We start from the raw sequence: 72,089 nt of genomic DNA on the forward strand, positions 1-72,089 counted from the left end.
CAAAGCTCCAGTCCAACATCAACACAAAAAAAACTTGCACTTCATCAGAAAGCTCATTCATGACCGTGTTCTTGAAGTGCAATATTGTTCAACCGATGATCAAGTTGCATACATCTTTACAAAGGCTCTCACAGAGGTGAATTTTACTAAGCTTCGATTTATGGTTGGAGTTCAGGAAGTTGTCACCAAGGGGGGATAGGCTCTAATGGCTCCTTCCTTCTCCTATTGTGTCATATTTGTACATCCTTCAATCCTATCCCAAGTTGTTCTTAAGGGGGGATGTTAGGATATTCTGACACATAGGAAATAGTTAAGTATAACTTGGTCTAGTGTAGAGTTAGGTAAAGTGTGTTTCTTTACTATGTACTTTTGTAACTTACAATCTGACGGTCACGATGTGTTCCTAGACATGAAGTGATCTGACGGTTCATTCTCTCCTCGGTATTACCGACACTTGATCCGTGGCTTAACACCCAATCGGTCCATGATCTCTATTTAAAGAGCATGGAGGGTCATTTGCAGGGTGACCTTTCATGAGAGACGCTTATGTAAATTTTCTTTCTTTTATTAATAAATTCCCTGAAGTGGTCGCGTTGGCTCAAGCCATGGACTATTTCCCTCTTTGAGGGTTTTAACCATGTCAAGAATACTGGTGTATTGATCTGTGATCTGTTTGTGAGCGATTTCCTTTGGTGTTTTGACTGAGGAACTTACCCTGTAAATTCCTACAATGGGATAGATGTGAAATTCTGACTATTTGAATCATGGTTAACTTGTAAAAGGAAATATTCAAATCCCAAATGTAGGTACCTTAAAATTTTATGTGTTTCTACAGTAGAATAATCTCATTGTTTCCAGATCTACTATATCTATGAGACTTAGTTGGAATTAACACATTTCAAATCCAAGCTAAAAATTGGACACTAGTATGCACACTTTCTCTCTGTGCTTTGTTAATGGTCTCTGTTTCTTTGCTTTGGAAAAAAGTGTGTGGTAATGACTTTTACTACTGCTATTGGTATAAAACACCATTCCTAATGGTAATGGATTGCGATCCATTTCACTCATGCCTCTTGTAAAGTAGAACCCTAGCCACTACTCTAAATCACAACTTCTGATGCATGATTGACTAGGAAAAAAATCATTGGCACATTTCGTCATCCCAATGTGTTTGGTTGCTCACTTATCCTTGGTCCTACATTCATAGGAAGTTTGTCAGCATTTTGTTACACTGTGCCTTCCAAATAGCCACTTGTTTTGGATGGAACCTTATCTCTAGGGAAATAAGCAGACCAGGTGACTCCCTAGACAGAGGAGGGATGGGAGCTATTTATATGATTGGTCTTATAGGGTTTAAACTATTTGTAAATGCTTTCTTGTTGTTTTCTTTATATAATTTTCATTTTCCAATGCAACATCTACAGTAAGGTGTGCACATCTAAGAGGATCTGTTGCATAATTGCTTTCCCCCCTGGGATGTTGGCAAGAAGCATGCTAGAAGCCAAATGGATCAGAATCAACAACCTCAGATTTGAAAAACTTGGTAAGGAGTTAGCAACCATTCTTATAATAGTTCAAATTTGCTACCTTTTGCCCCTCATCACTTGGTTGATCTTTAGGACCGTTTTTCTGAAATGGTATGAAAGTTAATGATGAGATTCAACATTTTAATAAATTCAAAATTTCACCTGTCCAACACTAATCATGCCATCTTTGTTGCCAATGTTTTTTTTAAGATATTTTCAATTGGTCAAGCTGAGAAAGATAGCATAGCAAAAGTCAGATTTTTCATTATAAAAAAGCTCAGGATTTAGAGTAGGGATATCCTCGGTGAATGCTTGTATGGGGTCTGCTTGGGCCTGAGCCTGTGAGGATAGGTTCTTAGGAAAGTGTTACTGTCTTATCTACAATTAAAGAGTTTATTTTATCAATAATGTTTTTTGAAGATTTTTGTAATATTGTTCACTTCCACGCTTCCCAGGTTCTATAATTTCTTTTTCAATGCTTGTTATGATAATTTTAAGTTAACGTAAAACCAGACCAGTGCTCTAAATTTGTGTTTTACATAGTAAAAACTATTGTTGTTGTAGCTCAATCTACAACTGTTATAGGTAAATTTGTTGTTGTTATCATAATGTCGTTATTTCAAGAACAAATTTTTATGTACTAGAGATCAACATGTTGTTATAGATATATCAGTTTGTTGTAGATCGACTTAGCTGGTTTGGGCTTGGATTTTACATCGATAGTAATTGGCATAGCAGTGCCGTCTTTGAGTCCATAATAGTTGGACTCATAACACACGATAAGTCATCCATACCATATCTATGAAGTGGACTTCATAGGCAGATCAAGCACAAATTATCTCCTTTGATGATAGGCATGCCATACATGATGTTGACATACAACAACCCAGATCACTAAACCAGAGAGATTTCATGTGTTGTCCCACCTCAACTTCCTAATACAAGTAGGCATGGACCACAATATGGAATTGTAAATATTTGCATTGCATCAACATTAACCTTGACAAATGGCTTAACACTAAACTTAGACGTGTCTTAACAAAAGAAAGTGTTTCCATGGGGTTTATTCTAGCATTGCCACAATGTTAAATACAACCATGCATTAGGTGGTAACATCCTACTAAGCATTTAGATAACTTTTCTATTAATGCTATTTAATATTTACTATAAGAATACACCCGCAACATTAGCATCTAGTGAGGACCAGTATGGACAAATGGAGATGGAAATAGAGCCATAAACTAATTTCTGGTGATACCAAAATTGGAAGTACTCAGTCCTTTAACAACCTACAACTTGCTATAGCTTCTTTCAGTTAAAGAGGGTTCTTTCTTTTATATATTTCGTAAAGTTTCTGCTTTTGCTTTTTCTGTGTCATTTGTAAGTATTGAATCCTTTAACAACCTACAACTAGCTATAGCTTCTTTCAGTTAAAGAGTGTTTCTTCTTTTATATATTTCTAATGTGTCCGCTTTTACGTTTTCTGTGTCATTGGAAAAATTATTTTTTCCCTATTAAGGAGATATAACAATGTATTCTTTCAAAGAATAAAAAAAACATATGTTGATCTTTAAAGTAGAAATCAAATATGCATAGCTTGTGTTTGTTCAAAACTCTCAAACGACAAAAATAGTTCTATAACTTACATATCTCCCTAATACTATGTATTATCCACCATTAACAACATCTTCCAGCCAGGTCTAAAGACTGTCACTATAAAAACATATAATAGAATCTTAAGAAACTGAAAATAATCCAGCTACATCCAACACAACTCTCCATTCGAATATGTTTTTTAGGAACATATAGAGAGAGATATGAATGCCCCTCCACTTCTTTAATTTTCATCTTGCCTTCCTGCATCTTTAATGCTTTCATTGATAACATGTCTGTGTTACCTGTATATGTGTTAGAATGACATAAATTCAAATTGTGCTTTTCCCTTTTTTATTTGTTTTGTAGTGTACCTAGGAGGATAATATGGGGTACCTAGTGGAGGTACCTAAGGGGAATAATAAAAGATGTTTAGGTGCTTAGCAGTTTGTATCAAAGCACTTTTTTGGTCCACAAATGGGGCATAATTTCTTTCTATTTCACAGGTTTTCAGAGGAACAAAAGAAAAGAGGGTTGTGACACTTTGATCAGTTTATGTAGCTTTGTTGTAAAATTTGACAAAAACAATTGATATCTGAGTTCCTCTCAGAGAAACTTCTGATTTCAAAAGAAAAGAATCATCTCAATTGGAGTTCGGGAGGTCAAGATATCACTGATATGAAATCAAATATTTCAGGGTTTTTTCATGACAACTGTATAGACTGTGGAGCTGATATCTTGTGAAAGGTTTATCAGATTGCCATTAGATCAACACCGTTGGATATAGGATTTTCATAGGTTTAATTCAGTATATTATATGTTTTGCTTTCGATCAATAACCTCTATGTTATAGCCATGAAATTTTTTATTCTCAAAACCTAATGGACCTAAAAAATGCCAATGCTAATGTTAATGAAAGAAATCAGCTAGGTTTACTCTATGACCATATTTTATTGGATTTAGATGATGATTGTGATGACTGGTATATGGACATTTATCATTTTTGGGATGATAATTATTTGCACCTGCCATTTGATGACTCTACTCCACCTTATGAAGAGAACATATGTTGAATTTTCTTAAGCCCAACAAACAGACAAAACATTTCTTAGTAAATTCCTTTCAGTAAACTAAATTAAACTGCAGATTATTAAATAAATTGCAAATTTGGGACTTTAACAGTTAATAAAATAAAATCAGCAGAAGCAAGTAGACATCAATTTTACACATGCACACAAATTTCTACCCTTCATATCATCTTCTTATTAAATAAGATCAAAGCTTAGAAGCGCTTTCCTAACCTGAGAAATAATGTGTCTGCTGAGAAAATTACAAGCTATAGCAAAACTGGGCAAACTGTCTGTAAAAGAAACATATTGTCTAGCTGTTGGGTTATCCCCCTCTTTTTTTGTTTTAATCTGCTTGCACTCTGCTCCCTTGAGCTGCTCTCTAGATGAAAGTCCTTCTTCACCCTTGCTAAGATCTCCTTAAGTCATTTTCCTTTGTGTCTCAAGTTATTAATGTCTCTTATGTGTCTTCCTCCTTTACCTATCCTAGCTTTTATAAACTTGAGTTGTTGACTGAATCCATAACCCTAATTTCCAAAGTGATAATCGGTTAAGATTAGATCTCACCTCACTTGAGATCAATGGTCAATATTCATCTAATTCATTAATACAAATGACGTTTGTATTTCATCATAATAGAGTTACAAAAAGCATGAATAGGATTCTACTGGAAAAGGCAATAACTTTTTCCACCACTACAAGTTGAGTGGTCATTGGGAAGCAAAGTGTTAATGACTTCATTAAAGCTTCACCTTAGAAACCAAACAACCAAGAGGAGAGTGTGAAGAGTGGAGTAAATATGATCAAGAATTCCTTGCATCTCCATCCCAAGGAGTAGAAGCTATCCAAGGAGTTGTAGTAACAGAGGAGGTCAACCTCACCAATGAAGAAAGTAGTTGTTCAATGGAAGTATGAGAGAGCAGAGAAGTATTTTAGAGATGGGTTGACATTTCTTTTATTGCAATCTAGTTGAAGAGTGACTCACCAATATATAAACTAGATTACTAGTTATAAAGTCACCTACAAGCACCATGTAGGGGTATGCAACATTGTAATTCAGTTGACACGGTCCTAGAGAATTTTTTCCATGCTAAGATGTAATTGGTTGTAGCAAAGAGGGTTGTCACGTGACCTTTTATCAAATTTTTACTTGATGGCATAGCTTGTTTGGGTCATGCTAAAGAACAAGATCAACTTTTGACTTGGTTTCATTGATTACCAATATTGACCATATCCAAGTTTGAAAGAGATGGGAATGGCTATTAATTGTGGAGTTAAAATCTGGAGATTTCTCAAAACTAAGAATCAATGAACAAATTTTTTCATTGCATAAACAAGCAAGTCAAAAATCAGAGTGAAATGTATAGTTATAATTCTATCCAATAGCTATACCCATCAGCCAATGTTAAAGCCATGTTCCAGAGAAGTAGAAAGAAGGCACATTGAACTAGATTGGTTTTTTGTAAGATTTTGAAGACTAAAGAGCTTCTCGATGCGAAGATGTGATCTAAAATTGATATGTAATGTTCCCACACCCAAATGATTGAAGATAACTTTGAATATAGAAATTTGATAACCCATAAAAGGTTGATACTTTCATAGATAAGTTTCCCCCAATAAGCAACCAACAACTGCATTATTAATTAGATCATGTTTAGTCCTTTCCTTCTCAATGAAGAATTCTCTTCACAATATATATATATATATATATATATATATATATATATATATATTAATTAATTAATTATTTATTTATGTTTGATTTTTTTCCTTAGCAGTGCATTTTCTTAATAGACGTTATTGTCTCCTCTCTTATTTTTATTTTTTCCATTTCCATTGCATAATCATGTCAAGCAATAGTATAAATGCTTCTTTTGAAGAAAAATTGTGATATAAAGTGGTGCTAAGGGTTCAATGGTTAGCAAAAGAATTATTATAAATTATGTAATTTGTATTGGAATGGAAGTTATATAGGGATTCAACTCCATTTTAATAAAAACTCCTAGCAAAATAGTGGGGCCTTCCATTAGTCTAGAACAATGGCTAAAGAAAGTGAGAGAGGAACACAATGACAAAGGCTTATTACCTTCCACTTATGCATCCAATGAAACAAAAATTAAAAGTTTAGTCCCCAATGCAACCAAGATATTGCTGAAGATAACAATAATGTTATTGCTACCACCGTTTCCTCCACAATTCCTTCAAGTTCAATGCCCTCACTCGGTAGGCTCATCTGTAAGAAGATAATTTTTCTAAGTGCACTTGCTGATTTGTTTAATATAGAGTATAAAGGGAAATGATCATGCTATAGCAAGGTTTCAACTTGCATGTGAAACTCATTTAATGAGTCCCATATTTGCACCTATCCACACACAATCCCCTGCAACCTAGATGTCTACTTTGTATTTCAATGTGCTAGAAAAGAGTGTTTACTTTATTTTAGATCTTATTTTAGCTCAACTGGATTAATCCTTTCTTCCAACAAACAAGTGAAAAGAACAAATTCATGAACTTGCAACGAACCAATAAACATGCCCAATTTAAATGTTGTAGGATTGACAATTTCACTAAATTTTAAGTAACTGTAAACACAATGCAATTGTAAATGTCTCTTAATATCAACTCCAATGAATAGAGTTGTAAATGTCTCTTAATATCAGCTCCCATGAAAAAAATTGTTGAAGTGGATGGTGTTATAAAGGATGAGTCCTTGAATTTACCCTTAGATTTCTAAGAAAGATAAACATATTGAACTTCACATATAACAATTGATTATGAGAACATTTCTCACCACTTTTAGCACTAAGCCACACATATTGGAATACCACATGCCAACATAATATAGATGATATTGCGATTGCCCCACCTAGAATTTTGAGTCACTTTAACTTTAATTCCCTTTCCCAAAAATTGAACCAAGGGTGCACTGTGGATCTTCATTTGGTTATGGATTGAATATAGGAACTTAATTTTAAGTTTGAAAACTCAAGTTCTCTTCCCCAAAAAACCATTTTCTTTAATTGGAATTAATAGGTTGGCCCTTCGATAAAGAAAAGTGAACCAATTTTTTTTGTAGATTGAGAATTTCAGGTGACATAGGTGTAGATTGTGTAAAAAACAATATTACAAGATGAATGCTTTCACCTTTGAACTAATTATTAACAATAGTACAAATGTCTTGATCTATCTTCACTACATATACCAAAATTGTAAGGTCAAATTCCTTGAGACTAGAGTAAAGGAAATTCATAGTATTAGGTAAAACATCACCAAAATTTAGCACACTGCCATCAATGTTATGTATACAATTATTCTAACTTATTTAAGTTTGTTTTTAGACTGAGGGGCATGATCACGCCCCTCATGTAAATGGATCTTGGGCTATATTTAAGCCTGAGCCCTCATTCATTGTTATCATCCATCAACTTATATATATATATATATATATATATATATATATATATATATATTGCTGAGTCTGTCTACTCCATCTGGTATCAGAGTGGTCGATGCCTGCAAACACACAAAATTTTGTGTTTGGTTCATATTCTTTCCACCCACCACCATTCTTTGCAGATGCTGCCAGCCACCAACACCATTGAATCTTTAGTCGCCTTGTTTCTTTGTAGCCACCGTAACCCCCACCTGTGTCACCACTTACATTTCCACCGCATTTTACATTACCACCGTCTGTCTCAGTCCCTTCGACCATCCTACACGTCATCTTTCGTCTTTCCTTCCTACTTGAAACACCGTTGTCTTCCTTGTTTGCTGCTTGTCACTCCTACGTGAGCTGCTGCCACCACTCTGCCAACACAACTTTCATCTGCCCACAACCCCGCATCGTGCCCCAAATCGTGTCTCTTCCGACCATTCCATTGTATCTTGTCAACCCGACACCACTCCACCAGTTCCCATTAACAACCGCCTTCAATTCAAAGAGCAGGTCAAAAACCAACATTGAAAGGTTATTAGTCATGGAGCTTCAGGTTCAAACTGAGTTGTTGCCTTTTATCTCGATAAGTATATAACTATCAGTTATATGCTATATTATATATATTAGCATTTATTTTTTTCGTGGTGTGATTAAATTCGTTTTGTAGGGAAGACTTAAATAAATTATAACTTCATAGTTACACACTATATTGTATAATTTTAAGTCATATAAATTAATATATGTAGATATATATTATTTAAAAAAATACTACATAGTATATATATATATATATATATATATATATATATATATATATATATATAATAAAATAAATAAATAAATTAGGTCAAATTAAGAAAAAATGTTATGTTGGATAAGTGTATTCCACCTCATACCCGCTCAATGTTTTCATCAATGTCGATGATTGATTTTAATAAAATATCGATATATCTTGAGACTAAGGTGACTGGACATGACGAAAAAATCGAGGAGCTCTAGGATACAACAAAGACAATAGAGAGTCAGCTTGAGCAGAACCCTAACGAATTTAACAAGGATCATGCAATCCTTTCAAAGAATGAAAGAAGGTAAGTGTAAACGTGGCGAAAAATGGGACCCTAAACATAGATGTGCTAAGGGAAAAGAAACCAAGAACTTGTATAAGTGTGAAACCACTAATGATTTAGACAATGAAGAATCAGATGTAGAAGAAATCGAAGATTCTCCATAATTTTCTCTAAAACCAGATATTGAGAACATTCTGCAAATGTCATTATCAGCCTGACATGTATATCACAGCCCAAACATTAAAGTTAAAAGGTCATATAAAAAAAGCAATGTAATGGTTCTAATCGATACCGATAACACCCACAAATTTTTAGACTCAATTATGGCGAAAAGGATCAACATTTTCACATTTCCTATGCCCAACATGAAGGTTATCGTAGTTGATGGTAAGAAAATTGAAAAAGAAGGGAAATTCCATAAATTCAAATTACAGACTCAAGACTATAATGTAGAATCTGCGTTCTACATTGTAGTATTAGGAGGAGTTGATGTGGTCCTAGGGATCCAATGGCTACAAATCCTAGGCACTTACTCTTCCAATCATAAAAAACAATTTATAAAATTTAAATGGAAAGGGCAGAAATACAAGTGATATGGGTTCCAACAACCTGAGAATAATTAGAAATGAAAATGATTAACAAAGAGTCACCTGAAGTTCAAGAACTAATTCAAAAGCACGAGAAGGTGTTCCAAGACCTTCCAATGAAATTGCCTCCTAAAAGAGAAATCGAACATACAATCAAAGTCAAATTAGGATCAAATCCCATCAACATCAAATCGTATTGATATCCACATCTTCGAAAAACCGAAATTGAGAGGTTAGTCCAAAATATTTTAAAATGTGGCACTATCGCAAAAACTAGAAGTCCATATGCTGCTCTAGTTGTATTAGTTCGAAAAAAATATGGATCGTTTACGTTATGCATAGATTATCGAGGGCTAAACAAGATAACGATTAAGAACAAGTTTCCAATTTTGTTTATCGATGACATGCTGGATGAACTACATAGAGCTACATACTTCTCAAAATTAGATTTAAGATCAGGGTACTACCAAATAAGGATAAGGTTGGAAGACATAGCAAAAATTATGTTCCGTACACATGAAGGTCACTATGAGTTTAAGATAATGCCTTTTGGTCTAACTAATGCTCCAACAACATTCCAAACCACCATGAATGAGACAGTCCATCCATATTTAAGGAAGTTTGTGTTAGTGTTCTTTGATTATATTCTAATTTATAGTAAAACATGGAAGGAGCATCTACAACATTTAGAGCAAGTTCTCACGATATTAAAAGAGTATCAATTTTATGCCAAGAAATCCAAGTGCACTTTCGTGAAAGAGGAAGTAGAATATCTCATATATATAATATCCAAGGAAGGAGTAAAAGTAGATCCTAGTAAAATCAAGGCTATAAGAGAGTGGCCCAAACCAATTAACATATCCAAGTTAAGGGGTTTCTTAGGGTTAACTGGATATTATCAAAGGTTTATTAAATACTATGCCCATGTAACTACTCCTCTAACAAACCTTCTAAAGAAAATTCATTTTGTTGGGATGAGGAAGCAGAAAAGTGTTTTGAAGACTTAAATTTTTTTATGTCTAAAGCACCTGTATTAGTAACTCCTATTTTTTCAAAACCATTTATAATCAAATGTGATGCTTCAATTTTTGATATAGGAGCAATATTGATGCAATATGGTCATTCAATAGTTTTCAAAAATAGGAAGCTCAATAAGAGGGAACGTCTTAAGTCTACAAACAACAAAGAAATGCTTGCGATTATGCACGAACTAGCCAAGTGGAGACAATATCTTTTGGGAAGTAAGTTCTCCATATGAACAGACCATAATAGTCTCTAGTACATCCTCCAATAGAAAACACTCTCTGAAGAACAATAAAAATGGATTGAAAAAATTGTTGCATTTGACATGTAGATATTAGATAAAAAGGGAAAGGACAATGTGGTGGTAGATGCTCTCTCCAGAAAAGATGAAGGAACATCCTTGTTTACAGTCTCAACTATAATCCCATAATGGCTTAATGAAATCAGAAGTGAGTATGCAAAAGATATAGAAACAGGTGCTATAATCAATAACCCTCATAATTCAAAATTTGAATGGAAAAACTATATTTTGTGGTACAAGGGAAGGATTTACCTAAGTCCAAATTCCAAATTTAAATTCAAGTTTATCAAAGAGGCCCATGATTCACTATCAAACGGACATGTAGGTTTCTATAAAACCTACTATAATGCACGTCAATCATTCTTCTAGAAGGGTATGAATAATGATATTCAAAAATATGTAGCAAAATGTGATCAATGTCTACGTAATAAAGGTGAGAACTTTATAAACCAAGGTCTGATCCACCCCTTAAATATCCCAAACCAAAAATGGGAAGAAATATCAATGGATTTTATTGAAGGATAACCCATGTCAGAGGAGAAGGATAAAATTCTTGTAGTAGTAGGCAAACTCACAAAGTACGCACACTTCAAAGAAATGAAGAAATGAGATTCAACAAAAGAGATCATCAAGATATTTTGCAAGAATGTCTACAAATAACATGGATTTCCTAAATTCATTGTTAGTGATAGAGATCCCAAGTTTAAAGGGAATTTTTGAAAGGATATTTTCAAACATATTGGGATATACCTCAACATGAGTTTTGCATATCATCCTCAAACACACGATCAAATAGAAACTGTCAATAAGTGCTTATAAGCTTACCTTTGTTGTTATGCAACAGATAAAGAAAATAAGTGGGCTCAGTGGTTACATCTTGCTTAATGGTGGTAGAACTCAATTTATCACACTTCCGCAAAGATGACCCAATTTCAAGCTGTGTACAGATATGAACCTCCTAAATGGAAGGACTTGGACATTTCTGAGACAATAGTTATAGCAGTTAAGGAATAGTTAGAGGAAACCCAAAAAGTCTTTCAAACGTTAAAATAAAATCTAAGTATTCTAAGAAATCGAATGAAGCAACAAGCCGACTGACACATAACAAAGAGAGAATTTGAAGGTTGAGAAAGGGTATTTGTTAAAATTCAGCCTTACAAGCAATTATCCCTAAAGCAAAAAGGAAAAAACAAATTGGCACCAAAGTTTTATGGACCATATTATATTAACAAAAAGATCATCCAAGAAACATACAACTTAAGCCTTTCGGATAATAATTGAGTTCACAATGTTTTCTATGTATCTTATCTTAAAAGGGAAGTGGGCAAACACCAATCATCACAGACAATGCTTCCAATATTAGATGATGAAGACAAGTTCATATTAGAACCAAAATGAATTGTTATCACCAGGGAAAGGAAGTTGTGATCTCGAGTAATTAAAGAATACCTGATCGAGTGGAAGAACTTACTAGAAGAAGAAGATTCTTGGGAGACAAAAGCATTTCATCAACAAAACCCATTGTTATGCATGCTTTGAGGAAAAATCATTTCATCAACAACACCTATTGTTATGCATGATTTGAGGAAAAATCATTCTTTTGAGAGGGAGGCAATGTTATGTATACAATTATTCTAACTTCATTAACTCCATTTTTTAGACTAAGGGGTATGACCAAATATCATGCCCCTCATGTAAGTGGATCTTGGGCTGCATTTAAGCATGAGCCCTCATTCATTGTAATCATCCTTCAATTTATTAATAAACTATATATATGCATTTATGTTTATTGTTGAGTCTATCTACTCCAATCAACCACAAAATAAGTAATTCTTAAGTATGATTACTCTTGAATATTAATCTTGTCAAGTGGGGTTAATCAAGGAGGACATGTTAAGTGGACCCAAGAAGAGTTCACCAAACAATAGCTAAAAGTACCACCTCCAAAAAGAAACCAAATCAAGATAACACATTTCCTAAGGCAGGCATACCAATGCATAGATATAGAAAATAATGACCACCAAATCAAGTACTTTGTAGATCTATTAAATATGCATAAAGAGTGATAAGCATAGCCATGAAAAGATACACAATGGATCCATGTCAAAAGACCGCAGCCATGAGAAATACACAATGGAGCTACATCTCGATATATATAAAGTACTAGGAGGGTATATGGAGCAAAGGAATGAACAAACTAATCCTCCATGAAGTACCAAAATCATGTGAGTAAGAGTGGTAGTTTCCAACAACTCGAGCAACATCATTAAAGATATTACTAGAATGGAGAGAAACTTAACAAAGAGGATATTACCAACATGAATTGATGATGTTTCCACTCAAAAAAATATGTTTTCATAGATTGAACCGAGGTCTTCAAACCAAATACCACAAGTAAAATTTTATGCCATATGAATAAATGAGTTGAATTCAAACACAAGAGTAATCATTTGTTTACTAGTCATTGATGTATATCACTAACATGAGACATCCCACCATTGATGATAATGGGAGTCAAGGTACTAAGTACATTCTAACAAGTGAAAATGATTGGGATGAATTCAAACACTTATAGCATCTATCAATCAAGGGACGTGATGTATTCCCACTGTCAATAGTGATTGAATCTACCACTAATGGCAAAAATCCTCAAGTTAATAAATAAGACTCGAGATCTTGTTCCTAGATAAAATGAGTTGATGTTGATGGCAAAAAATATAATGGAAGGAGGGTATTAAGGCATCCCCCATCAACTGACATGAGTGAAACTATATGGCCCATTATTTGGAGGGAATAAAATGAAGAATTGTTAAGACCACCACCAAGTGTGTCTCTTTCATGCACCAAATGAAATAACATATAGAGAAGACCCTATAACAAACAACCAATAATGAAAGACATTGATAGAAGTGAGGAATCCCACTAATGGTGCAAATGAAACCCAATGTATTGAACAAATCCCATTGTGTGAATATTTTCCAGGAAAGAAAAATCAAACATGTTTTCATTAAGAAAAAACCATGTTTACATCAATATAGATTAACATATATGCAACTTCTAGCATTTAACCCCATGGTATCTAAACATTGATACATTATATCCATCTTTACAAATATTACTTGCACAAACCAATTCTTCTTCATGCCAAAAAAAATCACTAACCCAGGTGCTAGAAGACTCACCAAAAAAGCATAATAAAATTAATTGTGTGACAAATAACCATCATCAAGTAGGAAAATTTACAGAAAAAGTGGGTTGGAAAACCTTCCTATTGTCATGCAAAAAAAAAAAAAAAACTAAAAGAGTGGATCTATCCATAAACTCCAAGGGAAAAAATTGGAATTTATGTGGCGCCCTTGCTTATAGACCAAAAAGTTGATGAAACCCGGATTCATTGAAAGACCTTCCTTTGACAACATATCAACTACATTGTTGAAAAAGTACCCTGTTGGAAAATTTCCAAAGTGTGAATATATGTGTTGACATCGAACAAAAGGGAGATCATTCAATCAATGACCAATAATAAATGTCGCTATTGAGCACAAGGTCACCTATCAATAATGAAAATATGGTCACATTTCTACTCTAGGTTTGACGCTCAATGTGTTGTAGTTGATGAGAGTAAAAATTTCAGTAAGAAGTAAATGGAGACCTTCCACACTGACATGAGTATATAAGAAAGATACTTGTTAACGCTGAAAGTGCCTTGACAAATGAGAAGGTTGGAAAACTGAGTCTGGAGACAATTGAAAAATGGTCAACATAGAGTTAATTGTCCTTGAACATAAGCATGACATAATGGTGACCTAAGTAGCATATTCTAAAGAATGGATAGTGATATAGGCTTGCGACATAGGAGGCATCAATAGATTTTCGATATGATTGGAAGAGTAACCAATCGAATGAGTAAAAATCTCAAAAAACAAGGTTCAACCTCTTAAAGTCATACTATAACTCAAACTAATGAGAGAAAGACTCTTAACTTGGTGCTTTGTACAAGGGTGACATGACTTATGACTGCTTCCAACATTAAACTGAAAACTCACTTCTTTCGATCCCCTATTTTTTTCATATTTTAATTTTTTCAACTTTTTCATGTTATAAAACCTTGAAAATGAATAAAATAATACTAATATATGGTAGATACAATGAGTGATGTGGGAAAGAAGACTAGTTTAAGCTCTTGGAACATACCTATGCTTAATGCAAGAGAGGTGTACAATATATGGGCACTCGGGGAATATGTCCTCCAAGAATAAAGGTGTTGATTTACAAAAGAAAAGGATGCAAGGCTAGCAACTAATGATAATGCATAAGAAAAAGGGCATAAGAGAACAAGTTGAAGTCAACATTAGGCTCAAAAGTGCAAACAATTAAATTCAATGTAATAATACAACTCAACAATGTCAGCCCCATGGGAAATGGCCATAATAAGCTTTAAAAGGAAGTAATGAAACTTCATTAAAAAATCATGGTGGGATTGAAGAGGGGTCCCATGCCTACTAACAAATAATAGAATGAGCACCAAATGGCTAACAAGGTACTAACTAGAGCACTCATGTAAATGTAGTATCTACCACCCACTTACAACACTTATAAAATGACAATAAAGGTTCATGTTACAAAACAATGAAATTGATCCTATGGAAAAGATGAAAATCACATCTTAATGTTGAATGCAAGGTGAAAAATCCCTACCTTGTATTCGAAATATAGGAAACATTACCTACCACATTAGATCTAATGTGAATGATAGTAATGAAAAAGTGTTGCAAAGTAAAAAATTCTTATGTCGCACCTAAAATTAAAAAAAAAAAAGATCTTTAGAAGCCACTTGTTATAAGTTAGTCAATTAGTTAAAAATTTAAAATAGGTTTAACAACTATAGAGAAGTCGGTAAAATATTTTACAAAATAGTGAATAACTCATTTTCACCATTCATTAAACTTTTTACCAAACCATGTGCATTTTGGTGTGAAATCCCTTGATTTTCAATAGGTGATATTCACAGACTGAATTGTTGAAATCATGGACTGCCTAGACCAAGTAAATCCTCAAGATTTTAGCTTCAATTTGATTCCATTCATTTATACTTTTCTAAAGAAATTAAAGTTTTTAATTAATTTTAAAAAGGCGGGGTGCACATATGTGCTTCCCTTTGTCAAAGGGAATGTATGAATGACCCTACATGCATCTGTACTTGAGAAAGATGCATTATTCCTAATTAAAGACACATATGCCCACACCCAACTTCAAAAAAACAAAGTTGACCCAAAAAACTTCTTCAATATCGAAAGATGGCTATCAAGGTTAGTGCATTTGTCACAATTGTGAATGGGACCACCCTCAAATGAATATCAGAGGTATCTATGAAATACTTACAAAAGAACCAATTTTGATACTCTCTAAAGTATGATGAAGCTAAATCAAATAAATGAAGTGATTTCTAAACAGAGGAACTACTTAAGAATCATACACCAAGTGCCAATATCAACTTCAAATCTTAATAGCGTTTCAACCATCAATAAGATAATTTTGAAAGCATTAAGAGTTTATCTAGATGAGGATTAGAGATGAAACAAGGATTCTGTTGTGGTCACAACCACCACCCTATTAAAACCTGCTCTATTGGCAAATTTGAATTGACCCCCTATGACATTTGACCTTTCATTTCTAACTGGAGTGTTAAATGGAATTATGTCTTCTAAGTTGAATGGTCAAGGCCCTCTTAATAAACCTTTGCAGCAGGATTCATTTGTAACCTGGTCTAGCCTTTCATTCGTATCTTTCATCGAGACTTATTCAATCCTGATAAACCTTCTACTGCATCCTTATTTCTATAGCAATGCTTTAGAAATAGAAACAATCCACATGCACGTAAATCTTACCTTTTCAGCCTTGCCTTGGTCTTCACACATTTTAAATGCTATTATAACTTATCACAATCGATGGTCGGCTCATTACATACCACATCACATATTGCATTGATCAAGGGCAAAGGCCTGTCTCTCATAAATAATTGCGATGTGACGAAGTCTCCGGTCGTATCGAATGTCGCAATCAGCACTTTCAACCCGCGCATCGGCCCAAGATTCAACATTCCGCGATACCACAAACCTGCCAGGATTATTAATGATAGCACATATATTTTTTGGGTTCGCTCCCTAATGACAAATCGTAATCGGTGGAACCCGAGGCCCATACATAAGGCATTATGCGATATGGCAGACCTGCTGATATTATTAAGCGTGGAATATACATTTTCGAGTCCGGAGCCCATCGCAAATTGCAATCAACGGAACTCTATGGTTATACATAATGTGCGATGTGAACAACGTACCTGCCAGGATTATCAAGCATAATACATATATTTTCGGGTCCGGCCTCTCACATATCGCAATCGGCGGATCCCGAGGCTTATACATAAGGCACGATGCGATTAGCGAACCCAACGAAAAATATAGACCCGAGTGCATAATATTTGAAGTCTAGCCTTATGGTCTGGCCGCGGGTTTTCCCGTGTATTCCGATAAAATATTATGATCCAGTTTTTTAAAGGAAAATCCCATATGGCGGACCCACCAAAACTATTAATCGCAATGCATATATTTTCGGGTCCGCTACCCCGATCGCAAATCGCAATTGGCAGAGTCCAGCGCTTATACATAAGGTGCGATACCATATGGTGGACCTGACGATAACTATAGATCTGGGTGTATAGGATTTGAAGTCCAGCCACGGGTTTTCCCGTGTTTTCCCGTGTATTCCGATAAAATGTTGTGGTTCGGGTTTGCAAAGGAAAATCTGATAGGGGTGATGTTGCATGTGATTACTCGCTGCAATGTGTGATTGCGACTCAATCGCATCACAACCTTGGCTTAACCAAGGGCTGATTCTTTCACACTCGCCCCTTTTGATTTCAATATGCCTTATCATTTTATAAAGTTTTAATGAGGGCAAGATTTGTTCTTAGGTGTTTTTATCATATGTTTCATAATCATAAAGCTAACGTTAATTATCTCTGCAGGTGAGGATTAAAAGATGCATGAGCGGATCCGAAGAGTTCATATATGCAGGTGTTTTTTAGTTAAAGATCTGGCCTTAGGCGTTCTCAGTTAGGTTTCCACGCATTGCCTGTGTATTCTGAAAGTGAAGTTGTCCCAGGTTTCATCATGAAGAGATGACATGCAGTCATTCTCCTTTCCATCGGCATCTGTTCATTCCCCCCCAGGAAGTAGAACGCTCCAACAAATGTAACCTCGACGTGTCAGCAGTTACACCAACTATTCTACATCTGTATATTTTGATTTGTATATTGAAAAGAGAAGGGATGTGAAAATTTAGGGGAATATCGAGGGTCAGTTCCTTGTGCATAAGTATTACCTCCGAAGATCAGGGCAAGACTTTTTTTTGGGCAGAACAACTTTGATTTATTGTACAAATAAAGAAGACTGTTTGGGTCTGTTATCACTCAGGTTGTTCCCAAAAGTTGTAAGAAATGGAATACGGCCGAGGTAACCACAGACCAATCTTTTAGATACAGGTTCTAGCCCACCTGCATCCAGAGAGGGCTCTCCCTTTATAATTTAGCTTTGTTTAAGGTATATTAGGCCAGTTATGAAGTGCAAAGGTTTGTTTTGAGTTTTGGTTGGGGGGATGGGGAGTCAATAGTACAGTGAGATAAAACTGAAACAGTTCAGTCCATTGGGCATGATGGAGTCAAAGAAGGATGGCTTCCTGGGTTGGGTTTTTTTTTATCAGAGGATTTATCACAGAGCAAGGTATTCGAAAATGGAACAATTTGTAGGCTGAAATCTGATGGAATGGAGTCAAAGGGTGAAGGGCAGCTAAGAATCCTTCATCATGTTGACAGAGGGAAAATGGATGAATATTGCCAAGGAGCAATTAAGAATTCCCTAGCTAATATTCAAGATGAAAGAACCGGGGGAAACAGGAGCAATTAAGAATTCACTGTTTATGCTAGTTCTGAAGAAAACATTAATAATAATAGAGATTGAACACATAGTGCAAACAAACAAATTCTGGGTTATTCTTTTTCTCTATTATTTAGATCATGAAATATAGATGATATAATAAACACAAAAATTATAAAACACAAGTTAGAAAAGACTTATCGGTCCATAAATGATTCAATAATTCTGCAACATGGTCCTTAGCATCAATTCTTCATCCAGTGAGCAAGATGAAATGGTTCCAACAACCTTTTTATTCCAAAAATTGTTCAGTATTACAGTCACAGCAATGAACATCCACCATCAACCAACCCCAAATACCTCATCTGAGGGGGTATTTATACAAAAATTCTAAGATATTATGCAAAATATCTGATAGAAATAAATATCTGTTGACAATTAATGTTTCTCTTACATGGATAGAGACAAATAGTCTCGAAAACAGGGAGATAATAAATAGATGCAATAAATTTGTGCTGCGTTGGTTAATTCGAATTAAAGAGAAGTACTGGAGGTAGATGCTGCAAGTTTGTTCCTAGCTGTTTCCTACGGATCCTCTGTGCTGATTTTCTGCTTTGACTAGGCCTTCTTGAATGCTGATGTGATATGCTTTAATTTGCAGGACCATGGCTCATTTCCGTTCTGTGCATTTATAACAGATGGAGCACAATTTTGATTTTGACCAATGATAATTCTACAGGATTTCTAGCATGCTTTGCCACCACTCTGGTCCTGGTATTTGATATCTCTATATTTTCCTTAAAGTCTCATCAACGTCTGTGTACCTGAAGAAGTTAGGAGGGGTGGTGAACAAATGTTTCGCCTCATGTTCTATGTAAAAAATATTTTCCAGGCTGTCATACCCCGACTGGCCAGATGGAAGTGCTTTTTCTGTTGAAGTACTTGAAGATGCACTAGCTTGATTTACAGAAAATGTGTTTAAGTTGTGTATATAGTCCTTGTGCTTCATCAAACGATCATTATCTCCCACAGGACTTGGCAAACCCTTTTGATTCAGGACTGTAAATTTGTCTATGAAAGAATCAATTTCTACCTGCATGTCCTGACATTTTTTGTCCAAGTTTTGCATTAGAGTTCTCATGGTTAGAACTCTCTTGATGTCCAAAATGGTACCTGTTCTGCCTATAATATCAAGTGTTGCCAATTCTTCACTGGTTTGGGTATTCAAAAAATGGATTAACCTGTTAGCTTGCTCAAGCATTTGCCCCAATAAGGCTCTTGTTTTCTGAACTTCCACTTGGGCTACTTTTATCAGATCAATCTATTCATAAATGATCTGAATAGACCTCCATACACCACTAAGTGATTGTTATGATGTTGTTCCACAAAATTCCTCTGATTTCTGCCAGAGGCTTATGTAGAGAGAGATCCTTTTCCAAGGCTCTTACCTTGTTTTCCAATGCTTTGACTTCCCTTTCTTTTTCTTCCACAATCATTTTGGATTTGTCATAGCTTTGCTCAATCTTTGCTAGCTTTTCTTTGACATGTTTCAATTCAGATACTTGGAGTTTCAACTCCTCCATGGCTTTAATTAATTGCTCTGTGGTCATGGCTGTATTGTTGCCTGGTGCTGTTGCTGTTGCTGTGGTACCTGTGGTGATTCCTGCAATTGATGCTGGGATAGTGGGAGGCACTGCTGTTATAACTGTGGGAGGGGCAGTTATAGTTGTTGGAGTTACTTCAGGTGGCTGGGAGGTCGAGTCTCCCTGCTTTTCTTGTAGTGCCTTCTCCAATGCCTGCTCCGTCTCACTCAATATTTCATTTAACCTCATGAGTAGGTCCATCATGTCCTCCTCGGACTTCTGCTGTATAACATCTGCTGTCTGTGGATGCATAGAAGGAGGCATTTTGAGTTGTTTTCTGAGGGCAGCAATGTCCTCTTCCTTCTTCCTCATTAATGCTTTTATGCCTTTGGAATCTTTGGGATCATGTCCTAGTTCAATGATAATATCCTCCAAGGATTTGATCCTGTTGTCCTTTGCTAGGGAAGAAACTTTCTCTAGATCCGACTGAGCAGAGGTGTTCTCCAATGAGTTTTGTAGAATACACCATTTCTCCTGTCTGTTTGTGCAGCTCAATCTGGTCTATTGGATGAATGTCTTTGGCCAAGACCTACAGATTTGTCCTGATATAATCAGTTGCTGACTGTGGTTGCTGCACCTTGGGCTTGAAATAGCTCATGATCATTTTGCCCTCCTTTATGTCATATGCAGACATCAATATTTGTTGTTTTGTGGGGGCCATCTTAAGATATTGGTCATAAATTTGCAGCCTCAATGGGTCATTTCTAGCCTTTATCTCTGTGATGTTCTTTTGACATCAGAAGTTTGTTTTCTTGGTGGCCTTGTGGATGAAACTTCCACACTATGCTACCTTTCCAGCTCCTGCCTGTGTGAGCTGGTTGATATGTCTATTACTGGGGATGTCTGTGGGCTTGTTGCCCTCTCACCTCTTAGGCTTTCTATTGTCTCTTCAATGATTTCCTCTTCAGATAGAGGATTAAGTCTTTGCCTTTTAGCACCTGGCTGTTCTGCAGGTCCACTGATGGGTGTAGTTTCTTCTCTGTCCCTTTTCTTACCCTTTTCCTCATTTAGAGGAGTCTGTAGTGCTGGGATCTTTGGTGCTTTGGTCTGTACTGGAGGAATTTGCTCCTGCTGATCTGTCATTTCTTGTTGCTCTGTGCCTGCTACTTCCTTGCCCTTTGAAGAACCTGAAACTGGTGCGCTGGCCTCTTGTATAGGTTGCTGTGAAGTCCCAGTAGAAGATGTACCCACTCCGGCTTGCTGAGGCGGTTTGAAAGATACCTGTCCAAAAGAGTCCAGGTCAAGGGTTTTTTCTAAATCTTTCATAGCTTGCTCCATTTTTTGTTGCCGAGTAAGCTCTTCTACTAATGTACCCTCTATCCATTCATCCTGATTGGCATATTGTTCTACTTCAGGGATCCTATGATGTGTGTAAGCTGACAGCCGGTTTTTTACTTTTCTTTCACTTATAAAGCCATTTGGGTCATATGGTACCCACCAAAAGCTTTTCTTCAATTCAAGGTCTTCCCCTAATATTTTATCAGCATCCTCCCATGCTTCCCTTTTGTTAATGATAAAGGGGCCTAATTGGTTTCTTATCCTCAGTTGAGATTTTTCACATTGCAAAAATGAGTTAAATCTGCATTAATAAGTTGCATGAAATATTCCAGAGAAAACAGCCTCATAGGCACATATTTGGGCAACTTATAAGGGCACAACTCACAGCCATATATTCTAATTTCAGTGTGATCCTGCTAGAAATACCAGTCACCTATCCTGTTGTTCTTGGAAAGCTGTAGAATCTTCCTTATGTCACCAAAGAGCCTAGGAGGAGGAGCTCCTATCAATAGAGTGGAGACTGGATGTATAAACAGGTCAATGAACTCACAATAGGTATAAGGGGATTCAACAATTCTGTGGAAGACAGAGATCCAAAAGATTACAAATCTCCTCTCTCCTTTGGAGTCCAATTTTCTGATGGGAAATATAAAAATGTCTGGGTGATAATACAACAACAGATGATATATGAAACTTGTGCATTTAAACACTCCTTCTCTTTCCAAATTCATAAATTGACCATGGATCTTGTCAGCAATGAAAGAGGCATAATCATACTTAATAGCAGGGGGTTGTCCTGGAGTAAAGGTGGATAACAGAACCAGGACCATCTCATCCACAAATTCACTAGACCTGAATCCCAACATCACTGATATCATATCAAGAAGGATTCTTCCAGTCTCATTGAACGAGACATATAAATAAGGAGGTGGGCCTTGGGGCTGACATTCTGGTTTCATGAATAACTTAGCAATCCAGGCTATTTCTGCACTAGACAGTTGAGAGCCTTGCTGAAGAAAAAATCCCATGGACAGAGGAGCAAGAGGCTGAATTGGCTGGAATTGTAGCATTTCATTGATAGACTCAGCAGTTATGTAGAAAAGGACAGTTTGTGATGGGGTCATAACTGCCTTACTGACAGGGTCATAATTGGCACAGCAGTGGTGGACAATATCAGGGAACACATTGACTGAGGGAAGGTAATACCTGGGGAGATTGGATTCAATTATTCCATAGATGTCAGAGTTGTTTACATCACTGTTTCTGACTAGGCAAAAGGGGTGAAGATGATTTTGTATACCAATTGGGTCTTTTATCTCGAAATCGCTGTCTACCAAGGGTAAATGATGCCAGTCTGTATGAGGTGCATGGAGAGGTGCAACATTGAGGGCCACAGGGGCTTCCATTTCTCAATTTTCTGTGTTTTTTAACTGGAGGTTGAATTTCTTGTGGAAAAAAGGTTACAGAGCAGCTATGGGTGCCTTGGTATAGCAATTATGGACTGTTTTGGTTTGAATTTGGCTCTTACAGGTACAATTTTGCAGAGGAAAACCCAAAAACATAGGTTTGGGAGGTGGAAGAGGGTAAATACCTGTCTTTTGGAAGCGCATGAGTACAATTGGCAGGTTGATTGATGAGTTGAGGCGCACAATGCTAGACTTTGCTGGTCAGATGACGTCAGCATGACGGGATGGTCTGTCGTGACGCGGGGTACGGAGGCTGACGTGGTGATGACGCGGAGATGACGTAAGCAGACAGGTCAGCGGGAGGGCGGTAAGCGGTATTGGCCCACACCGCTTATCGGCCAAGGTGGTATCGGGAGGAGGGGCCGCGAGCATGCCGGGAGGGCGCCGCGTGTCCCTGGTATGGTAGGAATACCATCGGCTCCCTGGGTGGTAAATATTGGCATGGAGGGGTGCCGCGATATGATTATGGGTCGTCTGATCTCCGAGCCCGGATCTAACGGCTGGCGCGGGTCTGAGGTGGCGGAGGGCTACGGCGCGGGGCCCAATCATAATAAACGTGGATTTAAATGTATCGGGAACAGTTTAATTGGCCGTTAGGGGGTTTAAATAGTTAATTAACCTGGTGTTAATTAACTTTGGAATTTTTGTGTGCAGGGAGGTTTTTAATGCATTCCGGGTGAACCATTAAACCCTTGTTTTATAGTGTTATGGTTATATATTAACCAGGGGCGGGATACTTAAATTTTTTGGGGTTTTTCATATGTTTTACATAATACGGGGGGGGGGAGAAATATAGGGATTTATATAGTAATGTTAATGTGTTAGTATGAGAGATGTGTTTGAAAAAAAAGCACTAAGTTATATAGTCAAAAACTTAGGCTTATGGAAATAAAAAGGGTTTATACAAAAAAAAAACACTAAGTTATAAAGCTTGATAACTTAGGTTGAGGGGACAGAGGATTTTTACACAAGAAATGTGGTTTCTTTGCATTTAAGCAGTAATGCTATTTTCCTCAGGTTTTTTCATGAAATGGAGTGATTTAAGAGTATTGAGCAAATCTCAATATCCTTGGGGGAGGTTAGTAAATGTTTTTGGGAGAAGTGTGAGGGGAAGTTAAACATGCATCACTTGATTTGTAGCCAAATCATTTCCATTGTACTTATGATATCAAATGAGATGAACCTTTTGAGAAACAAAAATTAATCATAAGCATGCTTCTGCAACACCAAAACTGCCTACCCAGTTATAGTACCTAACATTTTTTCTTCCTTTTACATGGGTGCACTTGGACTAGCAAACCCTTGCTCTCTTCTTTTCTTTTGATTGCAATCATATCTAAGTCTACCCTTATTTCTTCCAAGGGCTCAGATTTAGCTGTTGAGCACCTTTACTTCTCTATCTAACTACTTATCTGCCAAGATTGAACTGTTTGCACAGATTTTATTCTCTATCTTCTAAAACAAGAAATTTAAACATGAAGTGACCAAGATTAAGCTGTTTGGCCATCCATCAACTGTGGCAGGAGTTAACCAACTGCACACAATGAGATTCTTTGCAAAACTAGAATAGCATTGGCATTTTGGACTTAGCACAATTTCCTGGTCTTCTTTGTTTGGGGTTCATCATTTTTTTTCTTTTTCCTCTTCACCATTCCATTCTTTTTACCCTTTGATTTTTCTTTTAGGGCATACCCTCATTACATTTTTTAAGTTTTTTGATCTTTCCAAAATATGGAACCTTTGCAGCATGGAAAGGATGAACATATTTGGGATTTTACCAGTCAATCATGAAATATGACACCTATTGGTATAGGAGCATATCAGGGTCAAGAAGGCGCCTTTTGTTTCAAATTTATTTTCCTCTTCTTTCATGTGTTTAGAATTAGGGTGTTGTTGCTGGCATAAATATAAAAGTGTTTAGTTTTGTGCATATTGATAACAGGCAGTTCATGACTAGTCTTGGTTCTTCAAATATAATTTGTTTCCATGGTTAATTCATGAGAGGTCGCTGATTCGAAACATTGTTAAACATCAATTGCAAGTTTTATTTGTATGGAAAGGAATGTGTATTCCTGGATGAGTAATTAGATTGCAATTAAGATTTAATACAACCTTGTTCATCTGTGAACCAGTAATTGATTCATTTGGACTTGGAATCTTTATATGATGTTTAATCCCCTTTTTTTATGCTCCTGCAGGATAAATTAGAATAGTTAGGACTAACATAAGTAGTTAGAATCAACATTGATAGGATCTAATACATATAGGTTAGCTATTTCTTTTGTTGATTTAATGGAAGTCTTCCTCTAGGGAGCAATCTTTCAACACCGATAACAGTTTACGGGGTCCTTTAAAACCCGTCAGAACTAGCCATTCCAAACGAAAGCAGATCTAATTGGGGTCTGTGATCGGGTTAGTTCCCCTTGTTGGCACAACGAAAATTCGCCCTGTCAACAAATTGGTGCTAGAAGGAGGGTCTGAACGGTCGTCCACATATTTTCATGATTTCATCTATAAATTTCGCGCATGGATTCGAAAGGATTAATGCATGGATCGTAAAGGTCGAAAAGATCCCTCCTCCCATTCAGAAAAGCCTCATTTCGAAGAAGCAGAGGAAGGAAATCTAAGTCCCGTGTTTGGGTCACCCAAGGAAGAGAGACTGTGGGAGTACCATGTCACTCAGGAACAACCAGTCAAAGTGCTTACACTCGTACCCTGTTATGAAACCAGCTCAAGAAAAGATAGAAAATATAGATCAACGCCTTAGAATTCAGCCTCTTCGAGGGGTCAACCTCCTTTACATTACATAAATGAACAATTCTTGGATGATACAAATGACAAAACCTCCTTTCTATATATAGGAGTCTAAGGAGTCACAATATAATCCAGCCGACCTAACAATAATAATATAAAGCCACAAAAATAACAATAGAGGGGTTCTATGGGGAACATAAATAACAACATGGGGGTAATAGGCGCACAAAAATATGAATAAGGGGTATAACTACAATAGTAATGGGGTAATCACTAGTATTATAGGGACCCAACATGCCCCTCTCCTTCAAAAAAGTGTTGTCCTCAACGCTTGAGTAGTTCTGGATACTTCTGCATAAAATTCTCATCCTCCCATGTGGAATCTTCAGCGGATAAGTTCTTCCACTTGATAAGATACTCTGAAATTGATCGATTTTGTAGCTGTCGAGTTCTTGTTTCTGTGACTGCTTCCGGTTCCAATATAATTTTTCCTTCCTCGTCAAGTTCTGGAAATATTGTTTGAACTGGGAGCTTATCGCCTATAACCTTCTTTAAACATGAAACATGGAAAATTGGGTGCAATCGAGAAGCTGCAGGAAGCTCCAATTTGTATGCCATAGTACCAATCTTTTGCAACACCTTGTACGGACCATAATACTTTGGTGATAATTTATTATCCTTCTTAGCTTGCTTTAGGGACATTTGCTTATATGGTTGTAGCCGTAGGAATACCCAATCACCTACATCAAAACTTCTTTCACTGCGATGTTGATCTGCCTGTTGTTTCATTCTATTTTGTGCCAACACGAGGTTATCCTTTAAGAGTTGGAGGACTTGTTGTTGATGTTCGATGTGATGTTCCACTGCCTGAACCTTAGAATTTTCTCTTAAATATGATGTGATGGATGGTGGTTGATACCCATAAAGTTCCATAAATGGGGTCATTTTTGTTGTTGTATGGAAGGAAGTGTTATACCACCATTCAGCCAGAGGCAACCATTTGACCCATTGTGTCTGTTTATCAGATACAAAGCAACAAAGATATCCTTCCAAACATTTGTTTACTATCTCAATTTGCCCATTAGATTGAGGATGATAAGATGAGCTATGAGCTAACTGAGTACCAAGACAAGAAAATAATTTTGTCCAAAAATTTCCAGTGAAAATGGGATCTCTGTCACTTACAATAATCTTTGGGTTTCCATGTAGCTTTTGAATTGTTTCCATAAATGCAGTAGAAACTGTACTGGCTTTAAATGGATGTGATAATGCACAAAAGTGTGCATACTTGGTAAGTCTGTCAACTACCACCATGATGGCACTCTTTCCCTCAGACTTGGGTAAACATGTGATAAAATCCATTGAAACCTCCTCCCAACGTTGGCTGGGAATGGATAAAGGTTGTAATAGACCCGGTGTCTTAATTGTTTCAACTTTATTTTGTTGGCAAACCAAACATTCCGCCACAAACTTTTTAATATCTGATTTAAGGCCATCCCAAAAAAATTCCTTCTTAACCCTGTGGTAAGTTTTTAAAAATCCTAAGTGCCCTCCTAAGGGAGAAGTGTGCAATTCCATAAGAATCTTTTGTTTTAGCTGGGAATTCTTACAGAGGTATAAGTGATATTTGTACCATAACGAATCATTTTTCCAGCTAAATGTATCAGACGTACTGGAATCTTGTTGTAGCTTTCGAATAAGTGCCCACACTTCTTCGTCATTCTTCCATTCCTCCCTTGCTTCGTTTATCCAATCTGGTTGGATAATAGAAATGGTGCACAACAATGCTTCCACATCCTCATCCTTTCTTGAGAGTGCATCTGCCACCACATTTTGCTTCCATTTTTTGTAGATGATTTCAAAGTCATAACCCAACATCTTTGTGACCCACTTTTGTTGCTCTTCAGAGGATAATCTGTCCTAAAAAGTATTTAAGGCTATCATGATCTGTTTTTACCTTGAAGTGTCTTCCCATTAGGTAGGATCGCCATTTCTTAAGTGCATGGAGTATTGCCAACATTTACTTCTCATAAATAGCTTTGCTTAAAAACTTTCCCTTGATTGGACGACTTTCAAAAGCAATGGGTCTTTCATCTTGCATTAGAACAACACCAATTCCATTTCCTGAAGCATCACATTCCACAATAAAGGTTTTTGTGAAGTCCGGTGTAGCTAAGACGGTGCTTGGCACATTGCCTCTTTAAGATGTTCAAAGGCCTTTGTTGCTTCCGGAGTCCATGAAAATGCATCTTTCTTCAATAATGTTGCTAGAGGTGCTGCTATTCTCCCATAATTCTTAACAAACTTGCGATAATAACCTGTCAACCCAAGAAATCCTCGCAGATGCTTTATGGATGTGGGGATTTCCATTCCTTAATGGCTTTAATTTTGCTAGGGTCTACCTTAACTCCTTCATGAGATACAATATGACCCAAATATTCCACCTCCTGGACTCCAAAGAAACATTTGGATCTTTTTGCATATAATTGTTTCTCCTCCAATAGTTGAAGCACCCTGTCAACATGTTCAACATGATCCTTCCAAGACTTGCTGTAGATTAGTATATCATCAAAAAATACTAACACAAATTTTCTAAGGAATGGTTTGAAAATTGAATTCATCAAACCTTGAAATGTTGAAGGTGCACTGGTAAGGCCAAAAGGCATGACCAAAAATTCATAATGACCCTCATGAGTTCTAAATGCCGTTTTCGGAATGTCTTCAATCTTCATTCTGATTTGATGATATCCCGAACGAAGATCCAACTTGGTGAAGTAAATTGATCCATGCAATTCATCAATGACAAGAATGGGGAACTTATCTTTAATAGTGAGCTTGTTGAGCTCCCTATAATCCGGACACATGCGCCATGATCCATCCTTCTTGTGCACCAATACTACTGGAGCAGAGAAAGAACTTTGACTTGGTTGAATTATACTAGCCTCTAGCATTTCTGCAACCATACGTTTAATTTCACTTTTTTGTACATAGGGATATCTGTATGGCCTGATGTTTGGAGGAACACTTCCTGGAATCAGATAAATAGCATGATCATGATCACGCATAGGTGGGAGACCTTTGGGAGTCTCAAATACCTTGGAATGATTGTCCAGGACTTTTTGGAGATCTGGAGAAATAGATGATTCCGATGTGGAAACATCTAGCGAACATAATTGTGCAATTACACCTCTTTGCTCCTTTTTTAGAAGCTTTGTCATACCATTAGAGCTGATTATCTTTCCTGATTTCCCTGCAATGCCCCTTAATTCAAATTCCTTTCCTTCCATAGAAAATTTGATGAAAAGCTCTTGAAAATTAAAAGCTATTGTACCCAAGGATTGTAGCCATTGGACTCCTAGTACAACATCAACACCTCCCATTGGAATGGAAAGCATTGGGCTAGTCAATACATATTCTCCCATGGATAGCTTGATATTATGGCACCTTCCAAAGCAATTTATTGTTCCTCCATTTGCAATCATCACTTGACACTCTGGTGCTGGATATAGGAAGCAATTCAATTCTTTTGCTACCCTACAATGAATAAAATTGTGGGTGCTTCCTGAATCAATCAACATTATTACCTTTTTCTTCTTGATTTGTCCTATCTTGATGGTTTGAGGAGTGGTAATTCCCGCCAATGCATTACAAGATATGGTCGGATTTATTTGTTCTTCATCTAGGCTTTGTTCCTGGAGTATATCTTCTTCTTTTGACCTTTCTTGCTTCTTTTCTTCTTCCTCTTCACTATCTATGTAGAATAATTTCTTCTCAGCACACTTATGACCTTTAGTGTATTTGCTATCACAACTGTAACAAAGCCCTTTTGCTCTTTTTTCTTCCAATTGTTGTGGTGTCAACCTTATAGGTTGTGGAAGACTAGGGAAAACAACACTTCCGTCTTTATAGTTGTGAGTGGTATGCTTCCTGGTTGCCATAATTTTGCTTTCCATTTTTCTTGCTAACCTGAATTCCTTCTCTAATGAATCAGGTTCCCAAAGGCGAACATCATGTTGGATATTATCCTTTAAAGACCCTATGAACACATCAATCCTATGCTCCTCTGGAATATCTTTTACCCTTATGTTCAATTTTTGGAACTCCTCAATGTGCTCCATTACTGAACCCTTTTGTTTGAGACTAATCAAATGGCTAAAAAAAGTGTTGCTTTTTGTATATTCATAATGTGCTATCAATTCTTCCGTAAAAATTGCCCAAGTGATAAATTGTTTACGAGAGCAAAGCCATTGATACCATACAAATTGATTTGGTTCCAAATATACAGTTGCCATACGTACCTCTTGTGTGTTTTGCACATTATTGAGATCAAAGAACTGCTCCATCTGTAATATCCATGTGGCGGGATCCTTGCCATCAAACTTCCTCATATCGATTTTTGGAATATGGTGGGTCTTTGATCCAACATTAGAGTCTATGGAATCATGATTCACATTACTTTTGTTCACATCATGAGTTTCCTTTACAACCTTTTCACCATTAGTAAGTATTTCTTGTAGAAATTTTGTCAAATCTGTCTTCAAATCTGCCATGTTTGTCTTCAAATCTGTCTTCAAATCTGCCATGTCTCTCTTCAAATCTGTCTTCGAATCATCCATCTTAGCTTCCATTCCCTTTATCTTAGATTCCACGCCATTTATCTTCGATTCCACGCCATTTATCTTAGATTCCACGCCATTTATCTTAGCTTCTATTAGCTTTTGTGAGCGTGGCATTTGTTGCACTTGTTCTTGTAATTTTGATATATCATGTAGCATTTCTTCCTCTTCATCATGAATCATGCTAGAGCTTTCAGGTTCCTTACTAGGTGTTTGAATTTTCTTTCCTCGGGGCATTAGTTACCGATAATAATGCTTTACTATGCCCTTTGAATTCCATTAAACCAAGCTTACGCAAAAATTTAAAAAAAACTACACACCTTTTTTCACTTTGTAGAAGCCTGATATTGAATCTGATGTATCTCTGTAATTTCGGATCATCCAGTTCTGAAATTGCGACCTGTAGTATCCTTCTGCATCCTCTTTCCAATGCCACAAGTCTGACCCAAATTGGATTCTCCAAGGAAGAGTTATGTTAAATCTCCCACAGTGACTTGCTTCTAGACTAATTCAGTAGAGCGAACTTGTACGACGTGCCACGAGTCACTGTTTCATCCTTTGGATCTGAAACATGCATACAAGAAACTAAAATCCGTCCTCTTTCTGTACCTTCTTACGAAATTTCAATCCAATCCCCAGAGAGAAAGTTATGACGATTTTCCCTAGGTCACAAGTTTTGAATGTAATTCAGGATTCTGCAAAAAGACCAACTTCCTCAGATCATATCTCCGCAAATATTGTGTGAAAAGCTCTGAAATTTGGACCCAAGGTTCAACGCGATTTCTTCTCAAATGGGTTTTTTTGCGACTTCTGAAACGTCACAAAAAAAAAAAATTATAGCGAAAATGCCACGATGACCTGTTTGGTGCAGCGAAACCCTAGAATCCAAAGCTCTGATACCAAATGTTATGAAACCAACTCAAGAAAAGATAGAAAAGATAGATCAACGCCTTAGAATTCAGCCTCTTCGAGGGGGCAACCTCCTTTACATTACATAAATGAACAATTCTTGGATGATACAAATGACAAAACCTCCTTTCTATATATAGGAGTCTAAGGAGTCACAATATAATCCAGCCGACCTAACAATAATAATATAAAGCCACAAAAATAACAATAGAGGGCTTCTATGGGGCACAGAAATAACAACATGGGGGTAATAGGGGCACAACAATATAAATAAGGGGTATAACTACAATAGTAATGGGGTAATCACTAGTATTATAGGGACCCAACATACCCTTTCTCAGCTCCCCATCTTTCAGTCCTTACCTTCGACAGCTAAAAGTAAGCCAAATATCTATCACATAAACGAAGAGACATCTGCAGCCCCTTCTCTTGAAGATATTGTGCTAGAGTCCTTGCAAAGTATTGACACTCGTTGGGAAGAAATTTTCGAGGATCCACTCTCTGAAGGTAATTCCTAGCCTGATTTGGGAAATCCTAACAAAGAACGCCTAGAGGAAACCTTCAACCAGAACCTCCCTATCCATAATATGGCTAACGTTCCCCCTCCAGGTGGGAATCCACCTCTACCACCTCCTCCGGGTTGGGAACCAACCCCCAACTCCTCCAGGAGCACTCCCTCCCTGGCTTGCACAGGATGCTGTAGCGGTACCTGGGTAGTAGCATCCCTTACCCAAGAAAGCAAAAAGAGTATTGCCTAAATTCGACCCTGAGCGGGGAGACACTGCTGATAACCACATTCACTCTTTCTTCCTAGCCGTGCGCATGTTGGGGGTAGCTGATGAGGATGTGGTGTCGCTTGTTCTCTTTTACTCTAATTGGTGTGGCCTCCACATGGTACTTTATCTTGAGAATAGGATCGATCACCTCATGGAGTGCCTTTCAACAGGCCTTTTTAGACAAGTTTGGCGATGACAAAACACCTGCAACCTTATTTTTAGAACTATCCCATTTGAAAATGGAAACCAAAGAAAAGGTAAAGGATTTTAACATCCGGTTCAAAACTTTGCTCAACATAATCTTGGCTAACGCTAGACCTACTGATGAGGTGCTCATGGAATTCTACATCACTACTCTCCTTGTCCCTATTGCAATGTGGGTCAAGAGAAGTAACGCACAAACCTTACAGGGTGCTATCAATGAAGAAATAAAAGTCGAGAATGAAATGATCAGTCTCACAACATGTCATCATACAACCGAAGGAAAGAAAGCCTCTCAGTCATCCAAGAAGAATAATGGGAGTGCTAACAAAGTGGTTGAGGTCAAAGAAATGGACACCACAGATGTGGAAGGTTTGCATCGAACCCTTAAGAAATTGACGAACACAGTCATCAATATGAAAAGGAATTATGGAGAGAGTACAAGTGGGAATGGAGGAGATTATAACAACAGAAAATCCTTCAAACCTTTCTATCATAAGAAGACAGAAGGTGGTCATGGTCAACTTGCGTTACCTGCTCCACCCAATGAAGGGAATTTAAATATGGAAGAGCTGGCTCTTATCAGATCGCTCCTTAACAAAGAAGAACCTATATTGGAGCTAGAGCTAGAACAAGAAAATGAGGAAGAATACCATGTAGAAGAGCCCTTGGACGAAGAATCTCAAATAAATGTAGTGTGGGATTTCTATACAAATGAGAACGATAACAACAAAGGAGGTAGTACGGCAGAAATCCACACTAATGAAATCCACACACGAAGTAAAGGACCACTTGAGGGCATGATGAAGCCTGTAGACCAGACAAAGAAAGATGTTCACCCTTTGAAAGCATCTGCACCTAAAGTTCCTATTGAGAAGGGTAGACCTAGTGGTGATTCCAAGAGTACTCCAGTTGTGAACTATCCACATAAAGATAATACATCTTCGACTACAACGAAGGCGACTCAAAATGGTAAAATCCAACCTAAGAATGGAAAAACAGGTATGTTTACTCTGCCCTGCCCTGTTTATAACATTGATTACAACATTGTGGATGATCTTAAGAAATCTTGAGCTAATATCACATACTTCGATTTTTTAAAGTTAACGCAACAAAGAGATCTCCTTTTGAAAGCTATAAATGAACGAAATTGCAAATCTCCCACCAATCCGAGTAGCCAAACCAAGAAGTCAGCGTTTAGACCTGTTAGTACCCCCAGTACAGCCCAAAAACCATCAGATATGGAAGCCACTATGTCAAAAATGAATCGAACCTCCCATGGTGTCAGTGCGGCCATGATAGGAAGGAAATCAAAATCCATGACTCCACCTTTCCTTATCACATTTGAAATCTTCAACATGAACGTACACAATTGCTTGGTAGATTTCAGTTCCTCGTCCATTGTTATGCCTTTTTCTGTTGCTAAAAGACTTCATGCGATACCCGAGAAAACTGGAACTCAAATTATGCAATTGGATAGAACGAACGTGAAAGTAATTGGGGAATTGAAAGATGTGTTGATTCGATGGCTACCAAACCACAGTACTCACAAGTCATTGACATAGTGGTAGTCGACATACCCGAGGCTTATGGAATGCTGCTTAGTAGGGACTGGTCAGCAAAACTGAATGGATATTTCTCAACTGATTGGTCTCGTCTCTTGTTGCCTCGGAAGGAAAAGGTGATAAGCTGAGAGTTGATTGAGAAAGATACATGAAGTATGTGGTGACAGAACTAAATGGTCCCAATGAACCTGTAATGTTTACCAAATCTATCCTTGGGAATTATAGTTTCGACATTTGTGCCATGCAAACTTATTTTGGAAAATTCCATGCAGAGACAGTTGAAGAAACTACAATAAACACACAGTTGGAAGCTCTCCCCTACAATCCAACTAATGAATTACCCTGTATTATAGTAAATGATAGGACTAATTTCGTAGAAAGTAGTTCAATTGATGTAACATTAGATTCTATATTTTGGACACTCTATTTTGATGGCTCTAACCGCCTTGAAGGTGCAGGTGTTGGGAGCATTCTCATTGACCCACAAGGGAACCAACATTTGATGGACAGCCAGTTGGAGTTCGCGTGCACCAACAACACGGCAAAATACAAAGGTTTGCTGTAGGACCTAAAAAAAGCCATTGATATGAAGGTAAAAAATCTTAAAGTTTTGGGTGACTCACAGATAATTGTGGACCAGGTAAGGAAAAGGATACACTGCAATTCGCCACACCTGGTAAGATACCAACATGAGGTATGGAGCTTAATTGACAATTTTGATTCTTTTAATATCACATACATACCTCGAGGGCAAAACCAAGATGCCGATCTTATGGATGGTATGGCTGCGAAATTTTTTCTAGATCTTAGATTAAACAAGAATAAATATTATTTTGAATTGATTTTCAGACCATCCGTTCCTGATAACATCTCAAATTGGTAGGTATTCGAAGATGACGAGCAAATCCTTGAGTTCCTGCACTGCAAGAAGACATTCAAAAATGCACTCATTGATGAAAAGGAGCATGACAGGCTTATGACTGAGAATGAAGATGAGGGAAAAGATCAGTCCAATATAATTCCCAAGTCAGTTGTCAAGATGGAGCACTTGAATGACCTGCATGATAAATTTAAGAATCCGACTAACTGCAAAATGCATAGCTCATCCATGAAGTATGAGTCAGTCAACCTTGGAACCGAAAAAGACCCAAAAAATTTCAATTTGGCTTAGGATACTCTCCACAAGAAAGGGTTGTGTTTGTTAACCTGTTTAAAGAATACAAGGATGTCTTTGCATGGACATATGGTGACTTAAAAACCTTTGATACCAGCGTTATGCATCATGTGATTCCGTTGGAGAAGGATGTTAGGCCATACCAACAAAAGCTTCGCAAGATGCATACAAGCCTGGAACCGTTGGTGAAGAAAGAATTAAACAAAATGCTGGACGCCAAAATCATCTTTCCTGTTAGGCACACCGGCTGGGTAGCCAATCTTGTGCCAGTAAGAAAGAAAAATGGAGACATCAGATTATGTATCGATTTTAGAAACCTTAACAAAGCATCATAGAAAGATAACTATCCAATCCCTTCTATGGAACACATTCTTCAGTTTGTTTTTGGGTCTGAAATGTTGTCCCTACTGGATGGTTCTTCAGGATATAATCAAGTGTCGATATCGAAAGAAGATTAGCTTAAGACAACCTTCAACACTAAATGGGGCACTTACGCATACCGTAAAATGCCGTTTGGACTTATTAATGCAGGTGCCACATTTCAAAGAGCTATGTACATAGCTTTTCAAGGATTGATTAACAGATCAGTGGTAGTGTACATGGATGACATTACTATGTATTCGTATCGCAAAAGGGATCATATTTATCACCTGAAATAGATTTTCGAAAGATGCCGAAGATACGGAATATCGTTGAATACCAAGAAGAGCGTCTTTGAAATTACAGAAGGGAAACTATTGGGTCATATCCTCTCTAAAGAAGGGATTGTTATTAATCCTGGAAGAATAGAGACCATCATGAGAATACAACCCCTTGCAAATAAAAAGGCAATACAATCTTTCTTCGGGAAAATTACTTTCGTTAGGAAATTCGTTTCAGGTTTCACAAAAATAGTGCATCCCATGCAGATAATGATGAAGAAAGACGTTGTGTATAGGTGGAGTGATGAAGCTAAGAAATCGTTTCAGTGAATTAAGGAGGCCATTGCAGAAGCTCCTGCATTGTTCAGCCCCGATTTCAACAAGGAATTCCTCTTTTACACTTTTTCTTCTGATGTTTCATATGCCATAATCCTCACCCCAAAAAATGATGATGGAAACAAAGTCCCTATTTCTTATATGAACTGTAATCTCCAGGGAGCAGAACTGAACTACCCAGACGTGGAGAAATAAGGTTTTGCGGTTTTTAAAGTCGTAAAACATTTTCGCCCTTATTTATTAAAGGCTAAGACTAAAGTAATCGTTCCCCACCCTGCTGTAAGAGCCCTCTTCGTGCAAAAATAAATGGGTGAACGAAGAGGGAATTGGATAACCGCTCTTCAAGAATACGACCTCAAGATTAAGCCGACGAAGATAGTTCAAGGGCAGGGATTGTGCGAGCTCACGGTAGAAGCCTTGGCGGATAAGGAAGGGGCATCCAAAGAACCAGAAGTGCATATCATACAGAATGCACAAGTAGAATTCAGGGAGGAGCCCCTATGGATTAATGAGACGTTGATGTGTGAGCGCGAAACGTCGGAAGTCCCTTTGGACCCTGAGTCATGGTATTATGACATACGCTTTTATTTAACACAGGGATCATGTCCTGAGCACATGGATGCATCACAAAGGAGAGCACTCATATTGGAATATAATCAGTATCACTTGGCTAATGACACATTATACAAAAAAAAATATGATGGAGTATGGCTGAAGTGTTTGGAAAAGGATGATGATGATCACGTCTTGAAAGAAATGCACAACGACCCAGCAAGTGGTCACTATGGAGGAGAGACCACTGCTCACAAAATATTAAGAGCTGGATATTATTGGCCCACAGTGTTCAGAGACTCGCATGCCTACGCTTGGAATTGAAAGGTATGTCAAACTTCCGTAGGACGAGAAAGAAAGCCAGTCATTCCCCTCAAACCTGCTATGATTTATCACCCATTCCAGCAATGGGGCCTCAATGTCATAGGTGAGATCACTCCAAACTCTTCACATCAACATAAGTATATACTCACGGCAATCGACTACTTCACCAGATGGACCGAAGCCATCCCACTTCAAAAGGGTAACGAAGACGAGGTAATATCTTTTATTGAGAAATTTATTATCAACAAGTTTGGCATCCCTGACGCTCTCATATTTGATAATGATTCTTACTTTTCATCACTAAAATTGACTGAATTTGCTATCGATAAATCAATTCGCATAAGGTATGCATTAAACTATTACCCCCAGGGAAATTGAGTTGTAGATTCCTCAAATAAAAACCTCATCCGCATAATCTGTAAATCTGTCACCGACAACCAGAGAAACTGGCACAACGCTCTAACAAACGCCCTTTGGGCCGATAGGGTCACCCCAAAAGTAGCATTAGGAAACTCCCCATACTTCCTCATCTATGGACAGGAAGCCATCTTGTCACCTAACGTTACCCTTCCCGCTTTACAGCTCTCCCAAGCCTCGAGAGGGACCCCTTCAGCCTTACTTCAAAAAAGGATCAACCATCTGGTGAGGTTGGAGGAATTGAGAGATAAAGGCAGAAATAAATTTAGAAATCACCAAATGATTGTGAAGAGATGGTTTGATTGTCATTTGGTAGGAGATAAAGATTACCAAGTAGGAGAGCTAGTCTTGAAATGGGACAAGTTGAGTGAGCCAAAAGGTAAGCACACGAAATTCCAACACTTATGGCTAGGCCCATTCCAAGTTGAAGAAAAAATTGGTCAGGGAACTAACAGATTGAAAACTTTATAGGGAGAAACTAAAAAACTCCTTGTTAATGGCCAACATCTTAAGAGATACTTCCAGTAGCCACCACATGGTGGTTACCTCCTAAGTAGGTTAGGATTCATTTTATTTTGCTGTTAGCTTAGTTACATTTTCGTCCTACCCTTTCCTGTTTTTTTTGCAAAGTTTATTTTCCTTCAGTTTCGAATTTCAGTGCTTTTCAGCCAATTAATTTCAGTCCTTCAGTCTCGTTTTCACCTTTATAACTCTCTTCAAATTGCCCTCATTCCCCACCTTCAACTTTTTGCCTCCCTCAGTAACCTGCTGATGAGTTTGCCAATCCTAAATTCATCATTACCTTGCAAATCAAGAAAAATTTCAACGAGCCTACGAGAACTAGAAAATCAGCAGTGAAATTCAAATCAGAGCCACTCATTGGCATCTGTTGGGGACTAGGTAGGATTTGTTGATAACCTGGATACCTGGAGCATGTAGGGGCATATTTATAAAACGAAATTTTTTTTAACCACAGCTGGACTGGCATGGCAGGACGTTGCATTTTTAAAATCCCACTCAGACCTAGCCTATACTTGCCTGTAAGGTTTGCAGTTATTCTCCATTGGTCCCGTCCACCACACTAAAATTTCCAATATTTGTCATCTACAATTAAACCTCCTTTAATGGGCTAAGCTCGCTGTCATATATCCTATGGCAAATCTAATTGTGCTCTACTCCCTGTGCCTGAATTTGGAAGGACTTATTTAAAAGAAAATGAAATGTCGAGTCCTTGTGCCAATCTGGAAGGACAGGTTGTTTGGGAAGCCAGTTGGAGTAGGGATTGTTGCTGGGCTCAAAGTACTGGTTGACATAGCAATCCCAACCTTGCTTAAGTGGTTTAGAAATATGGCATGAGCCATGACTACGCCGCATTCGATCATACGAAGGTATAGCACTAATTTTTTTTTTTTTTTACATAAAGTGTAGATACACATATCTACATCAAGTTTGATTAGTGATAAAGAGCTGAGGTACACACCTAAACAGGTATTGATAGACCAGTGATGGCCCCGAAAGGATTTGAAAGTAGAAAACAAGTAGGGGAAGGTCAATAAATTCCATAATACTACCATTGGAGAATGCCTGTCAAAGCCCTATCAGTAAGTAGAAGCTATTTATCTTTATCCCGCCTGAAGCGATTAATGTTGAAGTGGAATCCCTGCCTGTCTGTCTATACAGTTTGCATTTCAATTTTATCTTAACACCCTGATGTTCTATTGATTCAAGATTTATTTGGTAACAGAGATAATTGGTTCGCCTAGCAGTTCACCATTTGTTGTGGCCACAACCACCACCCTATTAAAACCTTCTCTAGTGGAAAATTTGAATGGGCCCGCTATGACGTTTGACCTTTTGTTTCTAACTGGAGTGTTACATGGAATTATGTCTTCTAAGCTGAATGGTCAAGGCCCCCTTAATAAACCTCTACAACAGGATTCATTTGTAACCCGGTCTAGCCTTTTATTCATATCTTTCATCGGGACTTATTCAATCCTCATAAACCTTCTACTGCATCCTTATTTCTGTAGCAATGCTTTAGAAATAGAAACAATCCACATGCACGTAAATATTACCTTTTCCGCCTTGCCTCAGTCTTCACACATATTGCATGCTTTTATCACTTATTACAATCATTGGTCGTCTCATTACATACCATATTGCGTGTTGCATTGATTAAGGGCAAAGGCATGTCTCTCATGAATAATTGCGATGCGATCAAGTCTCTGGTCGCATCGAATATTGCAATCGGCACTTTAAACTCGCGCATCGGCCCAAGCTTCAATGTTCCATGATTCCCCAGACCCGCCGGGATTATTAATCATAGCACATATATTTTTCGGGTTCGCTCCCCAATCGCAAATCACAGTCGGCAGAACCCGAGCCCCATACACAAGGCATTCCGCGATATGGCGGACCCGCCGATATTATTAAGCGCAACATATCCATTTTCAGGTCTGGAGCCCATCGCAGATTACAATCGGCGGAACTTTACGGTCATACATAATGCGCAATGCGAACAATGGACCCGCCAGGATTATCAAGCATAATACATATATTTTCGGGTTCGGCCTATCACATATCGCCATCGACGAAACCCGAGGCTTATACATAAGGCGTGATGCAATTAGCGAACCCGACGATAACTATAGACTCGGGTGCATAATATTCGAAGTTAGGCCTTATGGTCAAACTGTGGGTTTCCCGTGTTTTCCCGTGTATTCCAATAAAATGTTATGGTCCGGGTTTTTAAAGGAAAATCCCACATGGCAGACCCACTGAAACTATTAATCGCAACGCATATATTTTTGGGTCCGCTTCCCCAATCGTAAATCGCAATCGGCAGAGTCTAGCACTTATATATAAGGTGCAATACCATATGGCGGACCCGACGATAACTATAGATCTGGGTGTATAGGATTTGAATTCTGGCCTTATGGTCCGGTCGCGGGTTTTCCCATGTTTTCCCGTGCATTCCGATAAAATGTTGTGGTCTGGGTTTTCAAAGGAAAATACGATAGGGGTGATGTTGCATGTGATTGCCCGCTGTGATGTGCGATTGCAACTCGATCGCATCACAACCTTGGCTGAACCAGGGGCCGGTTCTTTCACACTCACTCCTTTTGATTTCAATACGCCTTATCATTTTATAAAGTTTTAATGAGGGCAAGATTTTTACTTAGGCGTTTTTATCATATGTTTCATAATCATAAAGCTAATGTTAATTATCTCTATAGGTGAGGATTAAAAGACGCATGAGCGGATCCGAAGAGTTCATATATGCGGGTGTTTTTTAGTTAAATATCTGGCCTTAAGCGTTGTCGGTCGGGTTTCCACGCATTTCCTGTGTATTCCGAAAGTGAAGTTGTCACGGGTTTCATCATGAAGAGATGAAACGCAGTCATTCTCCTTTCCATCGGCATCTATTCATTCCCCCCCAGGAAGTAGAACGCTCCAACAAATGTAACCTCGACGTGTCAGCGGTTACACTGACTGTTCTACATTTGTATATTTTGATTTGTATATTGAAAAGAGAAGGTAGGTGAAAAGTTAGGGGAAGACCGACGTTCAGTTCCTTCTACATAAATATTACCTCCGAAGATGAGGGAAATACTTCTTTTTGGGCAGAACAACTTTGATTTATTGTGCGAATAAAGAAGACTGTTTGGGTCAAGAAGGAGCCTTTTGTTTCAGATTTATTTTCCTCTTCTTTCATGTGTTTAGAATCAGGGTGTTGTTGCTGGCATAAATATAAATGTGTTTTGTTTTGTGCATATTGATAACAGACAGTTCGTGACTAGTCTTGGTTCTTCAAATATAATTTGTTTCCATGGTTAATTCATGAGCGGTCGCTGATTCGAAACATTGTTAAACATCAGTTGCAAGTTTTATTTGTATGGAAAGGAATGTGTATTCCTGTATGAGTAATTAGATTGCAATTAAGATTTAATACGGCCTTGTTCATCTGTGAACCAGTAATTGATTCATTTGGACTTGGAATCTTTATATGATGTTTAATCCCCTTTTGTTATGCTCCTGCGGGATAGATTAGAATAGTTAGGACTAACATAAGTAGTTAGAATCAATATAGATAGGATCTGATACATACAGGTTAGCTATTTATTTTGTTGATTTAATGGAAGTCTTCCTCCGGGGAGCAATCTTTCAACACCGATAACAGTTTACAGGGTCCTTTAAAACCCGTCAGAACTAGCCATTCCAAACGAAAGCATATCTAATTGGGGTCTGCGATCGGGTTAGTTCCCCTTGTTGGCACAGCGAAAATTCAACCTGTCAATAGGTTCATTGCTTCAAAAGGGAAACACCTTGAAAACCATTTTTGGTTGATCCATAGATATCATGTATCACTCTACCCCTTTTATTCAGCCATTTTGCATGTTTGTTTCTCTTTCACCAATATTAAGGGTTACAATGTTGGGGTTGATACCACCCTAGTTATGTTCTCTCAAATATTGCAAGCCTAATTCACACGGGCTTTCATGCCACCTATATGAATTTAGTAGCTTGTATTTAGATTGTTACAATGGTCACAAATTTTATAGTACTTTTCTTTTGGAATTTGAATTTTGGAGCTTTTCAAGAGATTAATTAGAGGATAAATAGTTTTAGACTATATAGTAATGTTTGGATATGTGTAACCTTGAGCATGCATTCCTTTCATACTCTTCTCAAAAATTTATGAAGAAGTTTAACATCTGTTATTTTGAACATTGTCATCGTCTTATTTTCCTTCTTCCATAGATGCAAATAGGATGGATATTTATTTGGCATTTAAAAAATTCATGAGGCATTCTTTTTACAGTCGAGTCATGTTATAAATTTTTGAATTGATAATAATCTAATTATTAAGTGAGTTTAAATGGAGAAAAAAATTTAAGTGTTTCTAACCATTATGTTAATCTTCAATCCTTTAAGATTTTATGTTCCTTTCTCACTTTGAATGCAAGTGCGAGATGGGGCATTGTTTATAAATATCATATTAGAATCTATATTTTTCTCACACTATCATTCTTGTTGATGATTCTTGATTCCTCTAATAAATATTAATTATATGTAAGATAGAGGAATAACACGTCTTTAAAAATGAAGGAGAACACTCTTTGGTTCCCCATGAGGGGTTCACTCAATGTTAATCCTTGGCTTAAGAAAAAGAGATCAATAATATTGTAGTCTAGGTGTTTTGTTACCATATCCCATCAAAAAGTAGAATGGCATGGTTCTTAATGCATGCTACTTTCTTTTAATTCTAGCATGGTATTTTGTACACTATGATATACAATTCAAGCTTGATTTTGGGAATGCTTCATGTGTGTTTAATTGTGGTTTCTATAATTATTTGTTGCAACTATATGATATCTTATCAATTGAACTACAAAAGGTTATATGTGTACATTCATTCCATTGTTTAAGAGATCTTGTGAATCCAACTAGATTGGTTATCAAAGTAAAAATCATGCAACAATTGAAAACTTTGCTTTGTCACTATTCTTTCAAACCTTATAATGCTATTAATTCTAATGTAGCCACTACTGAAAATTTTGTTGGGACAGCGCGGTCCTTAAATGCGGTGTTAGTGACACTACAAACCATGTGCGGTGCTGCCCATCTGTCAAGGTCATGTTAGCTTCACGAATCATACCCTTCAGTCTCCAATCCAGCTCCCAAGGGGTCTCACCTAGAAGCATCGCGATTTCCTTAAACCCGATAATTGACTGTGTGTCCGATTTTGGCTTGTTAAATTCCTTGTTCAGCGTAGCGTGGATATCTGCGATCCCCGTGTTTGGATGGTCATTAGAATGCTTAATGTACCACATTAGTGCGCATTCATACAACGTGCTTACCAGCGTTGCCTTCTTTATGCTGTCATCTGTGACTCCTTGTGCTTCCCATACAGCCTTTACCACGAACCAAAATTGGTCCGGATCTTTGTTCCCTACTCCTTTGAACACCATAAATTTTATCGTGCTCGCCATATTGAACTGTGGTGTTGGTAGAGGTGGTGTGGATGAAGATGGGGGTGAAGATGGTGAAGCTGGTGGTGGTGTGGATGGGGGTGGTATGCGCAGAATTCGTTGCCTTATCAGACTGATTGCACTTCTTGGTGAAACTTTCATGAGCTCTTCCTCGCTTTCTCACCGAGGCGAAATCAAGGGGCCAATTTCTATCTCTGTGCTACCTTTGTTTCTATAGATCCTCCCACTTTGCGTAGCCCCAAACATCAATTTATTTGCATAACCTGCTTTTTACATAGTAGAACTCTAATCCAAGTGTTCAAAGATTTAATGTACTTACCTCGCGGTCCTTTGAGGAAGCGTCATTCTGCCTCGCTGTGACTGACGTGTCTACCACGAATTCGATGATAAACCCTCCTATAATTCGATCGAGCCAATGGTCCACAACGCGCGCGATCTTATCTTCTGATGCTTCTAGTTTGTGCACCAACTCTGGAGTCCACACAATAGGTTTGTCGAGCCTACACCTTCCCTGACTATCTGCTAGCTTCGTGATCCACTCATACAACTCATAGGGGAAGGATGCAAAGAAAATTTCATGGATTTCCGTATATAAGTAGCTCTCTAACCACTATTCCTTCGGTACCCACAGATTCCTATTTTCCTGCGCCGCGAACTCATGAACAAGTCAGTCCAACCACCCTTCAATTTCTTTCTTTGACGGATTCCAGTGACACGACATCAGACATCCCTTATGCAGATCCCAGTCCCAGCAACGGAACCATTTGTTGGCTTGTTGGGGTCTGACCCAGGTTCAGAGCTGATTTAGCCAAACAAATCACGGTACTAGTGGCCCTTTCAGCAACAGTCTACGGAGCGTGGACTGAGGTCTCACCCGAAGTAGTATGGGAGGGTGCTAGAACCAAGTTTCCGCACCTTGGAGATTTCTGATGAGTTCAAGTGGTCTGCGGTTCAACCCTGTGCACGTCACTACGCGCACTTACCCGTACCACACAGCCTGAGATGCTGCCTTCGCACAACCCTTTTCAGGGGCCGAACACTGTTATTACCGAAGCTATTACTAGTATTCCACTGTTAGTTGATTTAACTTAGCCTACTTGTATGCGTTAAGTTATACTTAGCAATATAAATATTTCATATAGGTGCACGCAGTAAATAAAAAGTATATTTGCACTTGATATTAAACATGTAAGAACTCAAGAACAGATACACAGAATTTAGATAAAACTTCTCTTTATTATTCTCTTCTTCAGTTACAGACTCGACTCCACCTTACGCACTCAGTTGTAGGGGTCCCGAACTCAGTTGCGGGCTTCTAAGCCTCTGCGCACTCAACTACAGAGCCTTCTCCTACTCTACGGCCCAAGACACTCTTTTCACTTGCGACTCAATCACTTCGACTTGTTCTCTCCTTTCACTTAGAGCCTCGCTCTATTTATACAATCCCATGGTCCGCAGACCATGGGTAGGCCGACATTACATCCAAAACTAGGGTGGACAACCCTATGACTCTAACATACTTTCCACGCCTGCAATTCGTGGGGCTTTACAACATCATTTGGTCAAAACATGGGCTTTGAGCCCTAAAACATGCCGTGGGGGGGATTTCATGCCCAACAACTATTACTGAAAATTGTTTAAATGTATTAACATCAAATTTTCTTTTCAAAATATAAAACCACACCTTTTCTAGAGGAATCATCCATAAATATTACAACATATGATGGTTCTTCAAAAGAAATAGTGGGGGATGGTACCCAAATATCAGAATGAATATAATCAAGAATTCCTTTACTAACATGACTACTTGCTTTAAATTCTTGTCTACATTGATTTCCAAATATACGTTGTTTGTAGAAATTCAAATTCAAAAGTTTCAAATTTGGAAGTAATTTATGGTTCATTTGTACCTATAGTCCTTTCTTGCTCATATGACCCCATCGTTTATGCCATAAACAAGTGCATTTATCTGCCTCTTAAGATAATATAACTTCTTTGTTGATCCAAGTACTTCTATCCAATGTGCAAATGTTTGTTGTCTTAGTAGCCTTCATGACCACTAAAGTGCCCTTGGACACCTTCAATCTTCAACTTTACCTATAAACGTATGAATGCCAGAATACAAAGCTCCCAAATAAATTATATTCTTCTTTAGTTTAGGCACATGTCTAACGTCTATTAATGTTCTTATAATACCATCAAACATTTTAATTTTGACACTTTCCACCGACAATCTTATAAGAAATGTTATTACTTGTAAGAAAATTTCCAACATCAACTTCTTCATATGAAGAAAACCAAATTATGTGAGGACACATATGATGATAACTGTTATAATCTTACATCCAATCTTCATAGTATTGAGGAATATTATTGATATTAGACAAAACTTCATAAATCACACATGAGTTTGATTCAACCGAATTTTCCTCCTTTTTGAAGTCATCTTTGGATTCTTGTCTCTTCCAACAATCCTTCTTGAGATGCCCAACCTTGTTACAGTACCAACATTTGAGTTTTCTCTTTTTGCCTTTAGACTTTGATTTGGATGTACCATTTGAATTTTCTCCTCTTTTTTGGATCGACCTATAGCCACCATTGCTTATGGTGTGGAGGTTTCAATACTTGATTTCCTTCTCATATTCTTAGACCAAAAATCTCCAACAATAGAATCAAATTCAAGAGTTTCAATTTAATTGAAGTTACTAAATTATCCCACAATTTAGGCAATGAACACAACAATGTCACTACCTCATCTTCACCATTGATTATAACATCCATACAATACAATTGTAAAATGATATTATTAAACACATTCAAGCGATCTACAATTTTTGTACCTTCTTTCATTTTTCAAACTATATAGCTACCTCTTCAAATAAATTTGATTCGTCAAGGACTTTGTCATGTAAATACCTTCTAGCTTGGTCCATAAGCTTGCTATTGTTGCTTCTCCAATGATGTTAAAGAAGATATCATCAACTAGACATAACTAAATTGTACTGAGGACTCCAACATCCATATTTTTTAACTCTTCATCGGTCATTGTTGCAAGTTTCTTCCTCCTTTTGTCTAATGCCTTTTATAACTTTTACCGCACTAACAAATCCCTCATTTTAAGTGTCACACATTTAAAAAAAAATTATCCATTAAAATTTTCAACTTGAAATTTAGTATTTGTTACATTTGCTATTATCATTTACACAATTGAAAAATATGTATATACACACCTTGCTTCATGAATTCAAAACCCTATTTTGAAATCATTTTAGAAACTTTGTTTTATATAAAAAACCCACAATTTCTTTAAATACTTAACACACATATTTGCGTGTCCATGCTTAATTTATTGAAAAATTCATTGATATATGTGTGTACCCCCTTAAAAAAATTATCCACTAGTGTTTATTGAGTTCACCAAAAAATTTACTTAAACACCACGAAATTTTAAGAATAGGTACATCTAATTTATTGCTTGTTGCTTTTAAACTGGACTTGGCTTCAACTTTCTCAAGCTCTCTTTGGCTTTACAACCGTAGGTTTCATTGACTCCATGAGTTTTAATTTGTGGCTAGGGTTTACTTATATTGCACATATTCCAAATTGGATGAGTTTGATTTGCGACTCGGTTTTGTTGTTGCATTGAATTCTTTCCATGTGTGGGCCTCCACTACGTGCTCCAAGGAGTCCTCTTCGACTATGCGACACCTCTTTTTTCTTTTATTTTTTCTTTTTAATGACATTTGTGGCTCGAACTTAGTGTCCATATTTGGTTTGACTTAAGCCCAGACCCACTCGACCTCCATTGTAGTCTACTCATGCTTGATGTGCCCAATGATCAACTCTTTCTCGACATGCCCAATATTTTCTTAATGTGAATTCATACTTGTAAATTTGTGGCTCCACCTGAAAACAACTCTCACAAAAAAAATTGATTTGCTTCTTTAACCATGGTTTGATACCATGTGCTAGTCTTCATAGTATGTACAAGCATTTAAGATAGACAAATAATGACTGAAACAAATAATATGCAAATAATTTATGTGGTTAAACCTTGATGATTTGTCAAGGAAACATCTATGAGCAAGGCAACGATTTTCTTATCAACAAAATATTTTAAATTTTTACAATTAGGCTTACCAGCGTTCTCAATCTCTCGAGTTTCATAAATGAAATATGCATAGTTACACTAGTTTTGATAACTATCATTTGGTTTCATAAACCAACACGGTTAGAGTAACTGTGACAAAATTTACTCAAATGAATTATTTTTGTTTTTTTCTTCATTGTATTTTAATTAAATTGTTGTCATACTCTAACAATTGTTGGTTCTCCCTTTGAAGAAAAGAATATTTTTTGATATGGTAGGACCTACTATAACATTTGAATAATTATCAAGACCACCTTCACATGCCTTTGCTCATAATAACAGTAAATTATGCCTTCTTTTATATCTTTGGACAAATGCACTTAACACAGGTTTTAGCTAATGACTTAGGATGGTATGATGTAACCATTTCCATGCAAATACATTTTTCGAACTTAATAATAAAATATGGAAGCAATCTTTCAAGTACATTGGCATCTTAGAGTAATTGGTCTATACTTAATATTCAAAGAAAAAACCATAGCTGACTAAGAAGCTAGTTTCATAGTGTTGACAAAGAACCATATAATTTCCTTAAGCATGAAGATTTGGGTTATAAACAAGGCAACATAAAAAATGAATGAAAGTAAACTCCTTGGACAAATTTTGAATAGACTTAATTGTCTTATTATTCATTTTTTACTTGCTATATACCCAAGCTCGAACACATACCCTATTTTGGAATTCTTACTCAACGAATGTGGGTTCTGTAAGTATGATCTTTCTCCAAATGTGAAATATATATACTGGCACCGTGGCACGAGATTAATGAGGAACTTGATTTGACAATTATTTTAATTTATAGAGGTCTAACTATGACATAATCTGCGTTATATATATATATATATATATATATATATATATATATCGCAGATGGTGGTTATTATTAGTGTAAGATCTTAGTAAAATATTTTAAATGGATAAAGTTTGGATTGTAAAGACATTTTTATTATAATTAAGAATAATGTAAATAGTATAGTTTAGTAATTTTTTAGTTTATACTTTTGTTGTTTAGATATGCATAGATACATCCAATTGGAATATGTACTATATTATATTTATAGGGTTAAACGATGGGATGGTATTATTATGATGTAGTTTAAAATGTTTAAGTGGTGGGAATTAAGATAATATAGGTATTTTTAAGTTATATCTATAAGCGAACAATTTATAGTTATAATTGATTAAGAATTTTATGAACCAATAATAAATGAATAAAAAAAGTAAAGCAATTTAATGATCCTCATAATGCTAAATTAGTTCTATTATGCAAAGTGATTATTTTAAATGTTATAGGTATTAATCTAAGAGTTACTTGAGATATTCTTTACATTCATATAAATAAGCATATTTACAGAGAGTTATTGATCACTTTTATTTATGCATTTCTTTGCATAAATTTAGGTAGTAGTAAAAAAAACAAATGTAAATATGCCAATTTACTATGGTTGGTGCCCACCAAAATTTATGCAAGTTTTTGAACAATTTTAGGTAGGAGAATTATTGATGTTGTATTTAGAAAGAACCCAAATATATGACCAAGAAGGTTGCATGGATTAGTATAAAAATCTATACTTAGCTAACAACTTCACTAGAAATGAAGTAACTAACTACTATAGGGATTAATGCACGGGTGGTTGTGGTTGAAATACCCTCTCGGGTCTTCCCGGGACCCAAGGAAAACTGTTTAAGATTAGCTGCAATTGTCACAAAGAAACACACATATATTCATATTAATCCATGATTGACAAAGCAAAAGGAGAAGGATTACCTCAGTCCTTAGTGTAGCCCTATTGGAGAACTCAATGTGGTGCAGTGGAAGACCTCTCCGCCAGCTCCTAGATCAGAACATGCACATAAACAAGACAAATCGATATCCTACAACAAATAAATCTTGACAATCAAAACATCAATATATGAGAATATAAGTTAGCATGCATCTAAGCTACTTATTAATCATGGAATCAAATCAACATGTAAAGGAATATAATATCGACACCATCAAGTAGACAACACATAAACATATCTATATTATTAGATAGAAGAAGAATGATTACAACCATCTTGGCTGGATCAAGCATCCTCTAGTCCTTCAGCTCCACTCTTTCTCTCTCTCAACTTCTTGGTAGCATAACAATACTAAATATCTTGCAATGTTTCGACAACCATTTGACCTCTATCACAATGACCGAGCCTCCAATATATAGATGGAGAGAGGCTGATCCTTTCCAATTCTTTGATGATATCCATTGAGGCAAAAGCTTGGATGTTTCCTCACTTTATTGCTCTTTCCCTTCTCGTGAGACTCTGTTAGGAATAATAATGTTCTTAGTTAGGACAAAGGAAGATGTTTCATGCTTTTCAAGCTGACATTTGAGTGAAAAGCGGAGTGTCAATCAATCAAATCACCCTTTGACCTTCGGAATCTCATAAATATCTAGTAATGTTGCCCTTTAGGAAAAATAGAGCGTTAAACTAGGGACTAATGCCTTTGGCTAAGAGATGGAAAGTGTTATAACTCTCCTTGTCTGTTTCTGGGGTGTGTTACCCTGGAAAATAGTCTTGTAACTTAGGTCTTGTCTACAACCAATTTGTCTTTCTCCTATGAGTTGATGAGGAGGTCATTTCCCTGTATAACAGATGCCCCCTAAAGTGTGAGGTCAGAGAAGAAGAAGATGGCAAAAATACTTTATCGGTATTGTAGTAAATAGAGAGAGAGGACTAGAGCTTCTGGATTGCAGGAGACCTGAAACAAGCCACATATGTCAAAAATATAAGATCATATCCTGAGTCAGGCATTCCCATGCTCAGTAGTTGTGTCAGAGTGATTTCTCAAAAAAGAGGTATGACGATCATGTCCACCAATAAGCACAATTTCGAATTATGTCATAATATGATCAACCTGACGAGCTGTCTCTGAAAACAATATACACAACTTGGGATAGGAAACAAGGGTGAGTGATGTAAGCCTCTACCCAAGGTCTTGGTCATCGCTTATCTAAACAACATATTTATGCACATGTGAATAAAGGAGTTGAAGTCGAACATGTGAGAAATCGTCTAACTACTAGTCAATGATGAAAAATGTTAACAGACGTGACGATGGCCGCTGATGATCCGGAATTAAACAGGAACGCAACAAATTACATAGATAATCATAAACACAGAGATGCAGTGGAAATAATACTTCATTTCATTAATGTAAAATACTGAAATATGCTTACAAACAAAAATGGAAATAGACCAGCTAGGGGATGGTAGTGTATCTCTGAGAAGAGATGTGGCGGCTACATGCCTCTGAACTGTGTTACAATGAGGCTCGAAGGCCTATTTATTGTTTAGAAACAATGGAAAACCCTTCACATCCCAAAACCTAAGCCTAGAAGATGAAACACCAAATTGTGGGCCCCGTTTTGGGTAAGTTGGTACATCAACTTCCCAGGGTCGTAACTTTGGCACCTAATCTTCGTTTGATGCGTAGAATAGATCGTTAGAAAGATCTATCTGAGAAATACAACTTTTGGAAGAGAAAAATCAGTCGATGGACCCATGTTTCTCCAAAATTTCCCAAGAAACGTTGTTTAGGGCCTCAAAACAGCTTCGGAAGTTCAGGACCCGAAAAACTGCTAAAAATAGTAAATTGTGCTACAATTACGAAAACTGAAAAACTGAAAGAGACAGTTGTGGGGGTCCAAGTGGGATAGGTAGGTGGCCACCAACATCCACCTAGATAATTCCTCCCCCCTTAGGAAACAATGGTCCCCATTGCGTTGAGTTCCTCAATTTGCTGAACTTGGTCCCTGGTGAGTTGTTCTGCAATCTCGGATGTGTCCAGTAATGGTGGGAAGCATGGTCGAGGGTAGTACACATTGAAAACCTAGTGCAGGTGAAGGAATTGAGGAATGTTGTGCTCCAAAGCATTATTTCCCATAGCCTTGGTAATGGTGTAAGGACCATGTCGACGTGGTCGGAGCTTCTGATGGGCTCTTGCAAGGCATTCTTTCTACAGATGCAACCAGACTTTGTTGCCCACCTGAAGCTTGTGTGGTACTCCTGTGGGTGAGGAGAAGTTATTCTTGTGTTCTGTCAAGACCATATCCCTTTGTTGTTGCTACTGCGTGGAGGAACCCTTCGCGGGGGTCATCGATGTGGCTACGATCTTCCCCTTACTTTGGGAGCGAACCAGACAGAAAATGAATTTCCTAGTCTCGGAGACGATCTTGCTGCATTTCTTAGAAGAGATCAAAGAGGTGGAAGTAGGTGGGGCTACCTCTGGTATTCTGTATAATGAATTACCCAAAGTAATAATAACAGCGCGAGGCCTTAACTCATACACAACATGTTGCCTCCACAAGTATGGCTGGCTAAATAGTACATCACAAACATCCAGAGGTGCAACATCACACAATACCTCATCTCTGAAGGGCTTCATGCTATAGGGAAGGTGGCACTAGTGGCGAACTCAGAGATCTCGTCCTTGGTGAAGCCACCCGATACTGTATGGCTACAGGTGTGGTGTAGTCGGTAGGCCCAACCGCTTCACGACCTCTACTGAAATGAGGTTTTCTTGGCTGCCACTGTCGACAATGAATTGCAGCAGCGAACCCTTCACCCACATCTGTGAGTGGAAAAGATTCTCCCCCTTCTCTGGATCTTCGGGCTCATTCTTCTGGATCTTGGCGGTGGCAATAGTGACGTTGGGTTTCGCATCAATGATCTACTTCCCTTTTCCATTCCCCTTGTCGGGTTCTGACTCAGGGTCGGAACATGCATCTGATTCTAAAGCCTTCAACTTGGCCACCAACGACTGCTTGGTCTGACACTCACTTGTGTTGCAAGTGGGGCTCTTGTGGAACTCACACCACTTTCCTGTGTCCTTCTTTGACTTCGTCATGTTTTTATTTTCTTGCGGCTTCGACGGATTGTCTTGGGTCACCTCACCTTGATTTTTTCCTTTGGTCTTAGGATTCGCAGATCCAAAGTCTCACTTCTTTTGTTTGAACTTCTGCTTGATTTTAACAGCGTATCAGTACGTCATGTTGAGCGAGGATATGTTCAAGAACTCCATCTCTTCCTGGATGTACCTGTGTAGGCAGTGGCGGTATTTGAGGAGCAGATGTAGCTCAGAATCTTTGATACCCAATTGTGTGCGAAGGGTATGAAAAATGTTTGTGAACTCTGGCACATCTTGGTCCCTTCCCTATCACAGCGTGGTCCACTTTATGTATTTGTCCTCATAGATTTTGGCAGGGTAGTACTACTCCTTGATGGCATCCCGGAATGAATTCCAAGTGGATGCGGCTGAAAATAGTGAGCCCGTGCTTTTATCCTTCTACTCGCAGTAGTTTTCCCACAAGTCTTTGACGTGGGGGGCTACTTTGAGAAGAGCGAAAACAATCTTTTCCCGACTCGAAAATTCATGAACAGAAAAATGCCCATCTAGCATATTTAACCATTTATCTACGACATATGTGTCTATTTGACCCTCGAAGATGGGGATTTCAAAATTAACTTGTACCTTAAAGGGTGTGGCATTTCTAGAGCAGTTGTTGGAAGCCGATGCGTCGCCTCTGGGTAGCCACTGAAGGATTTGCGCAAAGTTGTCCATCATCGCGTTCCTTTGTCGCTTGAGGGCTTCTTCGAGAAAGATTTTGATAGGATCTCCTGCCCCCTCATCTTTCTTCTCATCCGCCATGGGAGGCCATCAGGATTTACAAGGCTGGTCTTGCAAAGGTTCGACTAGTTCAAGCCCTAACTCCTTATAAACCGACCTCGTTGGGGACATGCAAAGAAAAACAGAGAAAAAGCAGACAACTCTGATACCACTGATCCGGATTTAGACAGGAACACAACAAATTACAGAGATAACCATAAACACATAGATGCAGCGGCAATAATACTTCATTTCATTAATGTAAAATATTGAAATATGCTCACAAACATAAATGGAAATAGACCAGCTAGGGTGATGGTAGCGTATCTCTAAGAAGAGATGTGGCGGCTACATGCCTCTGAACTGTGCTACAATGAGGCTCAAAGGCCTATTTATTGTTTAGAAACAATGGACAACCCTTCACATTCCAAAACCTAAGCTTAGAAGATGAAACGCCAAATTGTGGGCCCCGTTTTGGGAAAGTTGGTACATCAACTTCCTGGGGTTGTAACTTTGGCACCCGATCTTCGTTTGAAACATACAATAGCTCATTAGAAAGATCTATCCGAGCACTATAACTTTGGGAAGAGCAACATCAGTCTTACAGGGAAAAGTGTTTATGCAGAACTGCTAATCCCACTAAGGCGGGTAGCTACCTTAGAAACAAACAAAGTAAAACTGCTTTCGTTTTCCTTTATGAAAGATAGATGAGAGAAGAATATAGGAGACCAACCTCTGTCTTGCGCTTGGTTCCTTTTTTCGATTCCTCTCTCTTCTGATAGTCCTTTGCTACTTGCTTCCTTGTATACCCAGCTTCACAGAGTACCTGTAGAATCAGAGTAGCATAACACTATACGAGAACATGGATCTATTATCATAAACAACTTAGGATCAGATGTAAATTGACCATACAAATGCACAAAACATAAATTACACAAGAGTATGGAGGAAAACTTGAATAGCTTTATTGATAATCAAGAAAGAGCCAAGAGAGTTACAACCAGTTGTTCTAACCCAGCATCATCCTCTTAGCAAGTAAGCCCTTCTTCACCTCATGCAAAGCTTAGATCACCCAACACTATTATGTTGCCTCAAGAAACCAACAACAATTCCTTACAAGATGCAAAAGTTCAGCCTTTGGATCTCTGGGATGAGGGATCCATATATAGATGTCTGTAAGGGAGATGAGTCAGCTTGTGATTTGATTAGTTTCTTCCCTCTGATAGTTCTTGCTTCCACTTGGAGATTGATGATCTCTTACTCATCCTTGGTCGAATTTAGAGAGGCAAGTGTCACAGGAGAAGTTTATGGAAGATTCCATGCTTTTCCACCTCGCGGATTGACACTACCATTTGTCTCTTCTTGCCCATCGCACCCCATAGAAGGGCTTTTTGAAATGCAACGCACCCACTGAGTGTACTTAGGTGAGATGCAACGTACTTTGCCTATGGAGCAGGTGAAATGATCCAGTTTTGACCAATTCTGAGTAGTTTTTCATGGAGAACTTCTGGGAGAAGCTGTAATCAGTTGACCTTGTTCCTTTAGGGGTTGGAACAACACTTTTAGGGACTTAGGAGCCCTTGGTTTATGGACATTTTATGCTTGGGGTTGCAGTGCCCAAAAATGTCTATAACAGTTGCCCCCTAAAGCATGAGGTCATTAATCTTTTTTGATGTCGGGTGAAATGCTTTATCATGAGGATCCGAAGTTCTTTCAAGCTGGAAGGAGACCTGTAATAAGATACAATACAATACATTATCTTCATAATATTTTCATGATCTAGCTGAGGTGGGCATTCCCATGCTCAACTTTATAAATTCATTTTCATGTACATAGGATAGACAATCGTCTGAGTGTATACTGATGATTCTGGTAGAGCCATCATCCCTTTGATTGGATGATTATCTGTGAAGCAACGATGTACATTTGATGTCTTTATTTCCCTGAATATATATCGCAGCCCGGATGGATGAAACTAGATCTGGGGTCTTCAATCTCGTTTGATCTTCACTCAAAGTACAAGTCGATCCATGTGAGAGATGTTCTGAAGTCGAACATGGAAAGACATCGCCTGATTACCAGCTAATGATGTAAGCTGTTAACAGGCGCGAGAGGAATCACCGATAATGGTAATGACCCTCAAGGTACTGCAGTACAATTCACGTGGTGTGAATAAAGGACTTGGCATTGAACACCACGCAAAATCTTTCGGTCGAAGGCCATTGATGTAAACCTATCGCCGGAAGTGAGAAACTTGCCATTGAGGCATGCAAGCTTCAAAGTACTGAAAGGGGTGTCCCTAGATCGACTTCTTGGATAATGAGCTAATGTCGAAAAGAAGCGATCCATCATAGGAGGGCCTTAATGAATCCCACATCAATGACACGGAACGGAGCAAATGATTTCAATGGAGATGAAAACGGTCTGGTGATATAAGGTTCAGGGTGGCAGTCATGAAAGAATGGAGTGAAAATGTATTGCAGCGGGTGAGACACAGGCGAATTCTCTGAGTGACTTCTCTTGAACATATCGGTGAAACTGACATGATGGATTGGTAGCATTAACCCCAAATGTGGATGGTGTGATGTGACCATGGTGATGTGACCGGTGAATGAAACAACCCAACCCGACTTGGATGCGGAGTGAAAGTGTCATGTTCAAGAGCGACTTGCTACCAACAAAGTTTCTTCAAGTTTTCTTCCCAATTTTTCCTAGTCATTGCTGACTAGTACCTCTTTATTTTTGTCAAGCTTGAGGAGGATAACATATGCTTGTTCTATAATTTGCCCTTCGGGCAAACCCATCGCTATTTTTTAACGAGCCTAGCGATAGTGAAACTCGTTCTTGTCTGCTATGGACAAGTTTGTCGCTATTAGGTTTTAACGAGTTTAACGACAAAGATAACTCGGTCCTTTTCAATTTTAGAGAGTCTGAAAAGGGATGTAAAGGAAACTCCAAAAATCCTTTTTCGTCATCTAATCCCTTAAGTCCGAAAAAGTATAAAACAATACAGAAGGGATGAATTTTTTATACTTTTAACAAGCCGAACAAAACAAGCGCTCGATCGTTTTGTGTAATAATCCCTCAGGTCCAAAAAGATTAAAATCTAAAGGAGGGATAGCACTTCCGGTCCCTTTAACGAGCTGGAGAGGCTAATAGCTCGGCAATCTTTTCATATTTTACAAGTCATTTGAAAAGAGCTTAAAGGAGACTCGTCTTTGAGGAACGAGTGATAAATTTGGGTAGCAGCTGATTCCAGGTAAGGTTTGGAATTTCCCAATCACGACAGTGTTACAAGGATGGCTAACAGGATCACTCTTCACAGCTGTTCCTCAAAAGGGGTAAACAATCAAATGGAGGTGAATGATCGGCCAATACAGAGTGGAGGTGATGATGAGAACACGACCAAGGCTTTAAAGGCTGAAGTACTACATTCACGACGGTTATTTACCGGAAATTGGTTCATTTTTTATTGAGCTTAAATGCTGGGGGAAACATTTGCTCATTGCTTATGTTTATTTTTTAATGAGCATGAAGTCCGCGTTAAAACTGCTCGATATATCCAGTCGTATAATAAGGATGTCTCATATAAAAACCGGCAATTTTTCAAATCTTTGCCCCACATCCTTTCTTTATGCAAGTTAGGAAACGACCAATCCTACAAGTTTAAAGGGTTAGAGGACTTACAAATTTAAAAAAAAAAATGGTCTCTCTTCGCTTGCATGCCAAAAGGTTTGCATGCCCCCAGGTATAGAGACATAGAGTTTCAAGGTTACCCTGCAATTTCGCAGACAAAACATTTGTTTTGCCAAAAGGCCTACCTCTTTCAGGTTACCAAAGATTGTTCTATTCACACCGCGAACAAAACACTTCTTCGGCGATGTCTACCGAAATAGACAAAGGCGAGTGGCGCAGACGCCACCACTCACATAACTTTGATGAGGGAATCTTGTTCCAGTCCAACCTCCTTTTCCAATTGCGGACGGGAGTGTCAGACTAGTCATATATCCTTCGTGAAAACCTACGCTATACCTGAAGTTTTCCTGCCGAAGCAGACCAGGGTGCATGCCCCTGGGTTTCAGTCGTGTCCCCCGAATTACTCGCACTCATCAGGTGGATGGACTGGGGATTGATGAGACATTCCTTGCGTGAAAATACCATTCAAGGATGGTATATGACTATTTTTTATGCGTGAACCGGGGAATGAAAGCTGGTCTACGAGCTTGACCACTCTTCCTTCGTGCGGAAAACACATTACTCTAAAGAGTGATGAGACAATGGCTCCCATGCAATATATATAGTCTCGTCCAAGGAGTAGATTATAATCCAGGGGTCCTTGGACTACCATTACATTCATGTGAACAGTTTTCCCTCTCAATGTTATGGGCACATTGGAAGGATCCCTAACGGTCGACTGGTTCCTTTGTCAAAGCCTGTTAGATTTCTCATCTCAGGCAAAAGCGATGGCGAACCAAGCGCTTTCCAAGCAGTCGAGGAAAGGATACTCACAGAAGCCCCTTCATCTATGATGGTACCAGCCATAACCATTTTATATACTTGAGCAATGATTCGGAATGGTACACTAGCTGGTAAGCAGGGTCTGCCTAGCTGATTCCAGTCAAAGGAAACAACTAGGTTGTTTGGAGGTGGGACCGAATAGACGGTCGAGTACGACTCTGACAAACTTCCTTCCTGCGGTAAAGGAATGGGTAAATTGCCCCGATGTTCATCAGAGTCTGTGTTTACGAAAAGAATTTGGACGGTGTCATCCTTGTTCTCTTCGGTGACTGTATCATCTGAAGATGGAACCTCTGAAGGCAAGACCGGGTCAACTGCCGCCTCGACCTTTTGACTTTCATCTGGTATGGGTTCAGATGGTTTATCTTCAATGATAGACGCTTCGGCCGACCACTTGGGCGGGTCAGCCGGATTTTCAACTAGTGACGGACTCGGCAAGAGTTTCTTATATCCAAGAGGAAGTCGTAACGGTGAAACCGGACGATCGTCCAAAACTCTTTTAGCCTCATCTAAGAAGGGACAACGGTGGACGGCGTGATCGCCTTCACACAGTTTACAAGGAAATTTGCACTTTCCTTTTTGTCCAGGGGCTTCACTTTCACTAGTCGACGGTGTGCTTTCAACATGATCATCAGAGGTTGATGACACCGGGTTGTGCAAACGAGGAGACCAGTCCCTTAAGATCCGAGGGATGCAGGGACAATATCTATGATAGTGGTCTCCTTTGCAAATGACACATGGCAATTTAGGCCTGGTCGGTGCAGTGTGTGGATTTTCGCTAGACGACACTTGGTTGCCCCTTTTTGCCTTTGGCTCCTTCTTCTTCTTCTCTTTCTTCTTCTTTTCCTTCTTCTTCTCAGGTACTTGATTTTTGGCTTTACCAGCCTCATCAAGTGAAGAGGAAGGAGGAGAGGAAGAATTAGACGAAGTAGAGGGTTGGGGGGTAACTCTGGAATTGTCTAGTTGCTGACTCGATTGTTCAGGAATTGTGGTGTTCTGAACGACGGAGGTTGAGAAAAGCCATACGGGCAAACCAATCGTCAATCCTGGAAGTGACAATGTGGCCATGTGGGGTGCACCAACATCTCCCCAAGAGGAGAAGGGACTAGGATTTCCTCCAAGGGGAACTCCTTGGTTGGTGGACTCCATTCTCTCAACCTAAGACCAACGTAGGAAAGGTGGTGATTATTCCGTTTAAAATAAATTTTAGACGCTTTGACACAACTTGTTTTTTCAATTTTAAAGAGTCGAGAAAAAACAAAAGATGACTCTAGTCACCTTCGATTTTTAATGAGCCTGAAGTGACAAGTGCTCAGATGGACCTTTTCCGTTAAGGAGTCTGAAAAGGAACGAAAGGGACCACTCTGGAAATCTAGACAGAGGGATTACCAAACCAATCGCAAAACTGTAGAATACTTTTTACGGTACGGCAGTCAATCTTCCCGAATGTTGTGTTTAGTGCATTGCGATCGATAGGGCAGCAGACACGGCTTCCTATGGATAAAGGATAAAGCCTATTGTGGTCTCCCAAAATATACTCGACGGTACGTGGGAGCACAAGTCCGTACTGGCACTTATCATCTCAAAGTGGAGGAATCACCCAACCAATAGTGAAAACAACAGTTACCAGGCTTTACGACGCCGGAATACGTCTCTAGCCTAGACTTCTAGATGTTATGCGTTAGGTTCCAAAGCGTTTTTAGATTCATTAAATATATTTTATAGTTGATCTTGTTTAAGAAATTTGCCTTTCAGGTTCACCGCGTGATGTATATGTACAATTCCTCAAATGCAATCTAAGATGATAAACAGTCGTTTTATCTTCTTTGTGCAATGAAAATCCTAGCTACTAAGGAAAGAGAGGCAGTATTCTTTCAACAAAGAGCAAAGAGCACACACTATATGCACTGTCCTAAATCAAACCAATCAAACAGTCTAAATGCAAATGCACATGCATGTATTTGTTTTCAGCCTTCTTAATGTGTGAATGATAAAAAGAAAGCTAATGCGCAAATCTGAATTATTTTTCAAAGCGACAATTACTAACAAGTTTCTTTTCAAAACAAAATGAGGACAATGGCAACACTTTGCGATTCGGAATTGAAAACTTGCTTTCGACACTAGAAAAACTAATAATTCAGATCAAATACAATAGTAACAAGGTAATCGACTATCAAGAATAATCAGATTCTCTTCTATGACTGAAAACGACACTTGCGACACTTTCAAATCAAGAAACGATAGTACAATTACGTTACTTCTTTGTAAAGGAGAACTGAAAATGACTCAAAAAATACATAAAAACATTTACAGTTCTTTGCACAATGGAGGTGGAATATCAGCAAGGAAAGGGGTTTAAAACAGAGGTGTACTGACTACAGGCAGCAAAACTCCTGAATAGATCTGAAAAGAGTGAACACAGAAACCAATATTCAAGAACAAGGCCTTGTCTGATCAGCGCACCTGTAACACAGTGAAACTGAAATGCAGCGCACCTACTACACTCGGGAAGTGCACTGAATTTGAGATTCACAGAACAGACAGTGCGCTGGGCCAGGGACGAGACTTTGATTGGGTTCAGGGTCACAGTTTGCAATTCAGTTCAGGGATTTTGGCCGAGCAAGTGGTATTCAGTAAATCAATCACAGGGGTAGATCTAAGGAGGTTACTAGAGCTACCACGAGGGAAATTAGAAATCTTGTGAATCAATTGTTTAATTCATAAACAAAACCCGGAGATTGACTGAAGCAGCGTTGATCTACTTTGCACTTGCATAGCAAATGCAGTTCGAAGGCTAGCTGGCTTGACTTCAGGCTCCGTCTGTAAGTTTATAAAGTAAACAAATGTAGATAAACAATCAATCTAATGTCTCCCCAGTGGAGTCTCCATTTTGTTACAGGGAAAAGTGTCTATGCAGAACTACTAATCCCACTAAGGTGGGTAGCTACCTTAGAAACAAACAAAGTAAAACTACTTTCATTTTCCTTTATGAAAGATAGATGAGAGAAGAATATAGGAGACCAACCTCTATCTTGCGCTTGGTTCCTTGTTTCGATTCCTCTCTCTTCTGATAGTCCTTTGCTACTTGCTTCCTTGTATACCCAGCTTCACAGAGTACCTGTAGAATCAGAGTAGCATAACACTATACAAGAACATGGATCTATTATCATCAACAACTTAGGATCAGATGTAAATTGACCATACAAATGCACAAAACATAAATTACACAAGAGTATGGAGGAAAACTTGAATAGCTTTATTGATAATCAAGAAAGAGCTAAGAGAGTTACAACCAGTTGTTCTGACCCAACATCATCCTCTTAGCAAGTAAGCCCTTCTTCACCTCATGCAAAGCTTAGATCACCCAACACTATGATGTTGCCTCAAGAAACCAACAGAAATTCCTTACAAGATGCAAAATTCCAGCCTTTGGATCTCTGGGATGAGGGATCCATATATAGATGTCTGTAAGGGAGATGAGTCAGCTTGTGATTTGATTAGTGTCTTCCCTCTGATAGTTCTTGCTTCCACTTGGATATTGATGATCTCTTACTCATCCTTGGTCGAATTTAGAGAGGCAAGTGTCACAGGAGAAGTTTCTGGAAGATTCCATGCTTTTCCACCTCGCGGATTGACACTGCCATTTGTCTCTTCTCGCCCATCGCACCCCATAGAAGGGCTTTTTGAAATGAAATTCACCCACTGAGTGTACTTAGGTGAGATGCAACGCACTTTGCCTATGGAGCAGGTGAAATGATCCATTTTTGACCAATTCTGAGTAGCTTTTCATGGAGAACTTCTGGGAGAAGCTGTAATTAGTTGACCTTGTTCCTTTAGGGGTTGGAACAACACTTTTAGGGACTTAGGAGCCCTTGGTTTATGGACATTTTATGCTTGGGGTTGCAGTGCCCAAAAATGTCTATAACACCATGGACCCATGTTGCTCCCAAATTTCCCAAAAAACGTCGTTTAGGGCCTCAAAACTGCTCCGGAAGTTCAAGACCCGAAAAACTGCTAAAAATAGTAAATTGTGCTACAATTACGGAAAATGAAAAATTGAAAGAGACAATTGTGGGGGTCCAAGTGGGATAGGTGGGTGGCCACCAACATCCACTTGCATCAACTGATAAGGATGATGGTCTCCAAGATTCTTAGTACAATCTAGCGAGTGTGAGAAGGATGTTGTCATCAAACACTTGCATAATCATTCAACTGGAAGCCAATGATGAAAACACCCAATCAAATGCAAGGTAACCTGCCACTAAGGACTACAAGTTCTAGGGTACTGATATGTTTCTGGATCTTCTTCCTAGATAAAGTGTTGGATTCGATAGGAAGAGATATGTCAAAAGGCAGGCAATGAGGTGTCCTACATCAATTGACATGAAACAAGACAAGAATGATTGTTTTGGAGATAATTTTTTAGTAATGGGTCAAACAAACGGAGGGAAATTTTGAAGTATATGATGGATGTTCGATACAGGAAGCAAAGGATAAATGAATTCCTTGAAAAATAGAAGGCACAACACAAAGGCTTATCGGGAAGCTTATACTCATGAACACCAAAGAGTGTTAGGATACAGGGTTGCGGGAACATTAGAGTATGAAGTCTAAACTCATAGGATGGTAAGGTTTGGTGAGAGGCTGACAAAAAGAGGTTTTCTGAGGGGAGTGCCATGTTCAAGGGATAGACTACTGCCAAAAAATCTTCCCGAATTCAGATATTGAGTCACTGTGTTGTCCAATTTTTCCCCATCTGATTAAGTTTAGCGTGTCCAGATGGGTAAACTCGGTGGAGTCCAGATGGGTAAAATCGGTGGTCTTTTCATATTTAGAGAGTTTGAAAATATCTTAAAGAGAAACTCCAGGGGGGGCCCTTTGTCATGTTTGATAAACGAGTGCAACAAAGGCTTAATAGTATACTCAAAACAGTTCCTTTTCCGTAAGTTAGTATACTAAGTCTGGATAAAGTGATAAACCTATGTTCAATAGATGTCTAGCTCATTTTTTTACTAGTACGAGGAGACATATTTTGCAAATTAATCAAGACAATCAATCAAAGAATTGACAAATCCAAGCATATAGGATGGGAAAATACCTTAGAGGCCAAGACACACTGGATTCTAAGGAAGAAACCTTAAAAATTCTCACATTCAAGTATCAACACTACTTTAAATACCAAAACCCATGATGATTGGCTTATAATCGCTTTGCATAGCCAAAACCACGATGGTCAGGGTCATCAGCACTACTTTGTATAGCAAAAGTAGTGATGCTTTTCAGCGCCGGTAAACAATGAAGAATTTTTTTCATCGCGACTGTACAGGTAAAAACTCATGCTGCCAGCACGACTATTAGAGCTAAACCCACGATGGGCGAGGAATATGGGAAAAAACAAAAAAAATATTCCAAGAAACAGTCTAGACTTAGCACTCTAAGGCAGTAATTAGTGATGGTATAAACCCAAATTGATGCAGACAAGCCGAGAAAGCAACGTTTGGTCTAACTAGTCAAAGGATCTGATTGAAGGAATTGATGGAAAGGGTTATATATTCCCCAGTGGAGTCTCCATTTTTTTGTCTAGGAAATCCTCTTTGCAGAAAGAGACGATCCCTCTAGCCCAATGAGTGGGACTAGCAACCTACATGACAATCTATTGGACACTTTCCTAAGTTACAATTGAAATAGGAGACGAGGAAGATGGCCTACCTCATTCTGATGCTATAACGTCTTCCTTTGTTGAAGACCTCGAATCACTTGTGCTATAGGCTCAGTCCTATTGCTCACAACGTTTAAATGCCTGCATAAGATAATAGAACACAACGAAGCATGCAATTACAAATATCATAATCAAAATTAACCTACTTAACAGATCAAGGAGTGTTAAGATAAATGATACATCAATATACACATTTATGGAAAATGAACCAACAGTTGTATATATTAATAGAATAAAGGAGGAAGCATCCAACCAAGCATTGATGTCAATAATCTCTCCTTAAGTGAATATCCAATTCCAAGCTCAATCTCTCTGAGCACTCCTTCTCCAAGCCAAATGAGTAGCATATAGGCACAAACTCAGCATAAGGGTGAAAATAGCGAAAGACCAACCATTTGGGAATGGGAGAGGATGAATGTATAGGCAGTGAAAGGGAGTTAGGAGCTCTCCAAAGATAGGAGAAGGCCCTCATCTCAAGGAGGTAGCTCATAAGGATAAGACCAAAAGGCCAAATTGAAAGAACTCGACCTCATCCACGCTGAACAACCTCCAGATTGTCATTCTGGAAGCTTCTAGATCACAAAGCTTCTTGTCCTCTTTAGGAAAATTTCCTTTTAGGGATCATTGTGGGTATCCAAGCCAACAGAGTGATGACATCACGGGGTGAGTATAGTGCAACTAGTGACCATCTCAGTTTTCAGTATCAGAGGAGCGATGATTCTAAAATTAGGGTTATAGAGCCATTTCAGGGGAAGCTCAAGGCATTTTCCAATCAGTGTTTTAGGGAGGATCTGAGCTGCATATCTAAATGAGTACATTGCATGGTGGTCATGTTTTGGGCACTTCGTGGTATGTCACAGGGAAGTGTGGGAGGTGTGACAAAATACTGTGTAACAGGGATCAACGCGACTGTTTCAAAATAAAACGCATTGGCAGCATGATTGTCAAAGAAAAAATGCGTTGGGCAAGGAAAAAGGAAAAAAATAAAAATATTTCCACAAACACTCCAGAATTAGCACACTAAGGTAGCAATCAGTGATTGTGTAGACCTATAAATACTCAAACTAACTGAGAACTCGATGGTCGGTCAAAATGATCAAGAGATCATATGAGAAAGGAGGATGAAGAGGCTATAGCGTCCACATCAAAGTTGCCATTTTGTTGTGAAAGTAAATTCCCTCTATGGAAAAAGGCGATCCCTCTAGCCCAATGAGTGGGTCTATCAAAAAACTAAACAAACTAACATACACTTTCCTAGCTTATGTTTAACAAATGCAGAGAGAAGGAAAAACCTACCTCGCTCTGATGATAATTGCTCAATCCTTTTGGAGATGACTTTGATTCTTTCACTCCAGGCCTCACTCTTTACTTGTTCTTCATGTCTGAGTACCTGCAAGAAATATCAAAGAGATATGCAAGATACAAGAGCATATATGGGATACATCAAACATAAACTACTTAATAGATCAAGGAGTATTAAGCTAAAAGCATAAACATTTACACAATTATGGAAAGTGAACATCAGATGTATATATTAATAAGCTAAAAAGGGAAGCATACAACCTATGCCTTGATGTTGGAGAGCTCCTTTTGGTGGATGTCCATTTCCAAGCAAAGACTCTTTAAGCACTCCTTCTCCAAGTTAGAATGGGCAGCATGTAAGCATAATCTCAGTATAGGAATGCAACAATCAATGACCAACCATTTAGGGAAGGAAGGGAGATGATTTATAGGAAGGGAGAGGGAGTTAGGGATTCACAAAAGAGGGAGGAAGGTCCACATCTCAATGGGAAATCCCATAATGATAAAATCAAGAGGTCCAAATGGGAGAGCTTGACCATATCAACAACAACCAATATGCAGCTAGTTGTTCTTGAAGTTTCTAGTGCACGAAGCTTCTCCTACAATTTGGGAAAACCTTCCTGAAGAATATGAAAACCCATGCTGGAAGCGCTATGGTAAATTAGTACAACCTACCACCAGCACGGGCATGCAGAGGAGAAAAATGTGTTGGCCCTAAAAATTAGATTTTAGCTAACCTTATTCAGAATTAACTCAAGGCAGTTTTCCTTTAATTCTTCAGGGAGGTTTTGGTTTTTATATCATGATGGATATGTTGCACAATAGTCAACATTTTTGCACTTCGGGATATGGAACAGGAAGTGAATAGGAGGTGTGACAAAATATTGTGTAACAACAACCATTAGTTCAATTGATACCTCAAGGTGCCCCCATGGCCCTAGATTAAGCCCTCATGGAAATTATATCTTACCCAATGGTGAAAATATCCTTGCTTTCCACCATTGAATCCAACCACTTTGAACATGATTTTACCAATATAATAAACAATCTAAATATGATTTCTATATCAAATACAACTTGCCCTACAATAGTGATTTAAGTAGTGAGAAAAATCGAAGGTGGGAGAGGATGGCGAATGTTCCGATCTACAGATACGGATAATCATTGTTTTACCCTCTGTTACTATAGGTTCTATTCCTAGGGCTCGCTGTCACACCTTGCTACCTGTTGCTACCGTTCGCAACCACTGTTAATCCTGTCAGTTACGGTTGCCCCAATTTCGCTACAGCATGGAGGATATGGATTTTGAAGCGGTTGATTACTCTATTGACCCTAATCCCAACCAGCCTATCTTTAGGTGACCTAACCCTACGTCGGCCCTAACCGCTCACTATGACCTGTCTGATTCGTTTTGCATTGACTCGCCTCCTATAGTTACCTTACCAGGGCTGTCCACATCTAGCCTCCCCTTTGCTACCCTCTCCATCGATTCTCTAGAGCTTGACTGCCCTCCGCTCTCTCTGGTGACCCTACACCTGCTAGCTACATGCTCTCCCTCCTCCCCATCGTTCGAACCCTCGCCTCCCAGTGACCTCTTTCTCTCATCTCACTTCACTTCCCCATCTGGGAAATATCATCCAGATGTGCCCATGCAGCATCCCCCAGAGCCTGGCATCCCTTCCTCCTCTGCGGTGGTAGCATCCCCGACTTTACCATCTAGGTGCTTTGAAACCCCGGTCATCAAGGTTCGACACACCGCACAGAGTCTACAACAGAAGATCCAGGGTTTTTCTGATCCTTTGTTGGACCATCTAACCGCACCCAGATCTGGTAAAAGGAAGGTCAAGTGTGTGAAGGCCTCTGGGAAGGATTTCACCCTCAAATTTGGCAAAGGACTAAACATGGGCGAGGTGGTAACCACGGCTGGAAAGGTTCTGGTGGGTAGGGTTAGAGGCTGTGCCTACTCCGTAGAACGCCTCAGCTGTTGGGTCAAGGAGATCTAGGGAAATATCTTCAAAGACCTCCCCAAGGTACTGATTCTGCCCCATGGCTGGTTTGCGCTCCATTTCCCTCAGGAGGAATACACCAACTTGGCCCTTGCTCGATACTGGCACATCGAAATGGCCCCGGTCATGCTGAAGCATTCAAGCCTGCTCTTCGATCCTAAAAGAGAGAATATTGGGGTTGGACCATTATGGGTTAGACTACCTAGCCTCCCCTTGCAATATTGGTCTAAAGATGTGTTTGTCCGCATTGGGAACACTTTGGGCACTTATTTGGATTATGATAAGTCCTACGTTCAAACCAAGAATAAATCATTAGCCCGCATCCTGGTGCACCTAGACACAAGAGAAGGACTAGAGTAGAAAATCACTCTGCAATGGAGGAATTTCACCAGGATACAAATCTTGGGTTATAAGGGTGTCCCATTTAGATGCCGCAGGTGTCACAAAGTGGGACACTTATATAAGGAATTCCCATTGGTGCGCAAGGTTTCAAACTCTCTTATGGGACCAAAAAGCGTGGTGGAAAAGACTACTGCATCCATCCCTGAGTCGACTCCACCAGCTGCTGTGACAACAAACAGGAAGGAATCTCCATCCCACTGGGCTACTTCCAATGCTCCTTGTCCTCCCTCCCCATCGATGACTAGTTCGCAGGTTTCTGCTGAGGTTGCTCGCTCCTCGGGTACTCCTCCTTCCCTGAACTCTATTTTTACTTCTTCTCCTGCATATTCTGCATTGCATGTGCACTCTGCATTTGTATCAAATTGCTCCCTCTCCACCATCCCCTATCCCCTTACCCCTCACATGCTGGTCTTCTCCACCACCCCCCCATCCTTTCCTCCTGATCCCCCTCCTACCCCCTCCTTCACTCCTTCTCTTCCCTCTGATCTACCCCATACCTACAATCTCAAGCTTCACCCCCCTCAGTTGGGGATTACCACACCCCCTCTAGATTGGGCCTGATCCCCTCTCCTCTCCCCCTCAAATCCAACTGTGGGCATAAATCACATCTATCAAAAGTTATCCAGATTTCTAGGGCAGAAGTAGCCTTGGGCAGACAATCCTCTCTCGATCATTTTCTTAGAGCTATGAACACCCATTCCCATCCACCCCCATGAAGTGGCTCTCTTTCAACTGCAGGGGCAAGTCTAGCTTGCCCAAAATGCTAGCCCTCAAAAGACTCTTTGAATCCGAGTCTGTAGAAATCGTTTTCTTACAAGAAACTTTGGGAGAGGCTGACCTTACCTCCCGCACTCCTGGCTCTCTAAAACCTGGCTAGATCTTTCAATCCCTTGATGTAATAGGGCGATCAAGTGGATTGGCCCTGGGATATAACCCCCCTACCATAAACCTGAGGGCCTCCTCGGGAGGGGATGGATTCATTGGTATGGATATTTTTTCATCTGAACTGGGAATGGACTTCCATATAATCAATGTATATGGGCTATGTCATAGTAGAGAGGACTTATGGAATTGATTCCTCAACCTATCGATCACTTCCTTGAATAACCTCATCATAGGTGGTGACCTAAACTTCTCCATTGGCTACGGAGAATCCTGGGGGACAAATGCACATGTGGATTTTCTTACTAAAACTATGGAGTCGTTGCTTGAACATCATCATCTGACAAACATTCCTATGATCAAACCTCTCCCCACCTAGAGGAATTAGAGAGTGGGTGAGGCTACATTAGCTAGGAGACTGGACAAATTCCTGATCAAGGACTCTCTGTTTCAAAAACTATCGCTTTACAGACTATTGGTGGGATCCGGTGGTATTTCAGACCACTCCCCCATTTTTATGGATATTTCTGGTCTTAAAAAAAAACCAAGGGCACCATTTAAATTCAACTCTACCTAGCTAAAGGACCCATCCTAAATCTAATTGGTAAATGATTTCTGGCTTACAAATCCACCATCCAGGGGTAGAACTTGGGAAGAAGGTTTCTTCTCCAACCTCTCTATGCTCAAAAGACTCTCCATTTTGGGCCAAGGAAAAAGCCAAGAGGGATGACAATACGCTCGCTGAAGTTGAGCTATCACTGGCTACTCTTTTGGACGACCAGAATAGAGGATTCATATTTGTTGATGCAAAGTGTTACACTAAAATTTGTCACCATGACTATTTGCAGTCAGTATAGCTCCATCAATAACCATACTGTCCTCCTTGGCAAGTCTTATACCTCTGCTCCTCATGTCAAACTCCAAGAAAGAGAGAAAGTCTTTAAAAAGTCAATATAACTCTGGTTACGCAGTTTCTCTTACCCTTACCTGCATGTACGCACCTCAAGTTCATAATACCTGTGTACTTGTACGCTCTGTCTGTAAAGGGGTGGGTGCGTACTCCTGTAAAGGTCAAAAGGCGCAAGTTTTACTTCAAAAAACTTACTTGTGGTTGATTCTAGAGCATTCTAGAAGATGGTTTGACGTGTATTGAGCGCCTCCAGATGGTTCATATATCCCAAAGAAAGAGGAACTTATCCCATGAAGAGGGGAGCTATCCCATTGAAAGAGGGGCTTATCCCATTCATGGTGGACCAGATTAACTTCCTCCAAAGCATTATAAATACAGGCATTGGGCCAGAGGGAGGGGAGGTTGAAAGCTGAACATTCCTAAGGGTAGATGCTGCTGAAATTAGGACTCCCTTATAGAGCTTGAGAGGAGAGATTACCATCCTTTCTTAGCTTCATTTGGAAGTGGGTGAGCTGATCAAAGTAAAGGAGAACTCTTGCTGGACCCTGGGAGGGACCTTCACAACACCAAGGCACTGGTTGTAAGGTTTCTTTTGTTTCCAATTAATACGATTAAGTTCATTCTTCTCAACAAGTTGTTATTTATAATTTGTTTCATATACTCCTTGGTCTTTATGATGAATATGTTTTATTATATGAGTTATTCAGGTGCTATGTAATCGTTTGCTTGTTAGTGAATGCAGGTTTCAAAGAGAAGGAGGAGCTCATCCGGATCGGAGAGGTTGGACTAAAGCGTTGGACTAAAGGTATGTTTTAAACACCTGGTTGCTTGTCTTTTAAATGCATATTTAGGGAAGGATAGTGCTTGATTTTTTTGTTTGTCACTAGAAAGCCTTAGCTTCTAGGGAGGTCAGTTTTGTCCACAAAATTGACTCTTTCTGCATGACAAAATGGCGACCATACTGGGGAATCCATGGATTTGATTGATTTCTCTTTTGATTTCTACTTTGATTTGAGAAAAGTCGATTGTTTTCTGGTTTTTTACTGTTTGACTGTGAATTTGGGTGGAATAGCTTAGGGTTAAGTTAGTTTTTATTTTTCTTGGTTTTGAGAGCAGTACGCACCCTCTGCGTTAAGCACAGTGCGTACCTGTACGCACTTCTGCTTTGAACACAGAGCGTGGCCGCACCTGTGCAAACGGGCTGCCTGCGTACCCTGTCAAAAGTTTAGAAAATTCCATTTTTTCCTTTTTACCTATTAGATTTTGTTTATAGTTTATTTATTACTGCCCAGATCCACTAGTTACCTGTCAGAAGCTTTCACTTTAGGTTAATTTCATTGGCATTCTTGCTTCAAGCTTTTATCAATTGGGTGTTTTGAGTCTCTTTTTTGAGAAATTCTTAATTTGATTTCCTTTGGTCATTACTTAGAGGTTTGTCTCAGTCTTTTCACAATTTTGCATCTTTTTGCTTTTGTTTTTGCAAAAAAATTTCCCCCTCATTCGCCGGGGGGGGGCTAAATTGTGTATGAGTGTTAATCGCCTTTGAGTGTTTTTATTTTTTGATCTTTGGAACTCTCACCCAATTTTCTCGACTTGCACTTGATTGGTTCTTAGATTGCATTAGAATCATCTTGTGTTTGAGAATTCTCTTGCATAGATCACATTTGCATAATTAGAATTCTCCTTTTCGGAATATGAATGAAAAATGTGCATAGATTACATTTGCATACTTTTCAAGTGAATTGTGCATAGATTACGATTGCATAGTTTACATTCTGAAAAATCAATAGTAGATTTAGATCAGTTTTCTTTGATTTGAATTTACACAAAAATAAAAATAAAAAAACTATTTTGGAATTAATTTGCATTAGTTTTTCTTGATAAAATTAGTGCATTAGAGAATTTGTTATATTTTCTCTTAGTGATCAATTTTTTGCATTGTTGGAAGTGAATGGAAACTCTCTCCTTACTTTAGTTAGGATTCATCGAATTGAAAAGATTACATTATCATATTCGATTGCATTCAGTTGAGTCGGGTCATAACACCATTGGTTTCGTATCCATTTACCCATTTGAGTAATAACAGCCTTAATAACACAACGCTTAATTAAAATTCATCTAGTAATTTTTACATTTCTAGGGCTCTGATAAACCAACTAGCTTAGGCTAGTGTCTTGGATTAGGATCTAGTTAACAATCCAAGACAGTAAAACAAACAAGTAGTCGATCTTGCGGTAGGATAAATCCAACTGTTACATTTATGCTCTGGGAAAGCTCCTCTTAAAGGAGAAGCACGAGATCGTGTCCGAACCAGTGAGGGGATCAATCCTCCTTCATTGGGAACGACGCCAGATATGCACGTGCTACAAACGGTAAACCTCGGATTAACCATTTTCGAGGAGCCTGGGGTCACTTGTCGGTAAACCTTGGATTATTGTCAAGGAGCCGGCAAGGGGATTGTGCTTGTTACTCTGCCCTTGCGTGCTATCGGATCGTAGACTGTTCCCCCAGGTATATTTGTTGTTGTTGGTGACCTTAGTGACTATTATCTTTAGGGTTCTACCCAAGGTGACGGTGGAGGGAAGATCCCACTGTACCTGGAGCAGACGTTGGCTAGACTCACTTGGATTTTATGGGGGGTTCACTTCACTCGAGACGGTTAAAGTGGAGGAACTTGGTCCAGTCTATTCATTAAGCAGGTTGTCGGGGTAACTGTTCCACCCGCCACTTCTGTACTGAATTCTGCGATGTTGGATTTCATCACCAACTAGTGTTTTCGGTCCGGAAGGTTACTGTTTGTGTGTGGTTTGACTCCTAGATTTGATAGCACGTGTTAATTTGTTTGTTTTTACTTTTAGAGACCATAGGTGTGAATTGTGAATTTTAATTGTTAGGTGTGAATTGTGAATTGTTAATTTTAGTTTTAAATTGTTAATAAAATTCACTGAAGTTGAATATAATGGAAAATGTTCCGGAATTTATCAACCTAGGAACCCCTCCTAACGAGAATCCTAGTACTTTTCCTTACTTTGGAAATGTTGGTCCTCCTTACATGGATACTTTTTCATTACCTGGATTTACAATAGGTTTACCGATATGGTTATTTTCAACTTCGTTGGCCCCAAATACTCCAATTGTTCCACCTCAACCGAATGCTTCACCTCAACAGAGTTCACCATCTCAACATCACCAACCTTCTGTTGACCTTTTACCTTCTTCGCCTAATTTTTCTTCCTCCATTTCTTCCTCTTCGCTTGGTAAAAGCATTGACGCTAGTAACCAGGTGTCTAAGAAGAAGAAGAAAGGGAAGAAGAAGAAGAAGAAGAAGCAAGATAAGAAAGAAATCAACCAACCAACCACGACTGTAAGTG

The sequence above is a fragment of the Pinus tabuliformis genome, chromosome 8 (genome assembly GCF_031772625.1).
Source record: "Pinus tabuliformis cultivar Carrire ecotype Pingquan chromosome 8, CPIR1, whole genome shotgun sequence".
NCBI classification, from domain to species: domain Eukaryota; kingdom Viridiplantae; phylum Streptophyta; class Pinopsida; order Pinales; family Pinaceae; genus Pinus; species Pinus tabuliformis.